At 48.9% G+C, this 64,044-nt stretch overlaps 2 protein-coding genes and 1 pseudogene across 7 annotated transcripts; all 3 read right to left on the bottom strand.

Moving 5' to 3' along the window:
• Positions 1-3,886: 3,886 nt before the first annotated feature.
• Positions 3,887-32,047, bottom strand: LOC142451845 (DNA dC->dU-editing enzyme APOBEC3-like). Of its 6 annotated transcripts, none has more exons than XM_075553579.1 (10): positions 31,751-32,047; positions 23,198-24,323; positions 20,221-20,353; positions 18,398-18,662; positions 17,880-17,988; positions 10,431-10,638; positions 9,083-9,121; positions 7,066-7,357; positions 6,831-6,961; positions 3,887-4,102 (listed from the first exon to the last, which is right to left on the bottom strand). In XM_075553579.1, exons 2-10 carry the CDS (start codon positions 23,488-23,490, stop codon positions 4,064-4,066), a joined length of 1,509 nt encoding a protein of 502 aa, XP_075409694.1. In that variant the 5' UTR covers positions 23,491-24,323; positions 31,751-32,047; the 3' UTR covers positions 3,887-4,063. The 6 variants fall into 6 exon arrangements, with proteins under 6 accessions (XP_075409694.1, XP_075409693.1, XP_075409699.1 ...); XM_075553578.1 differs by having other exon boundaries at positions 3,887-4,105; positions 31,751-32,046; XM_075553584.1 differs by lacking the exon at positions 23,198-24,323 and adding an exon at positions 30,967-31,097 and having other exon boundaries at positions 3,887-4,105; positions 31,751-32,045.
• Positions 32,048-41,883: 9,836 nt separating this feature from the next.
• LOC142450638 (DNA dC->dU-editing enzyme APOBEC-3A-like) lies at positions 41,884-53,310 on the bottom strand. Its single transcript, XM_075552617.1, has 5 exons — positions 53,253-53,310; positions 48,696-48,773; positions 46,783-46,933; positions 45,112-45,394; positions 41,884-44,837 (listed from the first exon to the last, which is right to left on the bottom strand). Exons 3-5 carry the CDS (start codon positions 46,927-46,929, stop codon positions 44,578-44,580), a joined length of 690 nt encoding a protein of 229 aa, XP_075408732.1. The 5' UTR covers positions 46,930-46,933; positions 48,696-48,773; positions 53,253-53,310; the 3' UTR covers positions 41,884-44,577.
• A 2,118-nt stretch (positions 53,311-55,428) lies between these two features.
• Positions 55,429-58,533, bottom strand: LOC142451846 (large ribosomal subunit protein eL32-like; annotated as a pseudogene).
• Between the last annotated feature and the right edge of the window lie 5,511 nt (positions 58,534-64,044).

Here is a 64,044-nt window from a genome sequence, read left to right as displayed (position 1 = left end):
GAGGGGAGAGAATAAGTCAGATCAGAGAATAAGTCAGACGTCAACTACGTCGGCATGGAAGAAGCACACGAGCCCGAGTGATCCACGGATTGTCAATAACAGAATCCAAAACTAAAGGAGGGCATAGCGTCAGAGTTTAAAGTGTGACCGCCTGGTTTGCAGAAGTTGGTGGATGGCAGTCGAGGCCCAAAATCCATTTGCAGGTCCACACGTGGTTCTAACCTTCGGTCAGCCCCTTCCGATCATAGATGAGGTATGTGAATCGCTCTGTTATCAGGTAGCAAGCATCGTACAGTTGAGTGTGGCAGATGTAGTTAAGTAAAAATATAATATCTTAACATTGGATCTCCCTTAGACCCATTTTTAAAGCTGTTTCCGTTAAAAAAGGTAAAGGGGAACTACACGTGGGTCAATCCCCTGAGCAATCCCCTCTGACCATGGGCTAGGATGTGAACAATCCTGTTACCTGGCAGAGTGCTTGGGAAAACGAATTGTTGCAGATGCCGGTAGGGTACAATGTAGCGCCCGACCATTTATCGCCCTTATGATACAGTTAAGTTTGTTCTAGATTTTATTTGCTGCTTTCTTTTCAATGGAGGTTTTTTTTTTAATTATCTGTTTTACTTTGTTATTCTTGTTAGTTTTTGTTGCTGTTTTAAAATGTTTTTCTGTATGTGAAATCCAGGATAGGTAAGTCTTTCAAGAGAGGAATATAATTAATTAATGGTTCCTTGGGGCTATGGGAGAGGAGGTTGGGGGGAAATGAGTATCTGATAATAGTACAAGAAAGAAGAGAATGTTCTAAAACTGACTGTGGTGATGATTGTACAACTCTTTTTAAAAATAAATCATTTTATTGGGGGCTCATACAACTCTTATCACAATCTATACATCCATCCATTGTGTCAAACACATTTGTACATTTGTTGCCCTCATCATTCTCAAACTATTTGCTCTCCACGTAAGCCCTTGGTATCAGCTCATTTTCCTCCTCCCTCACGAACCCTTTATAACTTATAAATTATTATTATTTTGTTGTACAACACTTCTTGATGTGATTGAGCAATTGAATTGTATGATATTTGTATTATACAGCAATAAAAATGTTGGGTGGGGTGAAGAATAAACCCAACCAGGAGCTCTGTGGTTTCAGGAAACCTCTAAAATAGCAGGTCTCAACCCCTTTGGGGGTCGAATGACCCTTTCTCAGGGGTTGTCTAAGACCATTGGAAAACAATGGTCTTAGGAACCCAGACCCTGCTCCTCTGTCCGGCTCCAGGGGGGTCCGCCCACACGCAGATGTGCTGACCTGGTGAGAAAGAAGTTATCTCAACCTTGGCTATTTACACAAAATGTAGCCATGTAGTTCACTGTTGTTTTATTAAGACTGTTGCCCATGCCACACATGCTTCAAGACAAAATTTCATTTATTTGTCATTAGAAATAAATATTTCGCAATATATAATTACATATTGTTTTTGTGATGACTCACTATGCTTTGCTTATGTTCAATTTGTAACAATGAAAATACATCCTGTATATCAGATATTTACACGACAATTCATCACAGTAGCAAAATGACAGTGATGAAGTCGCAACGAAAATCATTTTATGGTTGGTGGGTCACCACCACATGAGGAACTGTCTGAAAGGGTCGCCTCTGGTCTAAACAACCAAAACCCAGCTGTTAAAATAAATAAATAACACGTCAGTTGTAGACAGTGAGCCAGGACTAATCACTTTGAATCTTTCGTATTTAAAAGAATTTTTAAAAATTCACCTTTCGTCTTTTCCTTTCTAGCTCACGGCTATCAATCCTTTCTCTTCTCTTAGCCTAGAACTTTCTCACTCCCCACTTTTGTTAACTACAGACATTTTTTCCTGTGGTGAGGCCAGAAAAGAAGCCAGTGGGTTGACTTTTAAAAAATATCAGTTTATTGGGAACTCTTACAGATATCCCAACATTCCACAGTTCAATCCCCTGAAGCAGTGTTGTACAATTGCTACCATGGTCAGTTTCAAAACATTTTCTGTCTTCTTGTACTGCTTGAGATCAGATCCTCTTGAGCCCTGCCTTCCCCAATCCCCCCACATTTTTTTTTTAGCATTTTACACAATCCATTCCAACATATCCATCCACCTACGATAGCTCCCCTTGAGTGGAGTTACACAGCCATCAGCGCTAACAGGGAACCGTTACTCCTGTTACTGTTTCTGAAGGGTTATCTATCTTGGCTTATGTGAAGCGGCCAATCTTAATTATACAAATGAAATATGCAAGTCTAGCATGGTTAATGAGGTAAACCAAATAAAAACCATAATAATAAGGAGAGGAAATATTAAAGAACCAGAGGGGAGTTATGTGTTTCATCCGTGCTAAACTGCACCCTGGATTTATCATCCCTTCCGTGGGGCAGTGTTGATTTTTTTTATTACTGCTTTGTAACAGTTTTCAAAAGACAAGCACCTGTGAAGAATACATACTTCCTCTGCCATCCCATGCAATGATAATCAATAAATGTGCACGAACAGGGGTCACTGGGAAAGGTATTTGTTTATTCCACTGGACCTTATAAAACAGGCTGTGTATCCTGCAAGCATAGCACTTTAAAAAATATTACTTTGCACGGAACAGCCATTTATATAAATTAATGCGAAATAAGGTAGGATTTATTGAATGAATTTAGAAAGCTATCGAGTGGCTTTCCCCCTTAGTCTACTGTAGTCTCAAAATCTTTCTGAAAGATATATTTGAGGGTGCAGGTGGGTGGGGAGATGACACAGAAATTTAAAGTATGAATTTTAGGTATTAATTGCCAGAGAAAAACTGATAGAAAACCACTGCCCTTATGAGTATCTACATTTGTATTTTTCAAACTTATAAAGAAAACCTGTTGTGATACTGACCCCCAAATGAAATTTTACTGAGAAAGCCTTGTATTAATATAATAGTTCATGTGGGAGAAAGCATTCCAACATACTTAAAACTTTGAAGAGGGCAGTTTCTTAAGGACATTTGATTTAGAAAATGGCTGTACAACCTGCAAGTGTTCAATTCTAGTCTTTCAAAGAGTTTGTAAATTATTTGCTATTACGGTGTATTATGGAGCTGTTTTATAGTTTGTCTGGAAGCTGCTTTATTTTATGATGGTTGCCCAAAATAAAGTTAACTCTTGTATCGAAAAAGAGAAAGATAAACTTAGACCTTAGCCAGGAGTCTTTAATTGTATTAAGACTTTAGTTTTAAAATGCTTTCAAAAAAAAAAAAAAGCTCTTCCTCAGTCAATATGGCTTTAGCGACTCAATGATGTCACCAGACTCAGACTCACTGGCCCTTGATCGTTACCATGGCTGCAGACAGCTGCCGGCAGACACGCCCCCGCGCTTGCCATTCACAGGCACGGGAAATGAGAGGCAGGCAGGGCAATTTAATCCTATTTGCTTGAAGGTGTTTTTGCCCAATTTAGGCTTCTACTTTTCCTAGAGATTTTGGAAGCCATGTATGCAAATTAAAAAATCCGTCTCCCACCCTCTCCAGTTTTAATGATTCACAGCTAGTGCTAGTAGTTGAAGCTAAAAACCCTAAATAAAAATTTCTCTTTCTCTCTCCTTTTGAAAATCAGTTTTTATGGAACATGCCTGCTCAATAGAGATCTACCTTATTTATTTAGACACAGACATGATACTTAGATAGCAAAAGTATCCAACTATTCTAAATAGACAGGAACCTCTCAAATAAAAATCAATCTCTCTCTCCTCTCCCCTCATCCCCTATCTCTCTCTCTGGTTTTCTACTCCTGTGATGAGTCACAGTCTTGGAAACACACTGCCCGTGCTCCCCTGGTGTAGAGACTTGCTGTGAGTCGACGATAGGGAGTGGCTGGCAGCAATTTCAGTGTTTTATTTTTGTTTGTTAAACTATGAAACAAAAGAAAGGACAAAGACCCGTATCCGGCTTGGCGTCGGTCTGCATGGAAATCGGGGCAGCTGAGAGTCAGCCATGTAGGAAGTCCCGAGATGCTCTGAAGGTCAGATGTCTTAGCCACGATGGGGAGGCTGGGGATCACAGCTGCAAGTTCCCGAAGGCTTCAGCTAAAAGGTTCTGCTAGAAAAGGGGAGAAATGAGAAAGTGGGGGCTGGCGGGGCACGGTGTCAGAAAATAACAGGACGAGAGGGGGGTGGGCTGGGGGGAAGGGACGGCTTGTGGGAGACGCAGAAAGATGACCAGAGGGCAGAGAGAAGGAAGCCAGCAGAGAAAACACAAACAGGTGTGTGTTTGTGGTGCGCACACGGTATGTATGTGCATGTGTGGTGTGTGTTTGTGGTGTGTACACTATGCATGTGCATGTGTGCGGTGTGCAGGAGAGTAAAAAAGTAGTGCTATAAATCACGGGAACCTTCATGAAGCAAAAATATCAACACGTGAAGCTACTGTTTCTCAACATATCTTCCATCTAGATCAGTGGTTTTCAACCTTCCTAATGCCATGACCCTTTCAAAAGTTCCGCTTGTGCTGGTGACACCCCAACCATAACATTATTTTCGTTGCTACTTCATCACTGTCATTTTGCTACTGTGATGAATTGGCAGACCCCTGTGAGGGTCGTTTGATCCCCAGAGGGGTCGGGACCCACAGGTTGAGAACCACTGATCCCGGTCTATATACTCCCAAAGGCAGTGTTCCAATTTCTTGAACCCTTCTCCCCAAGAATTCCGCACTCTTTGGCACGACATCCAAATAGTGTTGGCACCCCTGTGGAACTCAGATCAGGCTCCTCTGCCGTGCTCCTCTGAGGTCGAGAACGACAGGAAGTTTGAAGAGGCAACACCCAGGCTGTGGGGTGGAAGGGGTCAAGTTCCCAGCAGAGCGATCATAGAACAGCCCTGCTATCCCGGGGAAACGGCCAAGTGCATTGTCTTGATGGAAATGAATGGCTCCGAGCAGTTTCCCTGGCTGCGATTGTCCTGTGCCTTTTGAGAAAATTGATCAAGATGACCCTGTTGGAATGCCAACGAATAGTTGCCCTAATTTTTTGAGCTGACCTGTGTGCTTTTAATTGAAGAGCCCAGCAAATTCACCCAGAAGCCATTTTTCACTGGACCTTTCTCTGGAAGGCCCTTCATGAGACCGTGCAAGTGTGGTGCTGGAGAGAGCTTGTTTGCAGCTATGCACTGATCACAGAGACATGCTTCAACATGTTCTGTTTGTAATAACTCCGTGCATGTACGAACTGGAACCCCAGTAGCGCTATTTCTTCACTCATCATTGTATGTGTTGTGTGTTTATGTGTAATATGTGTACCTGGTATGTGATGTGTGTAATATGTATGGTGTGTGTTTTCTGCATATATGTAGAGTGCATGTGTGCGCTTGATATATATGGTGTATGCATGTGGTGTGTGAGTGTACGTGTAGCATGAAGGTGGTACGTGGGTGTGCGGTTGGTGTGTTGTATATGTGGCATATGTGTGGGTTGTATGTGTATGTGTGGTGGCTGTGGTATAGGTGTGAGTGTGGACAGTATGCATGTGTGGATGTGTGTGGTATAAGGATGCTTTGTATGTGATTTGTTTATGTGTGTGATAGGTGGGTGTGGTGGGTGGGTGTGGTGTGCATGATATGATGTGTCTATAGGTTATATGTGTGGGTGATGTGTTTGAAGTATATGTGTCTGATGTGTGCATGGTATGTGTGGGGTGTGCTGTATGTGTATACAGTGTGTGTATGTATGATCTGTTTGGGATACATGTGTGGAATATATGTGTTGGAACATGTCGCTATTTTGTGAGTGGATTAAGTCTCCAACCAATTCCTTGTGGTCATTACCAGTGCACTGGAGAGTGGACTGCCGCTATCCCTCTCCAGTCAGCCCAGGGAGGGGCAGTCACTCTTAGGGACTTGCCTGGGTACATTCTTGATAGTGACCACACACTGGGGACAGGACTGGGGTCACAAGCCATGAGTCAGGCCCTATCAATTGTACCCTGACTGCCTTGGTCAGAAGGCCCTGGGCCAATTTTGTAAGCTCTTCTATCTCGCAATGTCTAGGGTCCAGCCATGGCCCCATTCCCACATCCGGGATCCTACTTGTAACTGTGGCGTACTCATCTGCCACCAACCATGAATTTGTGATAGGCTCTTCCCCCTGTGCCGGATTTAACTAGCGTCCTGGCTGTGAACTCAGATGCCATATGACCTCATGCCAACGGCCTGCCTCATCTAGATGATGTCTCTGTCCTTGTTCCCATTAAGACTTAATAAATGTTCTCAATGTATTTGAGATCGGCATGTCTTTTGTACCCTAAAACTGTGTTGTGGTGTGTATATGTGATAGGCGTGTGTAATAGGTGTATGGTGTGTGTGATCCACATGTGATATGTGTGTGGTCTGTGTGTGTTCTATGTGTGGCCTGCGTATGGTGTTTGTGGTTTATGCGGTGTGTATGATCTATATGTGTGGGTGTGTGTGGTGCATGTGATCTGCATGTGTTCTATGCGTGGTGCGTGTGTGGTCTGTGTGGTGGTCTATGCGTGGTGTGTGTGGTGTGTGCGTGGGACCAGTTGGGAAGGAGCAATGGCAGGTTGAAGTTGGATGGGTGGAGGAGGAGGGGGAGGAGGAGGAGAAAATGAAGAGGGAGAGGGGAAGGGGGGGAGGAGTAAGGAGGAGGAGGAGGGGAAGGAGTAAGGAGGAGGAGGGGGAGGGGAAGAGGGAGGAGGAAGGGAAGAGGGAGGAGGAAGGGAAGAGGGAGGAGGAGGAGGGGGAGGGGGGAAGGAGGAGGAGAAGGGGACGACGAGGGGGAGGAGGAGGCCGCCCGCTGGGACAGTTCTCACCGGGGTGTCTCCGAGGATGCGCTGGAGCCGCCTTGCGATGCTCCCACTGCGGGAATCCAGGGCACGCAGAACGTCCGGGGCACAAGGCTTTCCCCGATGGTCCACGAAGGTTTCCCAGCAGTCGGCAAACTCTGGGAAAGAGGCGAAGGGGGCGGGGCCGCCCCGCCGGGATGACGTCACAGGCCCGCCCCGCCCCCTGCGGTCCCGGGCCCGGGCGGCTCAGGGCTGCTCCTACCTCTGCCGCTCATGACGGCCACGCGGGCGCCGGCGTGGGCCAGGAGCCGCAGGCCCTCCTGGTGGCCCCAGAGCCAGTGGTAGTAGAGGCGCGCGGAGAAGAGGACCAGGCTGACGTGCGGGTGGTCCCTCAGGAAGCCCGCCAGCCACTGGGCCGCGCGCGGGCTGGGGCTCCAAGTGCAGTAGCAGGTGACGCTGTGCTTGCGGACCGGGTCCAGGTTCAGGGCTTGGAGCTCGTCGAGAAAGTGACGTACCGCCTTCTCAACCGCCTGGGCAGGGCGCGAAGCAGGGCCCTGCCAGGGAGGTCCGGCGTGAGACGCGGGGCAGGAGCCCCGGGCCCCACTTGCTTGCAGCTCACGCGTGGATTCTGCCCCGCCATCCTCTGGCGGCGGGTGCCTGGGCACAGTCCCCAGCTGTCTCTGGCGCACCCCGCGGGACACGCGCCCAGCAGGCTGTTCGAAGAGGCTGGGCGTCCTGAGCAAGTCAGGGTGGGGGGTGGGGGAGTGGGGCAGGGCAGGAGGTGGGCTTAAGGGGAGGGGTACACAGCGACCCTGGAGGTGTTGTTTCTCCCTGGGGATCGTCCGATGCTAAGGGCTGCCTTGGCCCTGCCTGTGCCACCGGTTCAGTGCTCAGCTGCTAACTGCTTGGTTGGCTGTCTAAGGCCACCCCGTGTCCCTGGAAGAAGGCCCTGACTCTGCTTTTGGAAGGCTCCGGTCCAGAACCCCCAGCGCAGGGGTTCTCCACCTTCCTCATGCTGCCACCCTTTCATACAATTCCTCATGTGGTGGTGACCCCCCAACCAACTCTAGTCTCGTTGCTACTTCATCCCTGTAGTTTTGCTATTGTGATGAATCGGCCGACCTCTGTGAAAGGGTCGTTTGTTTGTTTTTCCCCCCAAGGGGTCGCGACCCACAGGTTGGGAACCAATGTTCAGTTGCACTCTGAAGCTGGGGGCCTCCAGGCGTCACAACAGATAGGAGGAGAGTGAGATTGGGCTTGGTTTAAGAGTCTTTCCCACTGCCCATCTTTCTTGAGGGGGCTGTGACTCCTGGCAGGGTGCTACAATGCTGCAACTCGTGCCACCCTGTTAGCAATGGGAGCTGCTGAGTCTGGAGGCGGACAGTGTGCCTTCACTGAGCAGGAACGCTGGGTCAGGCAGAGGGGGCTAAGCATGGTGTCCCCAAAGTAACATCAACCAGGGACAGGTGCAGTTTTGCAACCAGAGCATGTGTAGCCCATCATGACCACCCTGCTCAGGCCAGGGGGCCAGTAGGAAGGGGCTGCAGAGTGAACGGGGTATGGTGGGAGCTCTGGGCAAGATCAGAGTGGCCACAGAAGCAGGCGCCGGTCCACCAGACCCACACCAAAGCCAGGCTCTGCCCCCTGCGACCACATGTGGGACCACCCCCCTAGGGCAGATCCATCCTCCCTGGGCTGCCCACAGGAGGGACAGGGCCCATCTGAACCCTCCTTGGTACCTGGCACTCCTGGCCGCTGACTGCCTCCCCGCTGCTGTGTCTCCTATCTTGGCTTCTTCATACTTCACACACCACAGAACCAGACCACTGGAGGTTCTCATGAGAACCCCCAAACCCACCCACTTACCCATACCCACATGCCCTCTATCGTCCATTTGCCTCTTACATTCAGACCCGCCTCCACCACGCCCTCTGCCGGAAAGTCTTCCCTCCTCCACAGCCGTCTCAGGGGGCCACCCCCCCCCCCCGCCACACACACTGCACCCTGGGGGGCCAGCCTCTGAGCCCCTGCACTCTGTGCTCATCACGCCACCGAGCTGACACACTCCAACTGGACCATGAGCAGTTGGAGAGCGACTGCCCCCACTCTACAGCCCCCAGACTTCTCTCCAGGTGGCCCACAGATGGGTCACCCCAGGGTCTTGGCACAAGCAGTCCCTAGTGGACATTACAGAACCACCTCGGGGGTGGGTGAGCCAGGCGTGTGGGGAGGGCGGTGGGTGACGTGTAAGGGATGGAACACGACGTTGCGTGACTCACCAGGGGCAAGTTTAGGTTTTCCTTTTTTTCTTCTTTCATCTGTTTTAAGAGAAAAGAGGTAGACAGGTGACCAGGCACGCGGGGAAGGACAGGAGCCTACTCTCCTCAGAGTCTCTGTAGAGTTGGTGCTCCCCCCCCCCTATCCCCCCCCCTGCCAGGCTAGGCCACCCAGAAGTCACGGGGCCACCTTGGAGCCCAGTCATCCTTTGGCTCGTTCACCTGCTTAGCACAGGGGGTGGGAGAGGTGGGGGGGGGGGCTAGAGAGGCAACAGAGGAGACAGACACTTACTGGGTGGGGGTGGGGCCTTCCTTGAAGTTATGACTGAGTTGGGACCTGAAGGGGGAGGGCTCAGAGAAGCCCAGGAAGAGCATTCTCCTGGAGGGAACAGCATCGACAGGAGCTGGGAGACGGGGCGGAGTGGGTGGGATACAATGTGTGGGGGGGGGGGCCTTGAAGATGAACAAGAGGCCATTTAGCTGAGAAGCAACAAAGGCCACATGGAAGAAGCACGCCAGCCTGTGTGATCACGAGGTGTTGATGAGATCAGGGATCAGGCATCAAAGACCCAAAACAAGAAAATCATTGATGTGAATGAAAGGAGTGTGGACCCAAAGCCCATCTGTAGGCAACTGGATCTCCCCTTACAGAAGGGTCATGGGGAGGAGATGGGCCAGTCAGGGTGCAGTTTAGCACTGATAAAACACTACTTTCCTCTAGTTCTTTAATGCTTCCTCCCCTGACTATCATGACCGCAATTCTATCTTACAAATCTGGCTAGACCAGGGCATGTACACAGGTACAGATAAGAGCTGGAAACACAGGGAATCCAGGACAGGACCAATCATGAGAGTAGCGATGCCAGGAGGGTAAGGAGAAGGTGGGGGAGAAGTGGAACCGATCACAAGGATCTACATATAACCCCCTCCCAGGGGGATGGACAACAGAAAAGTAGGTGAAGGGAGACAGGGTCAGTGTAGGATATAAAAAAATTATAAATTACCAAAGGTTCATGAGGAAGGGAGGGTGGGGGAGGTGGAGAAATGAGCTGATACCAAGGGCTGAAGTAGAAAGCAAATGTTTTGAAAATGAGGACAACATACATACAAATGTGCTTGACACAATGAAGGTATGCATGGATTGTGATAGCTGGATGAGCCCCCAATAAAATGATTTTTTTTTTAATGGGAGCCCCATGGAGGCTGAGGCCACATAGGATGAAGAACACCCAGAGGAAATGGCCGAAGCAAGTGAGGAACTTAGAGGCTCATGTTGTATGTGCAAGTCCCCTGCAGATCTACTAAGTCTAGCCCCCCACCCCGCCCTGTGCCCCGAGAACCTCACTGGCACCTTGTACCAAAAGCAGCGTTGGGCACGTTGAGGGCCATCCAGCCGGTAGCACAAGTAGGCATCCCTGGAATAGTAGGGCTTTTTGAGCCGGTGTATGTTGTTGAACTGTAAGCGGAATGTCTTGCTTGTCAGCAGATCCGTTGCATTTCTGTACAGCCTGCAAAAACCATTCTCTGGAGGCCCCTGTCCTTCAGGTCCCCCTGCACCCCTGGAGGGAGAAGGGAGGGTCTCTGCTTTCTCTCTTCCTTGGCCAGGAGGACGGGGTGGAGGGCAGGATCAAGGTCCTGGTAAGGGCATCAGGGAGAGGGTGAGTTCTCCTGCCTTGTACCCCATCTCTTACCTTGGCTGCATGGATGTCCATACTGCATGCCGGCAGGTCCAGAAATGCCACCAGTGACACGTTGAAGCACCACCAGTTCCACCACGAGCACATCAGCTGTGCTACCCAAGCCCCACCCCTTCCTTTCTGACACCCAGGAGGCTACGTAGCCAAGCTTCTGGTGGATCAGAAACGATCAGCACTGGCAAGCGCCTTCCCGGCATGGTGGCCTTGGACCGACGGCCCTTCTCAGAGGGTCCACTCCTCAATAAGACCACTGGCTTCCCTCAGGGTGAAGAATAAGAGGAAAACACACTTAGAGCAACCGCAGGGCCTCGAAGGCTCTTGCCCTGAAAAGCCCCTCCTTCTCGGCACTCTAAGCTACCATAATATAGTTGTTTCCCTGTAACTCATCCTTTCCACCCATCTGTCGGTGTGTTGTACTGGACCGGCTTGGGGGTGCTGTGATGGTGGAAGCTAGGCTCCTGGCATTTCAAATACCAGCAGCGTTCCCCATTGTGGACAGGCTTCGTGGCAACTTCCACACGGACAGTCTGGAAAGAAAGACCTGGTGCTCTACTTCGCACCCTGCGGGTCCCACCCGAACATTGTCCGGCTGCCGGGTGAACAGGGCTCGGTGCGGGAGGATCTTGTGTTTGGTGAAGGGGAGGGTGAGGGAGACCTCGCTTGGAGGGAGGCAGCTTGGTGCAGTAGCGGCAGTGACAGCCTCAAACATGGCAGGGATCGTGGTGATGGCATAGGGTCATCGAGTGTTTTCTTCTATGGGACGCAAAGTCCCCCGAGTTGTTGGTGGCTCGATGGACGCTATCTAGCCCTCAATATTGGCACAAGCCAATTGAGCTTGTGTTCCCCCCTGGGTAGTGTCTTCCTTGGAAACTATCTTCTGACCTCAGGGATTTCCTTCGATAGATCAGAAACTAGAGAATTCTTTGCATGCAACAGACTCCAACAATTGTTTCAACCGCCTTTCTCTCTCAAAGTCCACATGGGTGTCAACAGCGAGCTTTCAGAGGACCTGATGGCTGCACTATGGGGCATGGCCGAGGACACAGAGAGGAAGAATCTGAGGAAGCAGTCGTGGGGCAGATTTGAGATGCCCAGAGAGGATGAGAAATGAAGGGCAGGCTGCAGGGAGGGGATCTTAAGTTGGGTTTTCTAGAGCAGTAAGACCAGTGAAGCTTATTGACATTGATTTTTCGTGTGTGTGTGTGTAGAAAAAAATTTTTTTCAAGAAAATGTTTCACACAGTTGTAGAAGTAGGCAAGTCCAAGCCAGATGTTATGGTGTAGGCTTCGCCTGTCTCTAGGAACTGTTGGGGCGAATGAAGCTAAGATCATCAGGACAATGGCAGACTTGTGGCTGTAGAGGTGAAAGAATCCAAGGTTGGCAGGCCAGATGGCAGGATGCAAGTGACTCCCAGGAATAGTAGGCTAGATGAGTGGTCATTGGCTCCAGTTCAAACAACTAGAGGCTGATGAGCCGGATGTAGGATGAACCAGCAAAGAGCGAGTAAGCTTTCCCACAGCGTTCACTTATATTGGAAGCGGGCCACCGACCAGAGGAATTCTCCTTTCAATGAGTTGCATCAGGATTGTGAGTTGAGCAAAGATGCTATATCCCACTCTAATCTTAAAATCGATTGGCTGCTCATAGTAGAAACCAGTATGAAAGTGATTACACTGTATTACATCACCATCATAAGGAAGTACGAAGTCAAATCATTGAGAATCCTGGCCAAGCCAAGTTGACACAAAGCCTTGACCATCACAGAGAAGGAGGTAGGACAAAGTGGAGGCAGAGTCTGAGGCAGGGAGCAGAGCAGGGACCCGAGGGCAGCACAGGCAGTGACAGGTAGGTCCTCCCTGGACCCTGGCTGGACTGCAGTCTCTGTGGTGGGCTCATCCCCAGCTGCCCTTTGACAATAGGCTCTCTGGCTTAATTTCTCCTTCACAAGGCTTCCCTTGGCTTTGGGAATGCTCCTTCTCTGTGAGCCCCCTCTCCATACCATCACTGCTCCTGAAGGCACAAGTATCTGAGCGAGACGGAAAGTAAACATTGGGATTGGGGATGCAAGTTCCCATGTCCTGCTCTGGTGAAGGCAGCTATGTCAGGCAGATCCAGTGCCAGGTCCTCTACTCTACTCCCCGAGTAGCATCAGGAGGACAGGATCACTCTCCTGATAGTCCCCATGAGGTCATAGCTAAGATATGGACTACAGGCAGTCTTGTCTGGCTGAGGCTCCTGCGTCCAACTTACACTCCCTCTTGGATCATCATTGTTCAAGAGAGGAAGGGAGGAGGGGCCAGTGGGAGGAGACTTGCTATCTCCTTGGCCCTTCCACGGCAGGATCTGAGAAACTGGCTTTCAAGCTGGCACGTGCCTTGTCACAGTTCAACCAGGGACCATCGGGTACAAAACCTGGACCATCTTTCGAAAGGTGACTTTATTCTGAGCAGCCTTCTACAATTTGAGATTTCACACACGGATTGTTTGTTATCACGTTTGTTACGGCGGTGGCGGGACGGCTCAAGAGGAAGGCCCTCACGGAGATGGACTGGCCCCGTGGCTGCAACAATGGGCCCGATCCGGGAACATGGTTCTTGTGAGGTACGATCCGGTTGGTTCCAACACATAGCGACCCTTTGCACAACAGGACAAAACGCTGGCTGGTCCTGAAACTGCCACACAATTGGTGTTCGGGGTGAGCCAACTCTTGCAGCTGTGCCATTGCCGGGTCATGGCCACAGCCACCATCTCCGGAAGGGTCTGCTCTTTTACACTGACCTTCTCCTTTACCAACAGGATGTCTTTTCCCAGGGACTGGTCCCCCCTGAGAACAAACTGTACGAGATGACGTCTCACCATCATCACTTCTAAGAAGCATTCTGGCTGTCCTTACTGAGACAGACTGGTTTGTCCAAAGGATATTCAAAATTCTCCATTGACGCCATAATTCAAATGCATCCATCTTCTCTGGTCTTCCATTCCCTGTCCGGCTCTTGCAACACAGATGAGGCGATCAGATAGACCATGGCTTTTAGTGAGGCGTACCTTAGTTCCCCAAATGAGATCTTTGCTCTTTAACGCTTAAAGAGGACTTGCGCAATAGATTTCCCCAAGGCAGTACATCCTTTGATTTCTTGCCGATTTATTCCCTGGATGTTGATTGTGGGTTGAAGTAAAATGAAATCCTGGGCGGCTTCCATCTTTTTGTTGTTTCTTGTGTGGTAGTGACATCATCCGGTGTCAATTTGGGACTTGAGAGGATTAAGAGCGAAGGGGTGGAGTCTAGTCTGTCAATCAGCTCATAGCCACTGAGGCCACTGTGTGGGCGTGGCCTTCTCCTGAGGATTCTGGGAACTCCTGGAGGTAGGAGACAGACTCTCTTGGCTCACTCCTTTGGAGACTCTACTGAGAAGACACACGGCACTACGCTGATAGACCCCGTGCCCTGGGAGCTGGAGAAGCCAAGTGGAGACTCCTGCTGGCGCTGAGATGCTTCCAACACCACTGGACCCACAAGAGTTTCCACCCACTGGCCTGTGATCTTCCTGCACTTGGCGTCATTGCATGTGTTTTGTGAGTCTGAAGAGGAATTTATAGATTGGTATCAGACATATGGGCTAATATCGGACTTACAGGCTTGATCTGGACTGGGCTGTTGTCTCGATATTCAATGACTCTTGTATATGTAGATCTTTCTTAGACATATATGAGTGTCTATGGATTTATTTCTCTAGTCTACCCAGACCGACATGGGTGTGATGTTGTTTACTGGTCCAGTTGTGAGGATTTTTGTTTTCTGTACCTTTGAGATATAAGGTACACCGAAGGCCGTAGTTTTTGATCTTCATCAGTAAGTGCTCTAAGCCCTCTTTACTTTCAGCAAATAAGGCCGTATTCTCTATCTTCTTCCAACCCCGCGGCATTCTTCACATTGCCTAGCTTCTCGGGTGATTTACTCAGCAACCATACATGCCGATTGAATAACTATGGTGACAGGTTACAGCCCTGACGCACACGTCTTCTCATGTTAAACCACACAGAATCCCCAGTTCGGTCCAAACCACCGCCTCTTGGCAAAGTCGCCAAGGCTTTGCTCTCCCGTGTCATGAAGGTCAAGTATACCTTAAAGAGGCAGCTCTTCCCCATGTGTATTCGGAATGCCTTCCCAGCTGAGGGGCTGATCTCCCAGCACTCTATCAGTACATCATCCTGCTGCTGCGCATCACATTCTCAGCAGCAAAGGTCTCAGACGTTCCTTCTTCCCAGTCTCTCTCAGTCTGGACGCTCCTCTGAAGCCTGCTCACCGTGGGCGACTCTGCTGGCATTTGAAATACCAGGGACATAGCTTCCATCACCACAGCAACATGCCATCCCACGCAGCAGCACTGGGGTCATCAGAGCTTCGGCAGCTGGCTACAGAGAAGGGCTCAGAGACTGTGTGAATCGTAACCTTTCTAACCTTGTCTTTCCTAATATTCCTGGCACAGCTGCTGATGGAAGATGCCAGAACGTGGGGGTCTCCGCAAGAAGATTCAGATCTGCACACTGGGGTGTTGCTCAAAGTCAGAGAGCAAAGATGTCCCCATGACCTGGGGCCTAACACACAGTCAAGTGCTGCCTGGTGGAGAGAGCACGAAAAGTGTGATGGATAGAATTGTGCCTGAGATAGTTAGGGTTTATGGTGCCAACCTGGCCAATAAACACATGTGGGGTTAATTGAAGGGCGGAGAGATAAATGGCTCAGTGAGCCTCGCCTTTCTAGTTCTCGGGTCTCTTGCTTTATGATAGGTTGGACCAGGGTACAGCTGCCGGAGCCAGTTCCCTGCTTCAGCTGGCAAGGCTCACTTCCTGCAAGACATCCCCGAGAAGAAGCCACATGGACCTACCCTGATGCAGCCCTGGGTGCTGGAACACTCGTGTGGCGACCACAGCGCTGAGATACCAGCGCTGAGATGTTTACACACTCACTGATTTGGCTTTCTTCCTGCAGTCAGCATCATTTCATGTGTTTTGTGAGATCGAGGAGGACTTTGTAGATCAGTGTTGGACATATGGACTAACGTTGGACTTGTGGGCTTGGGCAGCACTGGGTTGCGATATTTTCTTAATGTACACTTACCCTTTATAGAACACTCTTATACATATGAGTTTCTGTGGATTTGTTTCCCTAGTTTACCCAGACTAACACAGTGCCCCCCGCACAATATATGTTGGGATTTGCACCCCTATAAAATTGGCTATCATATAATACAAGCTCATGTAATCACTGACTATAATGTAATATAATGAAATCCATCAGTTGAGAGGAGGCCAGTGCAAGGTTGGCCCTAAACCTAATTACTTAGGAGTTCTACCAAGAGCAGCACAGACACAGATGCAAGCAGACACAAAGGAGGAGACCGAGGTCATGAGAGGGTCACCAGGGAATGCCCAGGGCTCCCAAGAAGAACCCTGACGTGGATTGCCAGCCTCTAGAACTGTGAGACAGTAAATTCCTGTTCTTGAGAGCCTTAGACTTAGGTCTCAGCAGCATAGGAAGTGAGACTGGCACCCTTGCTGGGGACTGGAGGGTCCAATGAAGAGAGACATCAAGGGTGAACTGTCTGAGATGGGAGAATGGGCAAGTGCTGGGAGGACACATCACTGGCTTTGAGGTGTGACCTGGAGGTCTGGGTGGTCCCGGAGACTAACCTTCTGCTCACATTTTCTAGGAAGAAGTGCCCTTCTGACCCATCCGCTCTGACCCGTTGGCTTCGGTGACTTCAGACAATCAAGTCTCGTGCCCTTCGGGTATCTGGGCTCCTGATCTGCTTTTCTCCTTGGAGGAAACAGGGAGTCTGACGCACCGAAGCAGCGGTGAAAGGAGGACCAGCAGTGGAGTATGGGCCCCACGATGTTCTCGGGCTTGGTTTTATAGATTTCTTCCAACGGAGTACCTCTCTTCTCTTTCCTTCTTCCGTCTGCCTGTCAGAATCGCACCCTGTAGGCGGGACTCTTAAGGAGTGCTGGTGGCATACAGGCTATGAGTTGGGTCGTTCAAAACCACCAGCCGCTCCATGGGAGAAAGATGAGGCTTTCTACTCCCAGAGAGATGGGTCGCCTTGGAAACCCACGGGGCCGTTCTGCCCTGCCCTAGCGGGTCCCTATGAGTCACACCTTGGACAGATCAAACTCTTTGCTTCTCCTGCTTCTGTCATGTGATGGAGACTGATGGGTGGCTCACGGACCCTGTGTGGTACTGCTGAGGCTGGTTAGCTCTCCCTCCCATCATGCTCTCCCGCTTTTGCTTCTGTGGTCAAAGGAGCCAGGAGCTCACATCCGATTTTGCCTGGTACCCCACCACCTCCTCCCTTCCAGGTTGTCCTTTCACTGCCCTGCCTGATTCCCTTCAACTTTCACTCTGTATCGTGGCCTCATTGAACACAACCATCTCTTTTTTTAAAGCCTTATTTAAATGTAAACAGAGTCTCTCTCTCTCCCCCCATCTCCATCCCCAAGGTGAATCCCATGACAGAAGTCCCTGACTCTGAGCAGTGTGGGTGTGTGGTCGAGGAGAGGCAGAAGCAAGGGTTGGGGTGTTGGCGATGGTCAAAGGGAAGGAGAGAGTAAGGCAAGGCCTGAGGATGAGGTAAGGGTCTGGAATAGGTGACAAGGGACAGGGACAGGGCAGGAACAATCTAGGAGACAACGCTTAAACCCACACACGTGTGCCCAGGTGCCAAGCCCTCCCAAAGCTGCTCACTGCAGTCACTCTCCCCAAGAATCCTGGCTCTTGGATGACTCAGTCTGGCTCGAAGGGGGGGGGGGGGCGGTTCCAGCTTTCAGATTTCCCTGCTTCTACATGTTGAAGCCCATTGTTTTCAGTTCACTAATGAGACTTAGTTAATATGAAAAGATAGAAGGAGCCAGGGTCGGGGAGCTCTGAGGGTGATAGGAGCTAGGGGGAGCAAAGGAACCCCCCCCAAAGGAGAAGGAAGCAAAGGAAGCTGGGGAGGATGTCAGGGGTGAGGGCAAGCAGAGGGAGGGCAAAGGGAAGAAGAGGGGGGCCAGAAAAGTGGTGAGAAGGGGCAGGAGAAAAACCTGGCCCGGAGGATGCGCCTCACCTGAAAATGCCCTGAAGCTCAGTGGTCCATTTACGGCAGTTCTCCTGCAGCTTCTTCCAAGGCTGGAACGCTTGGAGGCTCACAAAGTTTCTCCAGCAATTTTCAAAGTCTGAGAAAAGCCCCAAACACCCATCCCCATGGAGTCCTCATGAAACAGTGGTTAGAGGTGTGGCTGCTAACTCAAAGGTCAGCAGTTCAAATCCACCAACCCCTCCACAGAAGTGTGAGGCTCTCCAGAACAGGGATGTACGGTCTCACAGCTCTGGAGGCTGGCAGTCCAAATCAGTTTGCTTACGTCAAGATCAAAGCTTCGGAAATCCTATGGAGGATTTTTGCTCTGTCCAGTAGGGTCAAATGAAGGTCTAAGAAGGGCCATGCAATGGGACACTTCTCGGCCTTCCTTAAGAACAAGGTCCCGTCTCAGCTCTTCTGAATCCCTGCAGGGTCACTTTCTCAGCTAGCTCTTCTTCCGCCCTGCCCAAGCATTGCCCTGCCCACAGCGAGAGGGTACCTCTCACCTTGTAAGTCCATGATTTTGATCTTGGCCCCAGCCAGCACCAGCCTATGAAGTCCAAGGCGGTTCTTTTGTTTCTGGTGGTAGTAGAGGCGGGCAGCGAAGATACTCAGGGACACGTTGCCGTGTGACTCCAGGAACGTGGCCACCTCTACTGCGCAGTCTTGGCAAGGGCTCCAGGATATGTACCAGGTGACCTGGTAATATTCTCTGGGGGGCAGCGTGGACCACCAAGTGAGGAAGTACTGTTCTGCATGGTGGGTAGCCTCCTGAAACCCATGGGAGGGATGGAGAGGGGCAGTGAGTTGACAATGGGGATTCTGGGAGTTGTGAAGCTGAAGCAGGCAGTGCCTGGGGTGATGAGTGAGTGAATGAGTGCAGAGGAGGAGGAGGAGGAGGGCCCAAGGCAAAAAAACCCGGGGTTCTCTTATTCGTTCTCATCCGCTTTGGCCCTCCTTCTCTCTTTATTGATCCCGTCCTATGTTCATTGTCTCACCATTAATTTCATCATTCAACAAGCTTTCTGGGCTCCTGCTTGGGGCTAGCTCCTGGGCCCAGGCTTGTTCCCTGCTGGCTGGCTGCTGGGGACCTGTCCTTAGGGTGCCAACAACCCCATTGGCAGGGATCGAACACTTGGGATGTGGCTTGTCTGAATGGAGATGCTGTTAGTGGCAAATACACAGCACTTCCCAAAGACTTAGAGCACAGAAAGGAGAATGGACGCTATCCCATGTAAAAAATCTCATGTGGATGCTATAGAAACCATATTTTAATAGATGGACTAAATACGTGATTCTAATGAATTTCATCTCTTTCCTTTATCTTTTAAGACTGCAGGCCAGACAGTTCAAATCAGCCGTTATCAACCTGTGGGTCGTGACCCCTTTGGGGGGTGTGTGTCAAACGACCCTTCCACAGGGGTCGCCTAATACATCCTGCATATCAGATATTTACATGATGATTCCTAACCATAGCAAAATGACAGTGATGAAGTAGCAACGAAAATAATGTTATGGTTGGGGGGTCACCAACACAAGAGGAACTGTATGAAAGGGTCGCAGCATTAGGAAGGTTGAGAACCGCTGGTGTAAAGGTACACCTGATGCCTATGACTCCTATGATCTTTCTCAGTGACCCCGGCAACACAAGAATGGGCAAGCACTTGACAACTAGCCTCCAAGGTGGGCCGTCGGAACCTACCCCAGAAAGTAGACCTGCTGATCGGCTTTGGAAAGTCCCATGGAGTTCTCCTGGGTAACATAGGGAGTTGGCACAGATTGATGTGTCCAAAAGTAACAGCGACATGTATGTAGCCATAGTTACAGAGCAGCCTCCAGCCCCAACCCACAAATGGCTTCCTCCTCCAAACAGGTTCTGCACGGTGTCCAGACCGGGTGGAGAAGCCCAGGCACTTGGCCGGCGTTGCTCAGGGGTAAGGTGGAGGGGGCGGGGCCTGCAGAGACCTGGTTCTCGCTCTAGTGGCTGCTGATGTGGGAACAGCTGCTGCTGTGGCCGCCAACACAGGCCATTCCCCAAAGGCTAATAGATGCCAAGCTCAATGATAAAGAGTTGGGAGACCATCCACTGGTAGACTCTCACAGTGGTGGCCACTGGAAAAGGTCTTGGGTAATAAGTCAAAATCCATCTTTTATCTGATGACAGTAGAGGCAGGCAGGGACATGGAGGGCCAAGGATGGAAGAAAAGGTTACAAAAGGGGAAATATGCAATGGAAAAACCAATCTCTCTCTCTCTCTTCCTCCCCGCATCCCCTCGCTTCTCAACTGGCTTAGCTCCGACCTGATATATGATTATTGTCTGACAAATACCTCGTTTTCAAATCTTTCACAACGAAGCAAGTTAGGTGCTTCCACTTGGACAAGCAGGCAGGTGGCTTTTCGAGCATTTTGGGCATCAAAGTGGTATTTGAACGTGGATGGATTTAGCAGTTGCATTGGCTCTCTGTGGGCAGAAAAGAAACGAAAACTCAGCGTCGTCTCTTTGGCGTTGCTCCGCACTACTGTTCCCTGCACACAGTGTGCTGGGTCCACCTGCGGCCTGTGCCTCTGGCCACCCCTGCAGAAGTGCCTGCTGCCTTTGCGGGCAGGAAGAGATGGGAAGAGTGGAAGAGAGAAGGATACTGCCTGTGCATCAGAGAAGAGTGCCTTCTTCCACCTTGGGCCCCAGCTCTGGTCCTTTCAACATCAATAGGCTCCCTGCCCCAACCTCCAGTTTGCAGTCCCACCCATCCTCCCAAACCATTAGAAAATCCTAAAACAGTAATAAAACCCTGAAACAGTAGCTTGGAAAATTTATGCTACACATTTTTTTTAAGTCAGGTTAAGATCTATAGTCACAGAGCTTTGGAGGGTATGAACTTTAAGTGTACATTCCCAGGGTAATGAAAAATGGAAAAAGAAAAAGAAAGTTAATTTCCGATGACACAGGAGGGAATGAGAGTTAGGGAAGGGTCATGATGAAAGCTGTCAGACACGCCACATCATCCGTTACAGCAGCGGTTCTCCACCTGCCTCACACCGCCACCCTTTCAGACAGTGCCTCATGTGGTGGGGACCCCCCAACCAAAAAGTTATTTTCATTGCTACTTCATCACTGTCACTTTGCTACTGTGATGAACCGGGCGACCGCTGTGAAAGGGTCATTTGAACCCCCAAAGGGGTCACGACCCACAGGTTGAGAACCGCTGCTTTTACAGCAAAGACACCCCCCCCCAAAAAAAAAGATTAAGTGAAAGAGATACAGAAGACAATCTTGGAAACCCATGCATCCAATGAAAGTATACAGAATTAGAGAAAACACCAACTGGAAAAGGGAACTGGGAGACAACAGAAAATGAGGACAGAGGTGGAGTGGCGGGTGGTGCCTTGCCAGTCCGCTTGGCATTGGCATGGCCATCTTGAGACAGAGCCACCAGCAATCTCAGATGAGGATAGGAAGGCATCGTCACAGAAAGCTCATGAAGAGACAGTGAAACTGTGGATACGTACTCGGAGGTTAACTCAGGCCAGCACCTCATGACGGGGGTGTAAGAAGGGAATGTGGAGACTGGAGGACAGGAGCTCTAGGGAGCCTCGTGCCCACAGAATGGGGGGGGGGGAGTCAGGAGCCAGAGGCAGGCTGGGTGGCACCAATGCTGAATGTGAAGGAAATAGAACCTTCGAGTGTCAGCAGGACCCACCAAGCATCATGGGACACCAGGGTCCCCAGTTGCCTGCCCTAAGCCCCCATCCAAGCCCTCCCTAATTCACCACATGGCAGGAGAGCATTTCTGCCTTGGTTGTCATTCAACCCGAACCCCACAAGTCTGATGACTCATCAAGCTACCAAGAGACTGACCCAACCCTCACATGAGCCTCCATAATCCTTTGGTGTTGAGAGGGTATTTCTGTGCTTCCAGTAGCCCGCCCCAACCCCTGCCTGACCATATGCCAACTGGCCAAGTGATGGAGGGAGCATTCCCATGCCAAGATCCCCATCCTTCAGCCCTCCTGGCAAGTAGGAAGGTAGTTTTCCTGAGCTTCCAACCACCTGCCACACTCCTTGCCTTACCGAAGCAGGAAACTTTGGAGAGTGTGCCTATGCCACCAAACCAGGGGACAACCAAGCACCTGCTCAGCTCTCCCTCAGCTGATTGGTATTCTCAGGGAAAAGCAACAAAGGCTCACCTGTCCTGTTGTTTCCCTGCTCACCTGTGAGCACTCCCATCCGCCTGAGACATGATGAGGGAGCATGTCCACCCTCCCTGTCCTTATACATCAGAGCAAAATGAAACAAAAACATTAGGATGAAGTAGACAAGCATACAATTAATAAGATAACACTATAATGCTTCAGAGACAACAGACAAGATCGGCTCGTTTAAGAAATTAGGACAAGATGGCAAGCAAATGAATGAAATGAAGAGAGCCCCTTAGACGAAATTCTACTGGAGGCAGAATTTTAAAACTTGCACATAGGATCTTCACATAGACCAAAGAAAATACAACGTCCTAATTGAAATCAGGAAAAACAATACAAGAACAAAACAACAAAGTAAATAATCAGAAACCTTACAAAAACAACTAGAAATCCAGGAGATCAACAATGAAATATTAGAAGTAGTTAATTTAATGGAAAGATACAGAAGTTAAAATTTAATCAATGAAAAAAAGAGTCAGTGAGCTAGAGGACAAATACTTTGGTAACTCACTTGTTTGAGGGGCAATCATAAAAAAGAATGAAGACAAATGAAGAAAGTCCCAGAGGAAAGTGAGGTATCAAGAGGAGAAATTCGTGAGCAGGAAGAGAAACACACACACACACACACACACACACACGTCAAAATATTGGAGATTTTCTAGCAAAAAAGCTTCCTTAAAATCTTGAAAGAAAAGGTGTCCATCCAAGAAGCTCTAAGGAGCCATACAATACACACTCCAAAAGAAAGCCACCAAAGCCCATCATGATTAAACTTCCAAAAAGTAAAGGCAAAGGGAATTTGGAGAACAGCTCAGGCGGGGAAGAGACTGCCCCCAAAAAACCCAGCAAAGTGGGCTGTTAAAGAGGATCCTTCCGTCCTGATGTTTGGTTCTTCTTCCTATAGTTTGGCCTCTCTGATTTTTTTTTTGCCCAGCAAGACAGATTGAATCTAGACTGTATTGCCGTTTGAGCTGGTTCCAATTCAACAGTGCGATCATACAAAGTGGGCTGCTTTGTAGGATTTCCCAGGCTATTAGCCTTTCTAGGAGCAGGCTGCTTTATCTTTCGCCCGTGGAGTGCGCATCACACCACCTGGGCTCCCACGCACCGAATGTTATTCATTGCTGTTGTGAGGGGCCATGAAGTCAGGTCCAACCCATGGTGACCTGCTGCACAACTGGACGGAACACTGCCTCCTGGTGTGCCGTCCCCACCAGTGTCCCTGCCTTTGAGCTCACTGCTGCTGCTGGGGTGCCAATACATCTTCTTGAGGGCTTTCTCCGCTGCTGCCCCTCCACCTTGCCAAACAAGACATCCTTCTCCAGGAACTGGTCTCTCCTGACAATATGTCCGAAGGATGTGCAACGAAGTCTCGGCATTGTGGCCTTTAAGTGGTACCATGGCCGTGCTTCTTCTAAGACGGATCAGTCGGTCCTTTCAGCAGTCCACGGTGCTTTCAGGGTTCTTCAGCACCCCAAGGCAAACACATCAAACCCCTTTCGGACGTTTTATTCAAGGTCCAACTTTTACATGCACACGAGGCAATGGAAAATACGATGGCTGGGGTCAGGCGCCCCTAGGTCTTCAATGGAACCTCCTTGCTCTTCAACATGTTAAAGAGGTCACGCACAGATCTACCTAATGCCACGTTCCTTTGGATCTCTTGACGGCTGCTTCCACGAGGACCGATTGTGGATCCAAAGAAGACAAGACCCTTGGCAACTCCAACCTTTTCTTCATTTATCCTCATGGTACCTATTGGTCCGGTTGGGAGGATCTTGGTCTCCTTTACATTGAGCTGTCATCCAGGCTGCAGACTGCAGTCCTCGATCTTCATCAGCAAGCAAGGTTGGATCATCTACAACATTACAGGTTGTTAAGAAGCCTTCCTACAGCCCAAGTTGAGTAAGTCTGGAGAAAGGGCACAACCCCGACACCCGTCTTCCCTGATTCTAAAGCATCCCGTTTCCCCTTGTTCTGTCTGAATGACAGACTCTTGGTCTGTGTTCAGGTTCCTCACAAGAGCAACGAGGTGTCCTGAAATGTCTAATCTTTGCAATATTCTTCATAGTTTGGATGGACCAAGGAGCAAAGGTCTCTGCATCGTCAACATCACACCAGTAGACAGCTTTCTGGTAGTTCCTGCTTTCCGTTGAGAGTCGTCTGATGTCAGCAATGAGGCTCTTGTTCCTCTTCTGGATCCAGCTAGACCAACAAACAAAACCCCACAAGATCTGTGAAGTGCAAAAGAAGGGCGAAGCACAATAAGATGAGGTATGTTGAGACACACACGATGGAATACTACTCAGCCTTAACGACTAAAGAAGACTCCGCAAACATCTCAAACATAGGAAATAAACCAATCACACAAGGACAGATAATGCATGCCACCACTTTCCCTGCTGCTTTTCAATACTTTTCATTGATTTCTAATATTGTGTGATTTTAATTTCCCATAGCACCTTGGCAAGGTTGAAACAGAAACACAAACACAGGGTTGTGCTCACACGGACATTTTATGCACGAGCATTTGTCACACCATGTTTTCCTGACACCCACCACCTAACATGTCATTCAAAGAACACCTAAACCGGGTGCAAGTCCACGTGGATGCTACCATATGATAACGAAACCAGTCTTTTGATATACGAGTTACACGGTTAGAAACTGTGATGACCCCAATAAAATGATTTTTTTAATTAAAAAAAATAAAATTACACCCACGCCTTGTTAAAAAAAAAAAGAAACCGATGAGACCACTTTTCTAAAAAAATCGGGACACGATTTACAAACAGAAAGAAACCTTCTTTGATGGGGAGCTCCCTAACTAGATAGAACAAGGGACGTCGGGACAGCAAGATTAGAGGTCAACGGAGATACTGAAAAGTGCGGGAGTCAAAGGCAACAATGGTACACACAGACACAGTACTGCAACCACATTAACAACAAACAAACAAACAATAATTTAAGAGTGGGTACATAGGTAGATCGGCAAATTAAACTGGTGTAGGATAGAAGTACAACCACCTGCCTTTGAGGTCTGGCTGAGGAGATTTCTACATAGTCTATTTAAGTGCTGCACGCTTTGTATCCATTACCAAACACCTTGAGGAACGGAGTCCCTGGGCCGGAAGATTTAAGGTCATAGTCTTGGGGAGCATGCAGGTGAACTGATATAACATGATCCATACATGTTCACTTTTGTTTGTTTGTCTCTCCTTTTACATAAAGGCATTAACAAACACAGAGGGCTCTCCTCAATTACTGGATGGATTTAGGGTGTATTACATGTAAGAGATAGTACCTTTAAGTCATCTCACTTGACAATTAATTATTGTTTATCATAAAACATATTTTTAAAATAAATTTTATTGCGGGAACTCTGCGTGTCCCTCCCCCCATTGTTTCCTTTCACACAGCAGTGCCTCCTCCCTGAGGCTCCTAGAATGTCTTCAGCTCACCCATAAAACATATTTTAACTGAGTTGCAGCTACTCAGATACGAAAAAGGCCACGTGACTTTCTGTCTTTGCAATCTCTTTAGCGGATTACCTGTGATGCATCATACTACGGCTTAATGCTCCTTCAAGAATAAAATGGTTTGCTGACACCAATTCTAAACTATTTCAAAATGTAGACAAGGACAGCATACAAGGGGTATCCCCCTGCCTAAAAAAACCGGATGTGATGTGAGGGGGGAGAGTACATGTGGGTGTGTTCCACCAGGTCAGCTGTAAATCAAGCTTTCTATTTAGAGTTTCTGAAAAGACTGAGTAATGGTGTGTGACAAAAAAAGGCCTGGTTTGTGGCAGATGAGGGACCGATTTTGCCACCACCACAATGCACCTGCTCATGCAGCCATCTCAGTGCACCAGTTTTTTGGGGAAAAAAAACAACAACATGCCTCTCTTGCCCCACGCACCTGACCTCGCTCAATTGACTTCTTTTTGTTTTCGAGAATGAAGAGGGACATGAAAGGACAGCGATTTGATGACATAGAAGAGGTGAGGCTAACAAAAAGGAGGAAGGAGGTGTCCGCCATCCAAAAAGATGAGTTTGAAAACTGTTTCCAAGAATGGAATCACAGGTTTGGCAAATGCATTAAGTGCAATGGAGAGGACTTTGAAAGGTGTTAAGTGTTTGGGCCGGGTATGCAAAAACAAGACGACCTGCCCGTAAAGTAAACCACATCCTGACTCAGACCCTGCAGCTGCAGTACCAGGAAGCCTCCCCTCTCCGTATCTGCAGACTTCCTTTGCCGCCCAGCTGACGGCGGGATTTCCCCGACCTAACTCATTGGGCCGCAGAACCTGCCCGGGAGAGCTCTATCTCTGCTCTAATAAAGTCACTCTCAACTTCACGTCCTCCGTCTCGATCTTACTCTCATTTCGTGCCTCAGTTTACCTCTCAATAAGGTTGCTTTTGTAACAAAGTTTAAATATAAAGCTGTGGGGGAAAAAGTCCGTTTTCGGAGGGGGTACCCCCTCGCCCTCTTGAACTCATTTTTAGAAGCAAACATAACCCTGACACCAAAATCAGGCAAAGGCATGACCAAGAGAGGAAACTGCAGACCAATATCACTTTGAACATAGATGTAAATTTTCTCCACAAAAATCATGATCACTAGGATGAAGCAAAATAACCAAAACAAGCAATTAAAAAATTAGAAAATAACAGTGTTTGGGCCGGGTCCAGACCAGGCAGCCCCTTCCCCCAGCCTCTCAGAATGACGATGACCTGCTGGATTTTGCAGCCCCTGCTTCCAGCATTCCAAAGAGCTTATCTCTCTGGGCAGGGCTCAGGGGCAAGGTTCACCCAGCCCCGTCCCCCAGCATTCCCAACTGAAGCATGAAGCAAGTCTGCAAAAGCAAGATGATTTACTCACAGGTCCCACCTGGCTCGAATCCTGCAGCGACAGCACTAAAAACTCCCTTCCCATTATCAGTATACACATCCTTAGCTCAAACCCTATCTATATATCCCACTGCCTTACTGCCAGGCGCGACTTCCTTAACCTAGCTCATTGGGCTGTGGAATCTGCCTGGGAGTTTTTTCCTTGCCTCAGTAAAGCCTCAACTTTTCATCCCCGATTGAATTCTGTCTCTGTTCTGCATCTCCGCTTTCATCTCTCAAACAGCATTATAATCAAGCGGGATCTATACCAGGTACACTAGCATCCTTGCATACCTGGTGTGCAAAGTTCAATATTAGAAAAATAATCAGTGTAATCCACCATATCAACAAAACAAAAGTTGAGACCCACATGATCATTTCGATCAACACAGAAAGGGCATCGGACAATATTCAATATGTATTCCTAATAAAAACACTCAACAAAATAGAAGAAAAATTGTCAACACAATAAAGGTCATAGATTAAATAGCTATGACCAGCACCTTGTCCACCTTGGAGCTACAGAAAGCATTCTCCCCGAGAACAGGAACCACTCCAGGATGCCCTATCGCCACTCTTCTTTAATATGGTGCCGAAAACCTTAGCCAGAGCAATTATAGCATCAAGAATCCAAGGCAACATAGATCGGCATAGAAGACAGGAAACTCACTATTTGTAGATGATGTGATTTGAGGCTTAGAAAACCCCAGACTTCATGACTTGAAGATAAAAAACTTCATGACTTGAAGATAAACAAGCGGCCATCTAGCTGAGAAGCAACAAAGTCCACATGGAAGAAGCAGACCAACTTGTGTGATCATGAGGTGTCCATGGGACCAGGTATCAGAGACCCAGAACAACAACAACAAAAAAAACCATATCAATATGAATGTGGAGGAGTGTGGAGTGGAGACCCAAAGCCCATCTGTGGACAATTGGACATCACCTTACAGAAGGGTCACAAGGAAGAGAAGAGCCAGTCAGGGTGCAGTATAGCACTGATGAAATATACAACTTTCCTCTAGTTCTTTAATGCTTCTCTCTCCCCACTATCATGGCCCCTATTCTACCTTACAAATCCAGCTAGACCAGAACATGTACACAGATCAGAGCTGGAAACACAGGGAATCCAGGACAGATAAACCCCTCAGGACCAATAATGAGAGTGGTGATACCAGGAGGGGAAGGGGAAGGTGGGGAAGAAAGGGGGAAGCGATCACAAGGATCTACATATAACCCCCTCCCTGGGGGATGGCCAACATAAAAGTGGGTGTAAGACATGAAAAAATGATAATAATTGATGAATTATCACAAGGGAGAGTAGGGGAGGGAGGGAGGGAAAAATGAGGGCTCAAATACAAAGAAAATGTCTTGAAAAGGACGATCATAACAAATGTACAAATGCGCTCGACACAATGGATGGATGGATGATTGTGATAAGAGCTGTATGAGCCCCCAGTAAAATGATTTTTTTAAAAGAAAAAGAAAATGCCAGACTCAACAACAACCACCAAGATTGGACAACGCGGCTGGATACAATGTAACAGGCAACAATCCACTGGAATCCTGTAAACTAACCGAGAGCTCTGAAAAGGAACCCAAAACAATACTCCTTACAATAGCCACACAATATTTGATGAAGGATTTACAAATAAACCTAACCAGAGAAACAAAAGACGTGTACAAAGAAAACCACAGAACATTACTGGAAGGAATCCAAAGAGGCCGCATAAATGGAAGAATACTTCATGTGCGTGGATAGGAAGGCCTAACTTTGCAAAAATGCCAGCACTACTCAAAGCAATCTGTGAACACATGCAGTTCTCATCCCAGCCCTAACCTCATTTTTTAAATAGATGGAAAAATGAGTTACTAACGTTATACAGAGAGGGAAGAGACCCAGGATATGTAAAGAACGTCATGAGAAAAGGAACAAGATAGGAGGCCTCTAATTTCCCAACTTCAAAATCTATTACCTAGCCAAGGGAATAGAACACAGAACCCAGAAATAAAACCACCCACCTACAGACCAATGATCTTCCACTAAGGGCCCAGAAGCAGCGAATGGGAAAGAGCTGAGTCTCCTCAACAATCGGATCTCCATCTGCAGAAGAATGAAACAGGCCTATCTCACTCCATATACAGAGACAGACTCAAGATGTAGCAAAGATCTAAACGTAACATCCCAGAGCGGCAAAGACCACCAAGGAGAAAAGAGGGACACACGTACGGGCATAGACACACTGTCAGATATCATGAAGGAAACACTACAGTAGAAGACAAAATAGATGAGTGGGCCCTACTAAAAATAAGATACTTACGTGCATCCAAAGACTTCATCAAGAGTAGAGGGTCCAGGGAGTGGGGGATATTTTTTTTTGACAAAGACAGAAAAATGAGACACCTCAATAAGAAAAAGAAATAACCAAATTGAAAGAAATAACCAAATTGAAAGAAATAACCAAATTGAAAGAAATAACCAAATTAAAAAATGGGCAAAAGACACCGTCAGTTCACAGAAGATGGCGTCCAAATGGCCAACAAACATGAATAAATACTCACGAACCCTGGCCATCAAATCAAAGCGATGATGAGATATCACCCGACACCAACAGTGACAGCCAAATTAAAATTTTTAAGGGAAAACCACAAATTCCAGAGGGGGTTCAGAGAGATCGGAGCCCCTCACACACTGCTGGTGGGGCTGTAAATATGCATAACTGTTTGGTAGCTAGCTCTTCCTCCATCTCTGGGCCCCTGGGATCCCTCCCCCAGGTCCACACGTGTGGGTGCACTGCACCACGAGGTTGCTCATAACCGGTTGTGAGCCCTAGCACAGCTTCCTCGCTTCTCCGCATGCTTCCCCAAAATAGCGTGCACCCTTTGGAGACTGTAACACCTGAAACTTCTCCCCGTCCTCCATAAAAACCCACTTGGATTACAAAACGGACTTCAGCGTGGAATTCTTTCTCATGTGAAGCCAAGAACTGAAGTATTGCCCACTCGAGAAATCTTACATAACTGAGAGGTAAATTGAGGCACGAAATGAAAGTCGAATTGAGACAGAGGATGTGAAGTTAAGAGCGACTTTACTAGAGGAGAGAAAGAGCTCCCGGGTGGGTTCCGTGACCCAACGAGTTAGGTCAGGGAAATCGCACCGTCAGGGGAGTGGGGAGGGATATATTGGTCTTAGGCTTGGGTTGGGGATGTCTGTGCAGGTAAGAAAGGAGCTTCCTGGGCTGCAGGGTCTGAGTCAGGATGTGGTCTGTGAGTGAATCACCTTGCTTTTCACAGAACTGCACCCTGAAATTTGGGGCAAGGGGCTGCACAGTCCAGACCCGGCCCAAACAATAACCACTGTGAAAGTGATATGGCGCCATCTCAAACAACCGGGAAAGGAAATCCCCAATCCCTCTGCTGGATCTATACCCTGAACACGTAAGAGTCACAGTCCGGGGAGACATAGGCACACCCATATTCATAGTAGTACTGTTTACAGAAGGAAGGAGATGGAGACACCAGCAAGGCCTAACACACGATCGAGTGCTCTGCGTCCCTGAAAACTATTGCTGAAACCACAAAACACCCCATGGTGTGGATCAAGCTGGAGAACGTGATGCTGTGTGAATTTTCCATCACCAATATCGCATGAGACCGCTGCTATAAAGAAATCAAACAGGACCAAGACTTTCAGAGCAAAGGTAACAGACGGGCAGTTACCCAAAGGGATGGGCAGGGTGGGTAAGGACAGGAGATGAAGCAGGAAGTTAGAGGGTAGACAGGTGTTCATTTGGGTGAAGGGGGCGATAGATACTAAACCAGGAACGGAACCGAGAAATCAAAGGGGATGGAGTAGGGCAAGACAGTGGGGAGTTTGATAAGTAGTTTAAATCGTTGAATACAAAGTTGATGATCCCAAATGTAAACCGTCTTAAAAAAATAAGAATAAAATGATTTTTGCTCTCTTCTACTTTCTGGAACTCACCTTTTTTTAAAAAATTGGAAGCAGATTTTGTGTTTAATTCCAATTTCTCCAACAATATCAACTTCCAGTTTTATAGATGAAGAGACGGAGACGCTGAGACCTGGAGTAGTTTGCCCAGATCACAGACCTAGCTGGAGATGGAAGGGGCCCCCTGTTACTAGCGACTGTGTGTCAGGGCCATGCCAGGGCAGGCACTAGTGGAGATGGCGCTCCTTTTTAACTTAATACGAGCATCTGAGGACATGTCCCGATCACTACCCCGTCCCACCGTCCATTCTCAATGTCCCGCCATACTAGCTCAAGGGATGCATTTTACTTTCTGTTCACAGTTGAGATTTGCTTGGAAGAGATAAAGGATTTATCGTCCTTCCTGGAGGTTCTTGCCTCCTTCCCAGCCTTCTCCCAGAACACGGTGCTTAGAACGGCCAGCACAGTATTTAAAAAGACTTTCGGCCAAGTCCACCGACGGCTTCGGCCCCCCTCTCGTGGAAGTCTAAGTGTTCACAGGACACCTTATAAATTCAGGACGGCCCAGGGAGAGGGCCAGCCTGGCATAGAAGGAGCCGGTGAAGACAGGGAGGGGGTATGGCCCTGTGGGGGCCTCTCTGGCCCACCCAGAGGCTTTGCAAGGAAATGCAGCATGGTGCAGTGGGTGGGTAGAGATGAGGGCCAAGGAGTGGGGGCAGGGAGAAAGGGGAGTCAAAAGGAACCCCACCCCCAAACAGAGGCAAAACTGGGAGGAAGACCCTGGAGCAGAAAGAAGCCAAAGTGAGCTGGCATATACCTGATTCCTGGAGCCCTGGTGGACTGCGCTGTCCGTGGTGGGTGCACCAAGGGGCTGTTTGGGGGCTCTAGATCCCACAGACACAGCGGCCTCGGACTCTGAAAAGCCCGCGTGTGCCCCACCCACTTCCTGCTGCAGGGCCTCCCAGTGGGAGGGCATTGAGGCATTAGAGGCAGGTCTTCTCAGTCCTTCCTGTTCAGTCAGAGAGCTCCCTGGTGGAGAAGGGCTCCCTCTGGGCAGCTGGGTAACCTAAGGGAGCCTCATCTTTGTCCTTCAGAGCAGCCTGGTGCTTTCAAACTGCGAACCTAGCATCCCACACATAACCAGAGCAAAGTTTCAATGCAAGCAAAATGTAAAACAGAAACACAGGATTTAAATGTAAACACTACGCAAAGTAAAAAACAAGGTAAGACTACACCCAAAACTTGGCCCACAAGATAAAGACTCATGGAAAGCCCCCACACACGCAGCAAGCACCACACCACGACATGAGTTCGTGGGCGAGACGACTCTTGTTGGCTGCTGGTAAGCGTTCTTGTTCCTTGATGTGTGAATAGTTTCCATATTGACTATCATTTGAAATATGTCTGCAATGTATTCGATTGTTTGAACTTGGTGATTGGACTGAGCTGAAGCTGGTCAGGGCCTGCTTCCCTACATGTCCCTGGAGGTCAGCAGCTGCCCCCCTGGAATGAGGAGACCAGCAAACAATGCCTGGAATGCCTGACTCCCTGATAACCAGTCAGCCTGCCTGCAGGAGCTGATACACTACATCCTGGGCCATAAACCTTGCTCCAGCAGCAGCAACCCCCTCTCCCCACTTTCCTTTAAAAACCGCAGGCCCCAGACAAAGCCCAAGATTCTCCTGGGCCACTTGCTAGACCACAGGGCTTCCCTGAGCACTACCCACCCTCTCTTTGCTACAAGAAAGCCATCTCTGACTTCACCTATTTCGTCCTGACTTTGTCCTCGTCCCGTGCCTCGGTTTACCTCTCACTCGGACGGTGTGACCTTAGTGTGTAAATAAAGCATCACTAAAACCCACGTCCTGTTTGGGACCTATGACTGCCTCTGTCGGGATGCTCAGCAATCGACCGCCGGGGCGCATTGCTAAGGGAGAGAGAAGGTGAGCGCGGTTGTAGAATGGAGATAGGCTCTGCTGACCCGGGTCCAGAGAAGGGGCGCTGGGGCCTTCAAGCACCCAACTGTACATGTCCCCATACGCCCCAGCCCCCCACCCCACCCCGTCCCATCAGCACTCCCGTGTTTACTCTTGCAGGATGGAGGGGAGAGGGAGTGATGAGATGCTGCTTTCTGAACTCTGGACCAGGACCCAGCACCCTCCTCCCTTCTTCTCTGGGAGCTGCCTGAGCTTGATGGAGAGGGACCAGTTCTCCTGTGGTGCTGAGGAGGACACGGGTCAGAGACTCAGGCTGTAAATGGCCCAACTGGAAATAGGCTTGCCGCAGGCCAGAGCCGACTGCATGACGTCCTGACCCCAAGTGTGGCTTTCTGCCTGGGACCAGCCTGCCCCTTCCTCTTCTGACCACAGAGTCAGGGGAGAGGAGACATAGGCCTTCTGGTCTTGGGCCTGCTACCCATGAACCACCATGAAGCTTTACAGTCAGTTGTGTCATGACCGGATAGGACCAAGAAGACTTGGCCCATAGGGTTCCCAAGCCGGAATCTTTAATTTTTATTATTATTATTTTTAATCATTTTATTAGGGGCTCATACAACTCATATCACAATCCATACAGACATCAATTGTATAAAGCACATTTGTGCATTCATTGCCCTCATCATTCTCAAAACATTTGCTCTCTACCTAAGTCCCTGGCATCTGCTCCTCATTTTTCCCCCTCCATCCCTGCTCCCCATCCCTCATAAACCCTTGATAATTTATAAATTATTATTTTGTCATATCTTGCCCTGTCTGACATCTCCCTTCACCCACTTTTCTGTTGTCCGTCCCCAGGGAGGAGGTCACATGTAGATCCTTGTAATTGGTTCCCCTTTTCCACCCCACCCTCCCAGCATCGCTCCTCACACCACTCCTCCTGAATGGATCATCCGCCCTGGACTCCCTGTGTTTCCGGTTCCTGTCTGTACCAGTGTACATCCTCTGGTCTAGCCAGACTTGCAAGGTGGAATTGGGATCATGATAGTGGGGGGATGGGGTGGGGGGAGGAAGCATTTAGGAACCAGAAGGAAGTTGTATTTTTCATCATTGCTACAGTGCACCCTGACTGGCTTGTATCCTCCATGATACCCTCCTGTAAGGTATGTCCAGTGGCCAACAAATGGGCTTTGGGTCTCCACACCGCACTCCCCCCTCATTCACTATAAGATATTTTGTTCTGATGATGTCTGATACCTGATCCCTTCAGCACCTGGTGATCACACAGGCTGGTGTGCTTCTTCCATGTGGGCTTTGTTGCTTCTGAGCTAGATGGCCACTTGTTTACCTTCAAGCCTTTAAGACCCCAGACGCTATGTCTTTTGATAGCCGGGTACCATCAGCTTTCTTCACCCCTTTTGCTTATTAACCCACTTTGTCTTCAGTGGTTGTGTCGGGAAGGTGAGCATCATGAAATGCCAATTTAATAGAAGAAAATATTCTGTATCAAGGGAGTACTTGAGTGGAGGCCCAATGTCCTTCTACTACCTTAATACTAAATCTACAAATATATGCACATAGATCTATTTCCCCATCCTCATAAATAAATATATTTGCATATGTACATGCCTTTATCTAGACCTCTATAAATGCCCTTTGCCTCCCAGCTCTTTCCTCTATTTCCTTTTACTTTTCTCCTGTCCCACTATCATGCTCAGTCCCCACCCAGGGTTTCAGCAATTCCTCTTGGTTACATTACCCCTGATCGGTTACATTACCCCTGATCACACCCTACCAGGCCTCCTACACCCTCCTCACCACCGATTTCGATCACTTGTTCTTCCCTTGTCCCTGGATTTGTTAACACCACTATCTTTCCTCCCACATCCCCTCTCCCATGTCCCCCAAGAACTGTCGGTCCCATTGTTTTCTCCTCCAGATTGTTCATCCAGCCTATCTTATTTAGACAGACCTGCGGAGATAACAACATGCACATAAACAAGACAGAGCAGAACCAAGCAACAATATACAATAAAACAACAACAACAACAACAAACTAATGACAACAAAACCAAACAACAAGAAAGAAAAGCTTGTAGGTAGTTCAAGGATTATTTGTTGGCCTTTAGGAATGTTTTCCAGTCCAGTCTGTTGGAGCACCACACCCTGGCCCCAAAGTCCACCTTCGGCATTCCCTGGGGGCCTTGCTGCTCCATTCACTTACTGTTCTGTTGCACCCCCTTAGTGTTTTGCCTCAGTGTGGCAGGATCAGATCGGGCGCAATTCCCACACTGTGTCTCCGGTGTTGTCCTCTGTAAGGCTGTGGGTCAGTGAGGGACATCATGTCTCATAGTGGGGCCGGCCATGTGGTCCTCTCTGTGGACTGGCTGCTCTAATCGGGAACATAGTCCTCAAGGCCCAGAAGGCCAGGATGTGCTCCACTCTCTCCTCCTCCCCCTTCATCTGCTCCCTTGTGCTCCGATCAGATAAGTCCCTCTCCAGGAGCTACAGATTCAATGCCTTCCTTTGAAATACATTCTTCTGAGGGGAGGGGCAAATGTCCACGTAGTAGTTGGGATTGGGGCCGGCCCCTGCAAAAGCCAGAATCTTAGGGGAACAGACTGCCTACGTCTTTCTCCCACAGAGCAGCTGGTTCAAACCAGTGACCTTCAGTGAAGAGTTGAAGGTATAACGACCGTACAACCAGGACGCCTTGGTTTGGACCAAGGAAATGTGCAACACACCTTGTACTTATGCCCCTCAGACACTTAGCACATGCACACACATGCACCTTCAACTGACAGGCACAACACACACATACGCACTCAGTGCAGATAAACTCCATCTGTGCACGGGTGCCCATGTGCCCACGTGCCCACGTGCCCACGTGCCCACACACACAAACACGCATAGCTTCCTGATGACCCAAGTCCGTCTAGTGTTTTTCAAACAATACTCCTAAACTTTATGCCCCTTGGCAAGACTCTATCCCGCTTTGGAGAAGCTGGTCTCTCCTGGGAAATTCGGCTAACAGTTCGGAAGACTGGGCCCCAGAGTGAGGCTGAGGTAGGTCAGAGCACCCCCCACCTGGTAGGAGGCTGTTCTGCCGCTGCAGAGTGGATGAATGGAGGCTGAATTCAGATGGTGAAGTGTCTGTTGCCATCCACAACAGGTTACAATGTCAGTGGGGGAAGAAAATCCTTGCGTTGACCAGTGTTGTTTCTTTGAAGAAAGTGTAATGATGGTCTTGGACAAATCAGACACCCCAAACCTAACGCAAACCTCCGTGGCAGCAAGATCCCATCTTTGATGTCAAGGAAGCTTGATCTGAACTCTGCTCTGTCCCGTGTGACCCTGGGTGCGTGGCTTGCTGTGTCCGGTCCTTTAACATTTCTCATCTATAAATGCTAAGAATGATGCCAGTCTTACAGGGAAGATGCACAGCTGCCCGTGAGGCCCGCTCTGACTGGTTGAAATAGGATTTTCTGTGGCTGGGTTTTTGGAAGTCAACTGCCAGACTCTTCTTCCTTGGTGTCTTTGGACTTGAACCGACAACCTTGAATTTGAGATAGTAGATAAAACCTGGAATGTTACAAGCACCAAAGCAAGGGTATTGAGACTGTCATGACCTTCTCGTTGACAGTCCCATTAGAAGTTCCCTGTGTAGATATGGGAGAGAGGGAGGCGGGGGGAAGGAAGTATTGTGAAAAAAAAAAAAAACAACAACCCAAGGACAAGGGAACAACAAGTGATCCAAAATTGGTGGTGAGGAGGGTGTAGGAGGCCTGGCAGGGTTTGATCAAGGGCAATGTAACCGAAAGGAATTACTGAAACTCAAATGAAGGCTGAGCATGATAGCGGGACAAGAGGAAAGTCAAAGGAAATAGAGGAAAGAGCTAGGAGGCAAAGGACATTTATAGACGTCTAAATACAGGTATGTATATATGTAAATATATTCATATGCGAGGATGGGAAAATAGAACTATGTGCATATAATTATAGGTTTAGTATTAAGGTAGCAGATGGATATTGGACCTGTACTCACTCAAGTATGCTTTGTTCTATTAAAGTGGCATTCCATCATGCCCACCTTCCCGACATGATTGCTGAAGACAAAGCAGGTGCATAAGCAAATGTGGTGAAGAAAGCTGATGGTGCTCAGCTCACAAAAGATATAGTGTCTGGGTCTTAAAGGCTTGAAGATTAACAAGCGGCCATTTAGCTGAGAAGTAACAAAGCCCAGATGGAAGTACACCAGCCTATGTGACCACGAGGTGTCGGAGGTATCAGGTATCAGGCATCAAAGAACAAAAGATCCTATCCTTGTGAATGATGGAGAGTGAGGAGTGGGGACCCAAAGTTTATCTGTAGGCAACTGGACATTCCCTTACAGAAGGGTCGCAGGGAGGAGGCGAGCCAGTCAGGGTACAGTATAGCAATGATGAAACATGCAACTTTCCTCTAGTTCTTAAATGCTTCCTCCTCCCCTCTCCCCCCCCCCCTTCATGATCCCAAGTCTACCTTACAAATCCAGCTAGACCTGGGGATGTACACTGGTACAGATAGGAACTGGAAACACTGGGAGTCCAGGACAGATGATTCCTTCAGGACCAGTGGTGTGAGTCGCGATGCTGGGAGGGTGGAGGGAGGGCGGGATAGAAAGGGGGAACCAATTACAATGATCTACGTATAACCCCTTCTCTGGGGGATGGACAACAGGAGAGTGGGTGAAGTGTAAGTCATGACAAAATAATAATAATTTATAAATTACCAAGGGTTCATGAGGGAGGGGAAAATTAGTTGTTGATACCAAGGGCTCAAGTAGAAAGCAAATGTTTTGAGAATGAGGATGGCAACAAATGTACAAATGTGCCTGACATGATGGATGTATGGATTGTGATAAGAGTTGTACGATCCCCCAATAAAATGATTAAAAAAAGAAGTTCCCCGTTTATTAAATAGATTGCTTACTTTTTATGTTCGATTGCTTCTTTTGTTCCATCTATTGATCGTCCCCTTTTCTATCCACAGGGATGGTGTCATGGCCATGCAGGGTTTCCCTTTAAACCATTGCTGTGCTTGGGAATTATCATGAAGGTTTCCCTTTCCCAAGAGACATGCAACGTCAGGGAAAGGAACCATGGGCGGTACCACCAGGACTTGACAGGTGAAGTGATCACCCACCACAAGACATGGGGCTAAGACTGACCGGGCCGGAAGAGGGAAAGAGCCAATGTTGAGTGGGCTTTGTATTGAAGCATTCAATTAGCTTGGACCTTTGATGGCCCCAATGATCGGGGAGTTCCAAAATCTCTCCAAATGTTCCCAAGGCTGGGGAGAGGAGTTGCGATGTCTTAGGCAGCAAGTGGAGGAAATTTCAGACTCTCTCCATCTTTGCTCTCCACTGGTTTCCCAATGTCCAATAAATTGGCAATGTGGGCTTCCCGATTTGTTGGGATTCAGTTTCAAGTCTGCTCTCTTACTTTCTAGAAGCACCGGATTTGGGGGCTCCCTGTTTTCCCTGCCAATGCAGTTGTATGTTATCTCTCCTCTCATTTATGGGACTCTCTAAGTGCCATCTCTGCAGGGGCACTGGTGGCATCACGGTTACAAGTTGGGCTGCCAACCACAAGGTCAGCAGTTCAAAGCCCCCAGCTGCTCCATGGGAGAAAGACAAGCCTTTCTACTCCTGCACAGAGGTACCGTCTCAGAAACCCACCAGAGCAGCTCTACCTTGTCCTTAGAAGATCACGATGAGTTGGCACCAACTCAGTGGCAGTGAGTTTTGAGGGGGAAACCAGGATGGGCGGGATTAGGAAGACAGCAGCTAGATGGATGATTGCCCAGGGACACGGAAAACGTGAGTGCAGGAAATGGGAGTCAACAGCCAGGCTTCGGAGCAGGGTAAAAGGTTCCAAAATTGATTATGTAATGATTGCACAGACTCTCTTGATATGATTGAACTGTATGATATGTTCATTGTAGCTAATTTTTTTTAAAAAAAGAGTTATAGTCTCAGAAATCCACAGGGCATTCTGTGCTGTCCCACAGGGTTGCTAAGAGTTGAAGTAGACTCAATGGCAATGAGTAGAAGTGTTTTTTTAAAATAATAATTGGCACTTTTTAATAAAAGGGTCATTTATAATAGTTGAAAATGAACTGTCTTTTGGCCTTCTTCATGAATCCCTTCTTTGGTTTTGCTTTCTTGTTTTTCTCATTTTAAAACTCCATCTTTCTTATTTTTAGGCTCTTCCCTGTGGTTTTCTGGGTTTTCCATTCCCTTTGAGCGTACACCAGAAACTCCCCTTGCTGGCGTCTAGCAATGAAGGGAGAGCTGAGGTCAAAGGTTGGGAAATGAAGTTTCAAAGGTGTGACCTGCCTCTCAGAAAAGGAGACGTCCTAGATTGAGCATTGAGTAACCAGGGACCCACGACACCCATGAATTCATGTTGGTGCATCTTTCTGGTCCTCCAGAGGGAGCCAGTCTCTGGAGGACCCTGTCACTTGCCTGGGAAGATGTGTACTCAGATGGATGGTGCTTCCAGAAGCCTGCAGGTAAAGACAGCAGAAACTGGGACAAGTCAGAAGTAGACTTGGACCTGGGTGTTCATGAGTCCATGGAGAAAGGCAGATGTGGCGCACACCTGTCTGGACCACAGCTCACTGTGTCAATCTGCCTTTCGGAGGAGAGTCGTCTCCTTTGTACTGACTGTCTATGTTACCACGTGCGATGTCTTTTCCCAGAGACTAGTCTTTTTTGATAACATGTCCAAAGGGTATGAGATGAAGTCTCACCAGCCTCATTTCTAAGGTGTATTCTGGTTGTACTTCCTCTGAGATACACATGTTTGTTCTTCTGGCTGTCCATAGTAAGGTCTATATTCTTCTCCAACACCACCAATATCGTCTAGCTTTCACAGACACAAGGTGATTGAAAAGGCATGGTTGCGCCAGGTGCACCTTGGTCATCAAAGGGACATTTAAAAAAAAACATTTTATTAGGGGCTCATACAACTCTTATCACAGTCCATACATATACATACATCAATTGTATAAAACACATCTGTACATTCTTTGCCAAAGGGACATTTTTAAGAGGTCTTGGGCAGCAGATCTGTCCAAGGCAATACTTTGTCTGACTTCTTAACTGCTGCTTGCACGAGTGTTGATTGTGGACCCTAGACAATGCAATCTTTGGCACCTTTCATCTTTTTCTGTGTTCATCACGCGTATTGATGCAGCAGTGAGGGTTTCTGTTTCCTTTACGTCGTGTGGTCATCGATACTGATGGCTACACTCTGGGCTTCCTCGGGAAATGTTCAAATCCCCTTGACTTTCACTCAGCCAGGTGCGTCCTTTGCATCTTGCAGGTGTTTCACGAGCCTCTCTCTGATCTATATGTTATGTATGCTCTTGTCATCATACAATCATCGTCTCAGATTATATGCTGAGTAAGCATACACATGAAGGAAGTATGGGGAAAAGATGCAACTCCGACACACATCTTTCCTGATTTTACACCAGGCTTCTCAGTCTGTGCACGCACATTCTTTGTGGACACAATGAATTGTTCTAGAATTCCCATTTTCAATGCTGTCGGAAAATTTTTGAAACGGATATTGAACACTTACTGCACAGTATCATGAGTATAATTAGCATCACTGAATAGTTCACGCAAAATACATTGAAATTGCAAATGTTTTGTAAGCTATATAAGCGGGTGGCCAAAATACATTCAATGAAGAAGGGACAGTTTCTTTAACAAACGGTGCTGGCAAACTGTATCTCAATGCCCATGGAAGGAGCAGCCCAAAACCAAAAGACGTGGCGTCTTAAAGCACATCTGCTGCACAAGAACTCCTTAGGGTGCTGAAAGCAAAGGGGCGCCTGACCCAAGCCATGGTATTTTCAGTCGCCTCCTGTGCACGTGGAAGTTGGTCACTGACTAAAAAGACTGACGGAGGATCGATGCATTTGCATGGTGGGGCTGGAGAAGAATATCAAAGGTACCACAGTCTGCTAAAAGGACAGGTCAACCTGCCTTGAAGAGTAAGGCAGAGTGCTCCTCAGAGGCCAGGATGAAATGACTTCGCCTTACAGACGTTGGACATCTTTTCAGGAGAGAGCAGTCTCTGGAGAAGGGCATTGTGCTTGGAAAAGCCGCGAGGAGATGGGTTGACACAGTGGCTGCATCGACGGGCTCAAGCGCAGAAACAATTGTGAGGATGGCGCAGGACCGGGCAATGTTTCATTCTGTTGTGCAACAGGTTGCGATGGGTCAGAACCAACTTGGTGACACTTCACAACAAGAACCACAAAGGACATATCTGTCAGTGTGCTCCACCAAGCAGTTAGTTTTGACTGCTGCGGCTGAACAGTATATTCTGCACTCCTCAGTTTCTGTCTCCTTTCTCCTGTGGTGCTTTCCATACCCAGGGTCTCTTGACTTTCCATATAGAGTTAGCGGTTTGTTTTTCCATTCTGTGGGGGCACTGCATTAGGATCTACATATCTCTTGTCGTACTGTTGACATTTTCGCCATGTTAAGTCTTTCTATCCATGAGCATGGTGTGTTCTTTCATTTATGTAGCTCTTCTTCTGGTTTCTCACGGTAGTATTTTGTAGTTCTCATTGTATTCATACGTCTTTATATTTCTGGTTAGTTTATTCATAAGTATTTTATTCGGGGGAGGCAGCTGTTTTGAAGGACATGCATTTTTCCTGATTCTAATTTCAGGATTCTCTTTGTTAGTGTGGAGGGATTCATGATAAATTGATAAACCTTTGCTCTTTCCCCTCTAGAAGTAACAACTTTAGCCACTTTCACATTCCATTCCCTAAAAATACCTGCAGCTGAAATATGGACAAGGACCTCCAAGCAGAGGACAGTCTGAGAACTGGATGGCCTGTCTCAAGCCTGGTCACATAAATCTGTTGATTTTTCAGAAATTCCTCTCCTCCGAGATTATATTAGTCAGGGTTGACTAGAATAACAAATCCAGAGACACTCATATATGGGTAAGAAAGAGCTTTATATCAAGAAGTAGTTACATATAGAGAAAACATTCCAGCCCAGTCCAACTCAAGTCCATGAGTCCCTCTTCAGATTCACACAGCCACACGCCACGATGCAGAATTCAGAAATGTCACGGGCCAGTGAGTGCACGGTCTTGTGGAGCCAATGGCGGTGGCCACATTTCCAGGGGGTTGGCAGCAGCCAGGGTCAGCCGGCAGGAAGGTGAAGGCAGGGAGAGAGAGTGGAGGTTCCCAGGACCCTCCTTATGAGAAAGTCAAGCCCACAAGGAGTCACCATCAGGCTGTGTGTGACCTGATTGACAGGTTAGACTCCACCCCTACACTTTTATATGTCTTCAAGTTGACATGAAACGATGCCATGACCACGAAGATCACCAGCTGGTTCCTGAACTTTGGTTCTTTCCTGAAACTTCCTGTCCCCTTGCTTATTAGAATACTTCTTAACCTGTTGCTGGGGGAGGCAGGTTTTGCCAAATAAGAGCTACTCTGTCTCCTTGAATGCTGGTACTCAATAAAGAATCTCCCCTTTTCATTCATCGTATGAATTGGCTTACTCATGGTGGGCTGCCCAAATGAACCATGCTGCGTGAACAAAAGTAGCACCAAATCTATGGTAAATGAATTGGACCAAATAAGGTCTCTCTCAAGAAATAAAATATTCAAGAACTCTAGGAAGATATAAATTGATGTGCCCCAAAAAACCTGATTATCCTCGCTTATCAAATTGATTCTCTCTGTCTCTGAAAACCAATGTTAAATTGATCACAAAGAGAGAATTTCTCTCGCATTCTGTACGTTTGATAATCTCTCTCTCTCTCTCTCTCTCTCTCTCTCTCTCTCTCTCTCTCTCTCTCTCTCTCTCTCTCTCTCTCGTTGCTTCGGCTTTCTCTGTTCACTTAACCAATCACTTTTGTTAGTGAGTTAGCTTGTCCTCACGACAGATCTAACTGGTTCTCTCCTTGCTAATGAGATCTTGATGTCCGTATTGAGCGGAGATCCTTTGTGAGCAGAATTAGTCACCTAACAAATATCTGTTAAAAGAGTTCTTAACTATCTTTGATCTAGTTTGCTTTGCTATCGACCCCGCCCCTCGTAATCCTTATGAGAGAAAGGGTGGTGTCGGTAGTACAGTCTTAGACAGTGCGCGCTATCCCTGGAGGGCCTGCAAGGCCGCGGGGGTGCCGCACAAGCGCTCAAAACTGAAGAGGGCTACTCCCAGGAAGCACACAACCCCGTGGAAGAAGGAGCGCTGGAACCGGAAACCGGGTAGGAGAGCGACCTGCACACTGTTGCTTTGCTTTCACCGCGGCAATGAGCGCACCACAAAGCAGCCTTTCCCCTGGCTGAGCTTGAATTTGCTTGCTGGAGTCTCTGAACAACTTCCAGCGTTCCCATGCATTGGAGTTGGACAGATTTGCAGAAAACTTTTGGAATTCTTTTTTGAGGCAGGGGTGGGGTGTGTGTGGGGTGACCTGAGGGGGTGGTGTCCCTACTCAACCAGTTTGGCTGAAGCCCCTTGTCAAAGAGCAAAGTGACCTTGTATTCAAATTAAAGAGGTGATTGAAGGAGTGAAACCACCCAGGGCCAGGCAGTACCTTATGAGGGTGCATCAAACACTAGGGGAAGGGGATTTTCCCAGAGCCTCAGTACACAGGATGCAGGGACTTTACAAGGACGATGTTCTGATTGGCTGACAGCGACAAAACCACAGCTAACACACCCAGTGGTCAGTCCTGTTCTTGGGAGCAGCCTGTGGCAGGGAGAGGCAGGTGGAGGCAGCCACTACGGAATTCCACAGGTATGCCGGCTGGCTGACCTTCCAAAGCCCATTCAGAACACGCAGTAAGCAGACCCCATAAAAGCGAACAGAGTCCGGCCTGCCTCTTTGGCAGAGGCTCTCTGTCTACCAAGCACTCGTTCTTTGGTGCGCCCCCTTCACATGGTCTGACTACGTTCTTTTAAAGAAATCCATTCATTTTGGGTTTCTGGAATTTCATTGCCTTCTTCTTTTTTTTTTAACTTAGCTGGAGACTGTGGCAAACGGAGTATTTACTCTTCTTCAAAGAAGGTGTCTCCTTCTCTCGTTCTGCAGAGATCCCCTGCCTCTGTTAGGAAGTCCAGACCACAAGATCAAGTTCGAAACCGCCGGCTGCTGCAGAGGAGAAGGATGAGGCTCTGTGCTCCCAAGAGGATTCAGTCTCAGAAACCCAAAGAAGCAGTGCCAGTCAGTTGGATCGTCAGAAGGTCACGAGCCGGAATCGACTCCTCCAGAGTGCGGACGTTGTTGCCGTCTCGTCGCTGTCATCTCCTCATGTCCTCTCCCCCAGCCACCCAGGAGGAAGCCAAGCGTCTCTGAGATGCGAGGGAAAGTTTGAGGGAAGGAGCAGAGAATAGAATGGGAGTCAGTGAAAATATAGATAAGAGAAACGAAGGCATTCGGGAGGGGGCCCTGGTGGGGGGGAGTGTAAAAGGGAGACGATGTAGAGGAGTCCATGGAGGAGAAGAATGTTTGGAAACGGATTGTGGTAGCAATAGTACAATTCTACTTGACATGATGGAAATATGGCATGATAACATAGATGTATTAAATCCCAACTAATGATTATGAAAGAGAGAGAGAGAGAGGAGAGACCGGGGGTGGGGGGGATGTAAGGGGGCTTTAGAAGAAGGATCAGAAAGGATGGTGCTGGGGGCCCATCGGGGGAGCAGGGAAGCAAAAGGAAGTTCTCTGTGGAGGGCAAGGAAATCTTCCGGGAGAGAAGAATCCAAATGAAGGCAGATAGCCGATCGGGGGGTGGAAGAGGGAAATCCTGTTCTGGAGAATGGATTGAAGCCTTTCTGATAGGGCTTGACTGCTTTTTTCCAGCGTGTCCCACGGCCTGAAGGGCCACGAGTGATTGTCCACGAAGACTCTCCAGCAGTACTCAAACTCTACAACAGGAGCAAGGAGGCAGCGTCAAGGCCCAGCCACGCAAGAGCCATAAGGGTGGACAACTCTTAGAGACCAATCTTCGGCACCAGAATTTTTTACCCCCTTCTTTCTCTTTCCCACCCATCCGTGCAACAACGGGGCTCTGATACCCCACTGAAAGAACGTGTCTTTCGGTCTGTCTTTGCTTATACTTCAAATGCTCAGGAGAGCACCAATCTGATTGTTCAGTGATTTGAATTCCTCCACCGCCTCTCCCTCTGGTTCTACTCTGACCTTTGGAAGTCATGATGGACAGGTGGGCCCCCGCATCCCGCAGTGAGAGGAGCCCCTCTTCGTAGCCTTCTTGGTAGGCATGGAGGCGGGCCGCAAAAATGCGCAGGCTCACGTGGCTGTTGCTTCGCAGAAAGGCGCTCACTTTTGAGGCACACTTAGGGCAGGGACTCCAGGAGAGGAACCAGGTGACCTGACACCACTGCCCTGGGTACAACCTCAAAGAAGACATCCTTTTCAGGAAGCACAGCTCTGCGTGGCAGCGTTGTTGGGGATCGGGATGATGCTGAACATGGGAGGACAAAGAAAACGTTACCTTTCCACCTGTGAGCAGGCAGGAGGTCAGAAGCAAGTACAGCCTCCCGCACCAGGCGAGAGGGGTCGTGCAGGGTCCCACATCATCTCCCTTGCATTACAATATGGTTTCTTTTCATTGCTGATGTCTCGGGGTCCTCTCTAATTTTACAGCCAGCCCCTTCAAGCTTAACCCTTCAAGGAAGAGAGAAAGAGCTCGAGGAGGGAGAGGGGAGGAGGAAGAGGGGAGTCAGGTGAGCCCCAGGTTCATTGCGCTCATGCTGTCGAAGGGGCCAAGCTTCCTTCATGGAGGGACTTATGCCCTGGTTTCTATCCCCCAAACATTATCCACCCGCCTGCTCACAAACCAATCAGTCCACAAGCTTCTACTGTGTCTCACCTGTGCTGAGCCCAGGAGGGACGCCAGCTCCGTCAAAAGAGCTCCTCATGATGGAGGAATAAGGACAAGGGCCCTTAAAAGGACACCTCCCAAGGGGTGATGGGAAGACAGCCATTGCTGTACTAGTGGTATCGGGACACTGGTACCAACAGCAGTGGGACTAGGATCAAGCCGGGCCACGGGGACAGTATCGAGAAATGGCAGGGTGTGATGAGGGTGTCCAAAGCAGGTAAGAAGCGGCCATTGGGGCATCCCTGAGTCAAGGATCCTTGGTGAGGCAGGTGTGAGGACCGTTACGAAGCACCTGCCAGCAGGGGATCGGATCTAGCCCGTCCAAAGTGACCAGCAGGTACATATGTACTGGAACACAGAACCAACAAAGACCGGACCTCTGGACACAAGGCTGTCCCAGGCAGAGGGCAGGGAGGGATATCCCTCACATCCAGGGCCCCTCAGCCTGACCTTGCTCTTCCCCCAATTCTTGATGACCCCTTGTCCCCACAGCACTGTAGGCACAACCCCAGTCAGGGGTTTCTGTTCATGTTTCTCTGCCCAGAGCCTTCTTCTACTGTGACCAAGCACAGGAAACAGACTCTTGGGAATGATGTCTGGTGAACATCAGCATGTGAGCTACCTTTAAGTCACAAACAAAAAGCTGAGTCATGATGATTTTCAAGAATTTTTGTGTGTGTGTGTGAATGGCAGTCCTGATACCACCCATTCTGGAAAAACCCAAAGGTTGTAGCATGATTCTAGAAATGGGGCATGGTGACTTGTTGCCAATGTGGGACCTGGAGTCCATCTCAGAGTGTCATCTACAGCGTATCCCATCTCCATCCAACGGCAGGGCAGCCCCCCCCCCCCACGCCGTATGACAGCATTCAGAGGTGTGAGGCACTTTGTGGGGCATCAGAGAACCCACCAGGCCTCAAATGGAATGGGGAGGGCCGTGCAGGCCAAAGTCGCGCTGAGACAGTCACCTGGTTATGCAGGAAGCCCCTGATCATGCCCAGTGGGGCCCCGAAGCGGACGTCAAAGAGCTGTACCTCGTAGCACAGGTAGGTCGTATGCCGCCGACGAACTGAGTGGTCATTTTTGAAGTTATAAATAAAGACACGGTGATCCATAGATCTGTAAGAAGGAGGAGGGAGAAACAATGTAGAGAGCTCTCCCATGGTGCCTCAGCCCTACCTCTGAACCTAGCACTCCCTTACTAGGTGGTGCAGTGAGTCAGTCCCTCATTGGGCTGCAGTTCAAATCCACCAGCCGCTCCTCGGGAGAAAGATGTGGCTTAATTCATCATGTTTCTACTTCAATTTCTTCAGGTGTCTTTACGCAGTCTGTTTCTTTCAGTGTCATATTTTTACCAGACTTTCTCCCAAGAAAAATTTAAAATTTGTATAATTTTCTACTTTAACATGCAATATTTTGTTTTCTCTCCCTTTTTTTCCCGCTCAGAGATAATTCCTCCTTAGTCGTCTCTTGAAACTATTTTAGTTTCCAGAAATGCTTGTTTTCCACAAGCGTTGCCATAACGGTGCCAGACAACATGTATTTTTCATCTGAAGTTTGTAATAAATGAAGGAAAATGTCACATAATGATAAAAGAGCCAAGTAGCAGTCAAGAACTCAAGCAAGGGATTCCACTGCGCAGGGGACTTCTGGAAAGCTCTGAAGAGCAAAGCAACATTAAGACAGGGCACAGCCAACCCGAGCCATGGCACTTTCAGTTGCCCCCATGTGCATGGACAATACATAAGGGAAATGTATAAGACAAAGAGCAATAGGTGCATTTGAATTACGTTGTCCGTGGAGAATATATGTTATGACCATCAGAACAAACATGGGAGGAGCTGATACCAAGGGCTCAAGTAGAAAGCAGGTGTTTTGAGAATGATGATGGCAACATATGTACGAATGTGCTGGACACAAATGATGTATGTACGGATTGTGGAAAGAGTTGTATGAGCCACTAATAAAATGATTTAAAAAAAAAGAACAAACATGGAAGAAGGGTAGCCAGAACAAGCAAACCCGTTTGACCGGACGTACAGCCAGAATGCTCCTCAGAAAGGGGAATGGTGAGATTGTCTCACACATGCTTTGGGCATGCTATCCGGAAAAAGACATCGTGCTGGATAAAGTTCAGCCCAAAGAGAGGAAGACCTGCAGAGAGATGCCTGGGCACCGTGGCGGCGACAATTGTGAGGCAGGCACAGGACCAAGCAGTGCTTCTTCCTGCTCCACAGAGGGTCACCTGAGTTGGGACTGGCTTGTCACTTATCTCACCACAACACACAGGTGCCCATGGAGAATTGTTTAAAGCTGGGAGTTAGGCTTTAAACGATCACTACATTTTCAAAGTCACTCATACAATTTCACAGAATTGAATCTAGGTGGATCCAGGCTCCTTGGAAACACTGGAAACACACCCACTGCCTTTGACTCCGTTCTGACTCAGAGCAGCCCAGAGGGACAGAATAGAACCGCTCCCATGGGGCTTCCGGAACTGCAACTCCCTAGGAAAGGGGACTGCCTCATCTTCCTCCTGTGCAGAGGCGAGTGGGACCAAACCAGCGCAGCCCAGTCATGAACCCACTGTGCCAACCCTTCCTGGAGTTCTGTCCTGTTGTTTTTGACAACGTGAACTTATCTGTTGAAAATTCCATCACATCCACAAGGAAGCTTCTAGAGTAGAGGAATTAACCACGTTTCAGGGTTCACAGTTACGCACAAAAATCAACCATTAAAAAAATATATGTACCAGCACTGATCATCTGAAAAGTAAATTAAGAAATCTTCCCATTGTCAAGAGCACTGACAGACAATGCCCAGGCCAAGATTAACCAAGGAGACTAATGGGTTCAGACACGTGAAGTGCCCCTGGTCGTACCTGATGCTGTGGTCAAATGTGTCCTCAGTTTGTCTTCCTTCTGGGAAGCTCTCCAAGGGCGTGTCTCCTAGTTTGAACCTATTGGAAGTGAAACTGAGTCACGAATCAAGGCAAAGCCCTTATCACAGTCTCCAAAAGCAAGCGCAGCACCCCGAGCAAATGAGCAAGAAGGAAGGGGCAATATGGCGTCTTGGGTAGACATCTCTCCACAACAAAGACACAAGAGACCAAATGAAACAGACAATCCGGGAACCCTTCCCTTCGGAGCAGAGCATCGGGACGTGCTGAGCAAACGTGATGCGAGAGAAGACGGATGAAATGGGTGAGGGGTCAGTTGGCCTGACACAGTTCAGGCATCTGGAACTTTTGCAGCATTCATGGTGGACGATGGCCTGGGACAGCACAAACACCCACCGATTGATCGGTGATCAGAAAGTGTGATGTCCTTGTTGCTCACACTCTCAGGATGACTAGAAAGAAGTGTGGTCAGGCCCATCTTCACCCATCCAGTGGCTGGTAACACCACTCTCTGCACAGCCCCCACCCTGCCTGGGGTCAGAGCCGCATGCTCACGGGCTGGATGATAGACATCTGCCACCCTCCCGTATCCTCCTCCACATGGCGGGTGTGTGAACTCTGCCCCACCAGACCGGCCGGGCATTTAGTGTTGGAGAGTGACCTGTCCCCAGCCACCTCTTTGCTGGCATGAATTCCATCAACACCACTCTGTTCACATCTGCCCTCTGGACCCAAACGAGTTGCTTCTAGGACAAAACATCCTGAACTCAGTCACCCTCTGAGCTGGCACGAACGACTTCCAGAGCAGGCTCGCTGAAGGCAGACTTCCTCTGGGCCAGCGGAAATGATGTCTAGGACCAAACATTCCTCCCCCAACCCTGGGTGCTCCTTGGTTAATAAGAGGGCATGAACCCATACTGAGCGCACTTCCCCACAGGGGTCTCCTCTCGGGGTCCTTCCCCACTCCAGTTTTATTTGTTCTTTGGGGTCCCCCCACACTCCTCCCCTCACCTGGCTTTAATCCTTCCTTTCTTGCTTTTTATTTTACCTTATTTTTCTTTTTTTTTCTCCCTTCCTTCTTCTGTGTTTGGGGTTTCTTGGAAATTTTTTTCTTCAGTATTATCCCATGATTTTTCCCGTCCCTGCTTTTGTTTATTTTATTATGTATCATTTTCTCTTGTTTTGATCTTCCTGTCCTTTTCTTAGTTATTAAATTATTTTTTTCTTGCTGTTGTTTGCCCGATTTCCCTTCTTTTTCTTCTTCTCCTGTTTTCAACTCTCTCTCTCTTTTTTACACCGTGACTCTTTACAAGGGTAGAAAGCCTCGCCTTTCTTCCAAGTAGCTGCAGGTGGTTTCGAACCACTCACCTTGCGGTTAGTAGACCAGTGCATATAACCACTGAGCCACCAGGGCTCGTTCTTCTCCTGTTTTTTTATGATGCCATTTCTCCGTGTGCCTCTTTCTCCCTCTCTCTTTTCCCTTTTCTTTCAGTCAAACCTGACAGGAGATGCTCACACGTCCCGGCTGCAACCGTACCTCCCGCAGCCCACCTACAGGCAAGGGCCCTTATCTTCTCCTGCAGCACCTGACCCCCAACAGATAGTGGTCAACAGCAGTCAAACCCACCTCCAACCGCTGTCCATGAAGAGTAGAGAAAGCATGCATCCACATGCCCCCACATGTGATCTGTGGTGAGTCCGCAAATGTGCAGCAGCACACATCCGTCAATGAAATGCGAGCTCAACTCCACCACCGTGTCTCAGAGGCCACACACCACATCAGTTCCCCAAAGAGACAAGACCGAGTGGCTTCGACAAGTGGCCAAGACACAAAGCAAGAACCCGATGCTGGGAAACAAGTGGCACTGGAACCACATGATAAGGAACCCAGAAGACTGATGTCCACGCTCTTCTCATGAGATGCAGAGAAAGATCAAGAAACCTGTCGGCGAAATCAAGGAGAACACACACACACACACACACACACACACACACACTAAAAAAAAACACACAAAAACAGACTCACAAAATAAAGCGACACCTGGTGTGGAAATAGTTGGCACCTGCAGATGGTGGTGATGGTCAGGGTACTTGATCCCAGAAGATATGCTTTGAGGCCCCCAGGGCAGCTGGAGGCAGGACGGCTGGTTATGGAAGGAGATATTGTCTTCCCAGAAGTGACCGAGGGACTGGCACTGCTGTGTCTGCCTCCAGACCCAGGAATGGCATCACAGGATCGGTGCCCTGCTCCACGTGGGCACCACTCTCATCTCCGGTAAACAGGGGCTGTGCAGGGGAGCTGCCTCTCTCCACTGGGTGGGTGCCGGTGGGGACTCACCCTCCTTCTGGTCACCATGAGGGGGAGGGGCAGAAGGGCAGTGCCATGCTTTAGGCACTGGTTAGTATGTGGTGTTTGTGCTGCCCCGAGCCATGGATGCTGCTTGCGAATGTCCGAGATGCCCACGCTGTCGGACCAACTGGAAACCCATCCATTCTACCTGTCTTCTGTCTTGCTGCTTTTGTTCAGCTTGGTCTCCAAGTTGGTATTGAATCCACTTTTCGATGCGTTCTTCAGAGATCTAGGATGTTTCAATTGGTCTCTCGTGTCTTTGCCGTAGAGGGTCTGTGTCCACTTAAATATTTCTGAGAGCCCAATACCCCTTCTTGATAAACGACATACAACAAAATCAAAATAGAAGGGGAGTTCTCACCAGAATTCAGGCATAGATGCAAAACCAACAGGCAATGTTACTCTCAGTAGAAGGAAGCTGAGAGCATTCTCCTTTCAGATGGGAATCCGGCACAGATCCCGTTTGTCACCGTTCCTATTCAACATTGTGTTGGCAGTTTCAACACAAGATTGACGAACACATTGAGTGGTGAAGAGATAATCTCTCCACCAAATAGCGCCTGCAAAACTGAATATACACGTGCAGAAAAATGAAACAGGACCCGCATCTCACACCATACACACAGCCAAACTCAAGATGGAGCAGAGACCTGAATGTAAAAGGTAGAATTATAAAGATCATCGGTGAAAGTTAGGGACCCACACAGGGTCCCTGTTCCACGGCATGAACACACTAGCAAACATAACTGAAAACATAAAAACGTCAAAGGACAAACTGGATAACTGGGCCCTCCTGAAAACTGGACAATCGTGTTCACATGCGGTCAAAATGGTGACAGCCACGGGTTCAGGCACAGCACTTGGTGGGGACGGGGACTGGTGCCGGACTGGGTGTGTGCACCCAGGAGGACCAGGCAGCACTCACCACCACCCCCACCTCCACCATCCCCACCCCCACCATCCCACCCCCACCCCCACCACCATTCCCACAATCACCACCATTCCCACCACCACCAGCACTCACCACCACCCCCACCCCCACCATCCCCACGCCCACCACCAGCACCCCCACTACAATCCCCACCACCACCACCACCACCATTCCCACCACCACAATTCCCACCACCACCTCCACCACCAGCATCCCCACCACCATCACCACCACCACCACCACCAGCACCCCCACCACCATCCCCACCACCAGCACCACCACCACCATCCCCACCACCAGCATCCCCACCACCATCCCCACCATCCCCACCACCAGCACCCCCACCACCATCCCCACCACCAGCACCCCCACCACCATCCCCACCACCAGCACCCCCACCACTATCCCCACCACCAGCACCCCCACCACCATCACCACCACCACCACCCCCACCACCATCCCTACCACCAGCACCCCCACCACCATCCCCACCACCAGCACCCCCACCACCACCACCATTCCCACCACCACCATCACCACCACCACCACCACCATCACCACCACCACCACCATCACCACCATCCCCACCACCAGCACCCCCACCACCATCCCCACCACCACCACCACCAGCACCATCCCCACCATCACCATCACCATCACCACCTCCACCACCACCAGCACCACCTCCACCACCACCAGCACCCCCTCTCCCCCGAGGGAATGGCACTGCTATTTCTGCCTCCAGACCCAGGGACGGCTTAACAGGATGAGGTACCCTCAGGATGAGTATCAAAGACTTCACCCAAAGAGCCAAAGGAACCCAAAGGCGGGGACAGAGTTTGGGCAACGACATAAAGCGAGGGACTCATCTCTAAAAGTCATGCTGGTGTCAGGAACCCGAGAGTCATGATGGGTACGGGTTGGCCTGGGAACGCCACAGTCATCAGTTCAAAGCCACCAGTTGCTCTGGCTGGCAGCTGACTATCCCACATAGAGAACCAGCTCAGGTGAAAGGGCAGGAGGGGAGGAGGAGACCCCAGGAGTCGGGAGAGGAGGGCGCATGACCGCTGCACTGGGGCTTAGACTCCCCTTTCTGCTTCTGACCCAACTGCCTTGGCACAGGGCTGGTCCTCCAAGCACAAGCAGTCCGCTGCCCAGGGCTCTTTATTCACACCTGCAGTCTCTACGCCAAGCGTGATTCACAGGGTGAAAGACACAGACAGGGACACAGACCAGGGATGTATCAAAGTAGACTTACCTGGGGTGCTACCTGTCTGCTCTCTGGAAGCAAGTGAAGAACAGGCGCTCTGCTTCACGAGTACACTGCTCTGCAGTTTCGATTTCAGTTTCAGTTTCCTGATCCAGCACGGTTTTGTTTCTGAAACGGACAGTCTGGGAAACTTTTCAGGAGTGGTTGGCTCTCTGGGCATTGGCAGTTAGACAGGAAACATCATGTTTTCTTCTAAGAAGTGCTTCCTTCGCGTTATTTGTAGTTTCGTCTTTGTCCTATTCCGATTTTATCCTAACCACCTCAGTGTGATTTCGCTTTTTTGTTGTCTTCTGTTGGGTTTCCCAGCTGTGACGCACGGGGGTGGGGGGTGGTGGATGTAGAATGATAACAACTGATACGAGTCAGGGGGAGGGGTGGTAGGTGAGGAAAGGGGAGTGGGGAGTAAGCAATGAAAGCTGGAGGAGGGAGGGAGCACTAGACCGGATGTGATTGCATTTAAAATTGATGTGGTATTGATAGTGCAATTCTCCTTGATATGAAGGAATGATTGAACTATTAAATTGTATGGTATGTAAATTATGTGCCAATAAACCGTTGGTGGAAAATAACTAAGATAATAAAACTAACATCAAAAAGCTAAATAAATAAACAGATGTGCTTCCTTGCAGCATGGGCCTCACCCCTGTCATGGGAGGGTGAGACGGGGCCCAGAGTCGAGCATCTGTACTCTGAGCAGACCAAAGTCATTGCCACCAACACGTCCTCCGAGATGGAAAGTATGGGACCACAGATGCCAATTTGTACCTAATGCCATCTGCAGAGGCAAAAGCGAATGAACGGTGTGATGGTAGAACTTCCAGATGGAGAGGACGTGAGTGAAGTTCCAGCGTCCACTAGTGCAGCAGCAACCGCGGGCAAGCTAAGAAACTCGGTAACCAAATGAGCTCCGCACAGAAAAAGACACAGAGTTAACAAGCCATCAATACCAACCCCACTTAAGTACACGTGAAAGTCACAGCAGCGCGTTCATGCTTATCAATCATTACACGGAATATAAATGGATAAAATCACCAGTCAGGCAACATAGAGTTGAAAAATGGATAAGAAAATGGGGCCAATCAATATGTAGCCTACAGGAGACATACTTTAGACACTAATCCAAAAGTAAGCTAAAAATCAAAGTTAAAAAAACATATCAAGCAAATGGCAATCAAAAACAGTAGATGTAACTGACAAATTTCTGATAAAACAGATGGAAGAAAAAGACAATTTAAGAGACAAGGAAGGGCATTATATAATAAAGGGTCAACATACCCGATATAAAGCTCCAAAATACACAAAATAAAACTTTAAAAAATCATTTTGGGGGGTCTTGTACAGCTCTTCTCACACTCCATACACACATCCATTGTGTCAAGCACATGTGTACATTTGTTGCCATCATCATTCTCAAAACATTTGCTTTCTACTTGAGCCCTTGGTATCAGCTCCTCGTTTATCCCCCTCCATCCCTGTTCCCCCTCCCTCATGCACCCTTGATAATTTATAAATTATTATTATTTTGTCCTATCTTACACTGTCCGATGTCTCCCTTCTCCCACTTTTCTGTTGTCCATCCCCCAGGGAGGAGGTATATATGTAGATCCTTGTAATCGGTTCCCCCTTTCTACCTCACCTTTTCTCCACTCTCCTGATATCGCAACTCTCACCACTGGTCCTGAAGGGATCATCGCCCTAGATCCCCTGTGTTTACAGTTCCTATCTGTACCAGTGTCCATCCTCTGGTGAAGCTAGACTTACAAGGTAGAATTGGGATCATGATTTCGGTGGGGGGCGGGATAGGAAGCATTTAGGAACTACAGGAAAGTTGTAATTTTCATTATTGCTACATCGCACCTTGATTGGCTTGTCTCCTCCCCAAAACCCTTCTGTAAGGGGATGTCCAGTGGCCTATAAATGGGCTTTGAGGCTCCACTCCACACTCTCCCTCCTATTCATTATGGTAAGAATTTTTGTTCTGATGATGCCTGATACCTGATCCCTTCAACACCTTGTGATCACACCGGCTGGTGTGCCTTTTCCATGTGGGTTTTGTTGTTTCTGAGCTAGATGGCCGCTTGTTTACCTTCAAGTCTTTAAGACCCCAGACACTTTATCTTTTTTTTTTTTCATTTATGGTTTTATTTAGCACAAATAAAACTCGAAAATGGGCCATCTACTCATTTTCTTCGCGGCGCAGCCTGGCGTTGGGATTGGTGACTCTGATGGCCAGCTGGACTGCTCTTTCTACAATGGCTTTGCGATTCTTGGAGGAAACGTTGTGAGCAATCTCTGCACAATGCGACTTGTTGCACATCAGCAGCACTTCCAGCTCCTTGACGTTGTGGACCAGAAACTTGCGGAAGCCACTGGGCAGCATGTGCTTGGTTTTCTTGTTGCTCCATAACCAAGGTTGGGCATCAAGATCTGGCCCTTGAATCTTCTCCGAATCCTGTTGTCAATGCTTCTGGGCTTGCGCCAGTTGCGCTTAATCTTGACATAGCGGTCGGACTGGTGCCGGATGAACTTCTTGGTCCTCTTTTTTACAATTTTAGGCTTCACCAAGGGTCTGAGGGCAGCCATGATGCCGGTGGGAGATGGCTGCCTCCTCCATAGGCAGCGCAGAAGAAGAGCGACACTTTATCTTTTGATAGCAAGACACCATCAGCTTTCTTCGCCACATTTGCTTATGCACCCATCTGTCTTCAGCGATCATATCATGGAATTGGGATCATGATAGCGAGGGGAGGAAGCATTTAAACAATAGAGCAAAGTTGCATGTTTCATCGTTGCCATACTGCACCCTGACGTGCTCATCTCCTCCCTGCGACCCTTCTGTAAGGGGATGTTCAGTTGTCTACAGATGGGCTTTGGGTCTCCACTCTGCACTCCCCCTAATTCACAATGATTGGACTTTTTGTTCTTTGATACCTGATACCTGATCCCTTCGACACTTCGTGATCGCACAGGCTGGTGTGCTTCTTCCCTGTGGGCTTTGTTGCTTTTGAGCTAGATGGCCTCTTGTTATCTTCGAGCCTTTAAGACCTCAGCCACTATATCTTTTGATAGAGAAAATAAAACTTTTAACAAAATTGAAAAGAGAAATAACAATTCCACAATAATACACACCCCCTCAAATCAATGCTCACCCCTGGCTAACTTACAGGAGAGCTTTCAATGCACTACTATTGATGAAGTCCGGAGCAACTAGAAAGAAATTCAACCAAGATACAGAAAAATCTGAAAAACACACCAATGAACTTGATGTCGTAGCCATATACGGAGCAGCATGCCCAACAACCATATGCTAGACCACAAAGAGATGGATAGACAAGGCGGCTGCCACAATAGGGTCAAGCACAGGGACAATTGTGAGGATGGTTCAGGGCTGCACAGTGTTTGTGACGGCTGAGCATAGGGTTGCTATGGACTAGAGCCAACTGGATGGCACTCAACCGCCACCATCACCTCCACCACCCCCAACAAATCCACCACCACCACCACCTCCACCACCACCACCACCACCCCAACCACCATCACCACCACCACCCCACCTCCACCACCCCCAACAAATCCACCACCACCTCCACCACCCCCAACAAATCCACCACCACCACCACCTCCACCACCCCCAACAAATCCACCACCACCACCACCTCCACCACCACAACCACCACCACCACCACCACCACCACCGACACCACCTCCACCACCACCACCTCCACCACCATCACCACCACCTCCACCCCCCCAACAAATCCACCACCACCTCCATCACTACCTCCACCACCACCACCTCCACCACCACCACCTCCATCACCTCCACCACCACCTCCACCACCACCACCTCCACCACCACCACCTCCATCACCTCCACCACCACCAACACCACCACCACCACACAACATGCCTTCTTCTCCAGTGCCCAGGAAACATCCTACAGCACAGACCAGATGTTGAACCAGAAGGCAAGCCTCCATGAATTTTCAAAAATCCAAATACTATCAATCATCCTGTCAGACCGCAATGCTATAACATTAGAAGTAAACAATACAAGGATGGACAAGGGAAGGGAGATAAGATATATGGAAACTGAATGGCATCCTGTACTGAAGTTACTGATATTAAAATGTGAAATGAAAGAAATTGCTGGGCCAAATGAGAATCAAAACACAACATGTCAAAATGTGTGGGGCATGGCACGAGCAATGCTCCGAGAACACACCGCCACCTATGCACACGTCATGAAAGGGAACAAGGGCACAAAGTCAAAACCTGAACTCGTGTCTCCAACAATTACTAAAGGACAGCAAAAAAAAAGAGCTTCCTCTCATCAGAGGAAAGGAAAGAATAAAGGCTCTAGCTGAAAAAACCCGAAAACAAACAACAGCAAAACAATCAATAAGACTAGAAGTTGTTTCTTTAAAATGATTAATAAAATTTACAAGCCACTCCCAAATGTAGCAAAGGAGCAAAGTCCGCAGAGGAGGCTGGGAGTGGGGGAGAGACGAGGATCACCTCCCTGGGGAGGTAGCCTTTCCTAGTTCTTACTCCCGTGACTCCTGCTCTGGCCCACGGTCCTTCCTCAGGCTTAGGACCCCTTCTTCTAATCTGAGGTCTCTGCCCTAACGGCGATCTGCTGCCAGGGAGATGTGCAGACGTGGACGCAGATGTAACCCAGGTCTAGACAGGGAGCTTACTAGTCGATGCGCCAAAGCAGATTCACCTGTGACTCCACCTGTCTGTCTTCTCTCCTGGAACCAGGAAGCCAGTACTTCCTTGCTCCCCCCCCTCACCCCCAAGTGAGTTCCTTTGAAGCTTACCTTTAATTTTCCATGTCCTGATTCAAGGCAACTACCTTTGCGTGGGAAAACGACACATTCGGGAGCTCTGGGAGGTGGCTGTCAGAATTTTGAGTACCAAGGGTCGGCTAGAAAGGGAAGGGAGAGGTGCCCGGGTGAGTGTGGTGGAAGATCCCACAGACCTGGGCTGTGAGCATTTGAAAAGTGGGGTGAATCCAAATTCTTCATGTGGCCCCAGAGGGCTACGCGTTGACTTCCCTGCAAGGTGCCTCCCTGGGGAATCAGCGTCTAGGACAGAAGGTAAGAAAGCACTGAAAGGTATCTCAGAGGCAAGGAGAGGTGACAGGACTGGGACCCAGAGAGCATGGGGACAAGAGCAGGAGCGACTTATGGCTTCTCCCTTCTGTTGGTCAGATGGGAAGAACTCCCACAGCCCCTGTCCCACAGCAGAACAGCGTGAGGAACAGCGGCCCCTGGCGGTGTCCAAGAACTCCTGTGAAGGAATCCTGGTGGTGGAGCGGGCAACAAGCTGAGCAATAACCAAAGAGGCAGCAGTTTACAGGGAAGAAGAGGAGGGTTCCTATTCTCGTGAAGCCGTGGAAACCCTCAGAGGCGGTTCCCCTCTGCCCTCGATGCGACCTGTCAGTGAGTGGTTGAGGGAGTCAGCGAGCGGGAGGAGCGCCTCGCAGGGACGACAGGGGGCTGGGATCCCTAGCGCCCGTCTATCAGTTCGCTGGACTTGCCAGCGGTCACCTTGTGGGATAAGCACAGCACTGCAGCATAGCTTCAGGAAGATGAGCCCCTCAGGTTGGCAGGCATTCAATCAGAACACAGCTCTGCAGGAGGAGCCTCACCAGCGTCAAGTAGACCTTGAGGACCGTGATGAAATGAAGCCTTTCAGACCCTCCTCTGCTAACAGGGCACAGCTCAGAGTAAGACGCCACAACTACAAGCATCTGTCAGTCATCGGATCAAGTAGGAGTGAGGCAAAATCGGCCGCTGTCAAACATGACATGGAACGCTTGATGCTTGAGATCCGCGCGATAGCTGACCTGAAGTCACATGGCGCTGACCATTTTGACTCTGACAATCATATGCTCTGCTTCTCCAGGAATGGAAAATCAAAGAGGAAGACATAGCATTCATCACTTTAACACCAACCAACCAACACACACACACACACACACACACACACACACACACACACGCACATTTAGAGATCCTATGCTTAAATAAAAGATCGTTTAAAATCCATATATCCATCAGGACGGATAGTTACCATACCCATTGTTCAAATGGATGCACCAACTACAAATGCCAGAGATGAAGAAAGTGGTGTTTTCATAAAGAGCTACAGTCTGAAATGGATTGAGCATGAAATCAGCAGGCACTGATCAGTACTGGCAGTTGGAATATGGAAATTGAAAAGGAAGATGGATCAGCTGTGGGAAGCATGGCCTAGGTTAGAAGACGGACGCTGGGTTGCACATGATAGAATTCCATCAGACAAATCAATCATCCCTTGAAAGCACATTTCTCAACAGCACAATCAACAACTGCACAAGCACACCTTGCCAGACGGATTGCATAGGAATCAGGTTGATCACAGCTGTCGAAAGAGATGACGAGGAAATCCATTGTAATCTACCCAGACACCGCTAGGAGTTGACTATGCACCCGACACCCATTACTTACGGGGAATTTCTACATGAAGCTGAAGCAAATGAAAGCAAGTCCTTAAGAATCAAAATGTGACTTTGTGAGGATACCACCGGAGTGTAGACACCTTGCTAGGAGTTTTGCCCCATTGGCACCCTCGGAGCACTGTCTGGAGACCAGAGGAGCTGAGCATGGGGACCTCAACCACGTAACACGTAAACCACGAGCAAGGCCATTTAGCAGGGACGGAAGAAGGAAGACCAAAAAGGCTATCAGGAAAGGCTTTAACGTTGTTGGAAGTTCAAGTAGCTAAATCGAATGGTACAGTGACGAAGTACTGAGAAACGACTAGGAAGTCTACAGAAGATTTCAAATAGTCGTCCCAGAAAACAAGTCACCGCCATCGGCCTGATGCCAACTCGTGGCAGCCCTATAGGACAGCACAGAACTGCCCTGTGAGTTCCTCAGACAGGAACTCCTGAGAGGAGGAGAAAGCTGTGTCTCTCTCCCCACGATGTGAGTGGTGGTGTCCAACCCCTGACCTTGTGGTTCGTAGCCCAATGCACAACCAGTATGCTATCAGGGCTCCCCCGGAAGACCAGGCAAAGTGTTCTATTGAAACGTACACAAGCCTGGAGCTGGAAAACCCAGAGGGAAGAAGACGCTTGACATTTCTCAAGGTGAACACTGAAGTGAAAGTTGGCACAACTGCCTCTCGATCCATGTGGACATTCCCCTGGCGCACAATGAAGTTTTCGGGAATTCCCATTCTTCTCAAGGTTATCCACAGTTTATTATGATCCACACAGTCAAACGCCTTGGCACTACCAGAAAAGATGGATGAATATCATCCTGGTATTCTCCGCCTTCAGACTGACATCAGCATTGGTATCTCTTGTTTCACATCCTCTTCTGAATCCGGCCTCACCTTCTGGCAGCTCCCTGTCAATGCACTGCTGCAACTGTGGTTGGATGAACTTCAGCGGCACTTCCCTTGGATGAGATGTTAATGACACTGTGTTTATACTGTGAACATTCTGTTGGCTCACTTCTCTTTGGAATGGGTCCAAATCTGGACCTCTTCTGGTCGGTTGGCCAAGGAGCTGTCTTCCACGTTTCTTGGCACAGAGGAGCGGGTCCAGTGTTCCATGGGGTGGATATTCTCTGTTGGTTTTCTTCCAAGGCCTGGAGCCTGGTGCTTGGCTAGTATCTTCAACGCACATGGACTCTTCCTTCAGGACCATCGGTTCTTGATCATCCATCTTGTCTCTACGTGTTTGAAGGTTGACTGGTCTTTTGGGTACAGTGACTCTGTATTATGTCCATCTTTTTTTGATGCCTCCTGTAGAGTTCAATATTTTGTCCATAGAACATTTCAATATGGCTCCTCGAGGTTTGGATATTTGTCTTTCGCTCTTTCAACTGAAGCTGTGCTGAGTGCATTCTTCCTTTCAGGCTGTGTATCTCTGGGTCCTGGGACATTTTATTATTTACTTTGCCATCTCGAGCGGCTCGAGATTTTCTGTTTAACTCTTAGACTTGAGTACTCCAACCTGCCTTAACTGCTCTATGATTAAGAGGAAGTGGAAGAGACTCTTCTGACACCCACTTCCTTTTTTCCCTTCCCTGTTGTTTTAAGGATGTTTGGGTTTCTTCACCTCAGTTCTTGATGCCCTTCCTCAGGTCTTATGGCCGTCTGTCATTCGTTCGGTGCATCGTTCGGTGCATCAAAGCTGTTCTTGACATGGTCTCTAAAGTCAGGCGGGATAGAAAAAAAGGCTGTATTTTGGCACTTCTGGACATGTTTTCACGTTCTTCAGCTTCCCCTGGAACTTACAAGTGAGCAATTGATGGTTTGCTACCCAGGTGGCCGCTGGCCTGGTTTCAGTGGCTGATACTGGGCTTCTGCGCTGTCTCTGCTGGCAGGTGCAGTCCATTTGTGCGCCACGTGTTCCGAGGGGAGGAGTCCGCGTCGAAAGTGCAGAGTCACCTTCAGTTGTTGTTGCAAAGACACTTGCCGTGAAGAAGTCGTGGGTCTTGCACAATTCTCTCACGTGATCAGCACATTTGCCTCTCTCATGGAATCCAACTGCTGCTCTGGCCTCTTTGTTTCCATTTTCCCCATGGCAGTAGTCAATGGTTAGGAATCCATCTTGAGCGCATGTTTGATCCATTGCAGAAAGTGGGAAGTGACCCACTAGGTCAGAGGAAAGCCACCAAGGTAAGGTAGGCAGTGCCTTTGGGCTTCTGCAACGGTGGAAATGAGCCGAACAGACAGCCTAACGTTCTTCCTGTGCGGTGATCAGCCCATCACTCAGCCCCAGACCACTGTGCACGGGAAGTGGCAACACAAACCATGGCTTCTCCTTGAGACGGAAGGAAAGAAGGTGTAGCGACCAGGATGTCCAAGGAACAGAGAAAGGCTGTGTTACGTTGCTGCTTCTACGGCAGCAAATTACCCCCCACGTGTTGCTAAGACAGCCCCATTTAGTTTATCGTACGGCTTTGGGGGAAGAAGTCCAATAGGGCGGCCATCACCTCTTGAAACCTCTACGTCTTCACTCTATCGATTTTGCACTTGAAAATTAGAGGGATGAGTGGAGTCAGAGACCTGCATGTGGTAAGGGCTCAGATGGATGCCTGCTAGACCTCCAGGGAGTGCACACAGGCCAAGGTCATGTCTAGCCTTCTCCATTCAGGAAGCCTTTGGAGAGCTGGTGTCATAAGCAAAGCTTGGCGTGGATGCCTTCAGAAATGCAGACATGCTGGACTCTGAGTCCTGCATCGGGGCCTCTCTGCACAGGTGCGTACGCCTGTCCTCCAGCACTGGCTACTTCTGTTCCTTTCCAGTGTGCTCAGGGCGTGCATCCTAAGTGGACGCATAGGGGCCAGGATGCACCTTGTCCAGTGTGAGACAATTACCTGCTAGGAGTGTGTGTAGGGGGTGGGGTGGGGGGCTGTTTTCTATCAGTGTCTGGAAACAGCAACATCAGCCCAGAAACTTCATCTATGGATCACCATAGCATCACACGTGATTGTTCATGAGCAAAGAACAAGTTAGGCAAGTCTTTTCTGTCACACTGAGTCACTGCCAGGCTGTCAGGAGCCTTAACCCTAGACTTGGGGAGGTGTGGCACCGCCTACTCAGGACGGGGGTGAGTTCAATGCCACTATATATTAGACTCTCAAGACTTTGAGGAGCATCTTGAGAAGGGGAGAGAAGCGGTGAGCACAAAGAAACACAGAAGGCAGATTCTAGAACCGAAGACTATGGAGCGAGAAGGAGCCCTTCGACCCAGGTACTCACCCTTTTTGGCTGGACACTCTGCTCCTGGCCTCCTCAAAGCATCCCGAAAGAGAACCCACCTCCTTTCATTGAGGTCTTCAACTGGCTCCTGGGGGTCTCACACTCTCCTCTCCTTCCCTCGTGACCCTGTCCTAGTCCAGCCATGACCTCCCTGTGGGGCCGCATCAGTACCTCCCAGCCAATCCCTGGCTCCTGGGCTGGACTCTGCGAGGTCATCTTCCACGCTGCCACCTTCCTCCTCTGTTGTCCTGCTCTGACTTTGGCTTTGGACAGTCTTTGAGGCACAGGCTAAATGTTGAGTTGTATGATTTGTTTTTCCCATACGGACTGCCCCAGTGGCGGCACCGATGGACTCCCACTGAACAACCATTGTGAGGTTGCCACGGGCCAGGCGGTTTCTCCTTCTGTTGGGGTCGGGGCCAACGAACAGGAACATGGTAGCTTTACTCCCCCTGCCCCTCCTTCTCTTGGGTTGGGGGTTTGCAGCTAGAATGACAAGACCTGGATAAACACCTAAGTTGGCTCATCCTGTACGCATGAGGGTGAAGCTAGCTCAGAGTCCCAAGACGGTACCAGATCAACTGCCCTGGCTTCTGGGACAGAGCCCACATCAGGAGTCCCTTCCTGCCCCCGGATCCAGGAGGAAGGCCAGCCCGTGTTAGCTTCTCTCGGGTCTCTGTCCTGACTACACAAGCTGCATACAGTGTGTGAGGATGAGACTGGCCCAGTGTGACAGCTCAAAGGGACCCAGGAAGCTCTGGATGCAAGAATGGGTGGATGTCAGACACTCCTCCAAGCTGTGTGACCTCAAGCAAGTGACTTCCCCTCTCTCTGCTCAGCAGTGGGCTCCAAGGGCTGGCAGAGGATTCAAGGGATGAACACAGGTCACAGATCTTTGCCCGAGTTTTTGAAAACTCGCCTTGACCATACTGTCAAAAGGTTACCTTCCTCTCATGGGATTTTTCTCCAGATTCATCTGAGCAAGTCTATGTCGTGAGGCAGGGCACATGGA

The sequence above is a fragment of the Tenrec ecaudatus genome, chromosome 6 (assembly GCF_050624435.1).
Source record: "Tenrec ecaudatus isolate mTenEca1 chromosome 6, mTenEca1.hap1, whole genome shotgun sequence".
Classification (NCBI taxonomy): Eukaryota; Metazoa; Chordata; class Mammalia; order Afrosoricida; family Tenrecidae; genus Tenrec; species Tenrec ecaudatus.
This window is presented reverse-complemented; position numbering and strand designations above follow the sequence as displayed.

Coding starts and splice junctions, on each gene's coding strand:
- LOC142451845 (XM_075553578.1), bottom strand. CDS start 23,490: ATGGTACCACTTAAAGGCCACAATGCCGAGACTTCGTTGCACATCCTT. Junction 18,663..20,220: donor GTGAAAGATTTGAAAACGAG/GTATTTGTCAGA, acceptor CATGGGTTTCAG/GAGGCTACCCACCATGCAGA. Junction 10,639..17,879: donor GAGCTTCAGGGCATTTTCAG/GTGAGGCGCATC, acceptor TTCTCCCTCCAG/GGGTGCAGGGGGACCTGAAG.
- LOC142450638 (XM_075552617.1), bottom strand. CDS start 46,929: ATGGATCACCGTGTCTTTATTTATAACTTCAAAAATGACCACTCAGTT. Junction 45,395..46,782: donor GGGGCTTCCTGCATAACCAG/GTGACTGTCTCA, acceptor TCCCATGTTCAG/CATCATCCCGATCCCCAACA. Junction 44,838..45,111: donor GTCCATCATGACTTCCAAAG/GTCAGAGTAGAA, acceptor CTCCTGTTGTAG/AGTTTGAGTACTGCTGGAGA.